Genomic DNA, 72,089 nt, shown 5'->3' with positions numbered 1-72,089 from the left:
GGTGGAGGGTTTGTTTTTTCAAAAACTCTTGGCCATTTCATCTCTGGTTATTCTTTCTCATCCCTCCGTGTTTGCTCCAACGATTTCTTTACTTTTCTCTTCCATTCTCCCTTCTTAGTTTTACTGTTGTATTAACACATCTTCCGCCATAGAGATGCCTAGAACACACCGATCTTGTGAGGGGGTTTTTGATGCCACCCGGTTATCCATGGCGCTCCCCTCTGGTGGTGAGGACATCACGGTGGAGTAAGGGGATAGCTTTCCCATCGTGGAGGAGTTACTGCCGAGGCACCCCATGTCTTGAAGCGACGTTCTTAAAGATCCTCATCCTACTCTCGCCTTAGTATTCTCTGAAACTAAGCAAGTCATTGAGATGGTTCCAGCGGGAAGGGACTTCGTATAAGTCCATAAACCGGGGTACTGTGCTTTTTATGAGTACCCCTTTGTGATTGGTCATTCCTTCCCCTTCTCCCATTAGCGGAAGAATTCTGTTGATTTTATCTGGTTTTTCCAGTGCAACTTTTCCCGTACACGCTCAAAATACTCATGTTGTTGACAAAATATGTGGAGTTGGCGGGGTGCGAAGTTACCGTCCACCACCTCTTACACTTGTTTTCACCCAGCTTTCATAGGGGTACTATGGTGCATCTGAGGCACCGAGGGACAAAAGGGCCGGTGGTTGGAACCGATGACCGGGCGAGTCACAAATTTTGGTATAAATACTTCTTCATTAGAACTGAACACATCATGTCTGACCCTGCTAGATTACCGGAGCAGTGGAATGAGAATCGTAAGTGTCGCCACTTTTTTACTCTTTCTTTTCTACTTCATTCACCTTAGTATTTATTTGCGACTCTCTTTTGCAGCTATGGGGAATCCACCCCATCCCATAGCAGGTATAAGGGATTGGGCTGCCCGTCTGCTGCCCCATGCAGCGGAGACTCGAAACTGGCCCGCTTTCGTGAAATGTTTTGGGCCAAAAGTTTCATATGGTAAGTGTCTTCCTCTGTATCACTCTTCGGCTATATAACATCGTCTATTGATACGACTCTTCGGCTATCCCCGTCCCTGTATTTCGTCAGGCTATCGCCTCCGCAGGAATGAAATTCACTTTGGATGAGTCTGCTTGGGAGGGTCATGCTCAGTCGGTACAGGCGAGGGAACCCTCTCGGGATATGGTTGTGAGGGGGAGATCCCTTCTAGACCGGCATATCATCTCGTAGATGAGTCCTCTAATGGGGACGAATTTCGTTGAGAAAAAAAGAGTAGGATAGAGCTTGGGAAGAGCGTGACCATTGATATGGGTAAGAATAGGACGGGTGCATTGGAGACGGCACCGGTACCCATATTTATGGCCGATGCCATCTTGGCGGGGAGATCTCCCCAAACAGAAGGGGTTTATCAAGGAGGGGGGTCTGCGTTCTCCACCGAGGGTGGCGCATCATCCATTGTCGGGCGACGACTCAGGCTCTAACGTCGACCCAGGGGATGTTCGTGAGTTTTTGGAGCATCACACTCACGTAGAGGTCAAATGAAGGGTTCTGATCAACACATAGTCGTTTCTGAGGACTACGAGTTGCTGTCGGACTGTGATCAGGTGGCATCCATTTTTGCCCCTTTTATGAGCTGCCACTGAGAGCGAGTCACTTAAAGCAATAAGTGATGCGGAGTTGTCTCTTTCTAGCATGTCTCTACGGGTAAATGTCTTTCTTTTTATTTCGTCGTTGGATCTGCGTTGCCATTTTTGACTTATTTGTTCTAACTTTATTTCTCGTACTAGACCCTCATTATGGAGATCGAGCGTGAGTTTTGGGAAAGGAGGAAGACCACCATCTATGGAAAGATGTCTTCCAAGTACCAAGAATATCGCACCAAGCATTGTGCGATGGTCGACTTCTACAATCAGAATCGCGACTTCCAACTATTACGTGAAGGGCTCAAGCAGAAGGAGGATCAACTGTCGCGTAAGGTCGAGGAGTTGAAGGAACGAGATGAGGACATTATGAAAGCCCGTTGCCCGTAGCAGTGAGCTTGAGGCAACCCTCAGAGCTAGGGAAGATGAGCTCGAGTTAAGTAGGGGAGTAGTGGCTGAAAATGCCGATCTTCAAGCAAAAGTATCCAGTTTAACTACCGAACTGGATATGAAGACGGCTGAGGTCGATGAGCTTAAGGGTGAGTTGAGTGTGAATGCTGATAGATTGGCCCATACTGAGAGGGAGAGGGAGACTGCCGTTTCTGAGGCGGCGGTTTTAGAAGATGCACTCCGTGTTTGTAGGTTAGAGCGGACTAAGGAGATAGAGACGTTTGCGCTTAAGACAGTGGAACTTGAGGGGCGTATTCAAGGGTTGGAGGAGGAACTGTCTGCATTGAACAAGCAAGTGGATTCTTTGAAAGCGGAGAATGTACGACGATAGACGTAACCTTCATCTTATACTCCTGTTGATCCTGTCGTGCTTCGACATTTATATGAGTTATGGGTTCATGCTGAGGCTCAGCTTGATGTGTACAAGGCTCTTCATGTTGATGGGAGGGCATCTGAAGTGGAGTTTCGGGATGTACGCGCCAAGGCTCGTGCAGCTCGTCTGGCATGTGGGTACGATCCTATCTCGCCTGACGGAGATGATATTAATTTTGATTATGCAAACAGGCTCGCCTCCGACTCTTGGTACGAAGTCGTGTATGCCATAGGAAATGATGTGTAGTATTTGTTTTGTACTTACTTTTTGCTTCACGATTTTTGTAAGGGCATCTTTGAGCCCTTTGTAAAGACAAATATTTGTAACATATTTTCTGTAAATTAAGGTTGTTTTGGTCGTACATCTCTGAGTCGTTTCCTTTCTTTGGTTTGTTTGATGACGACTTCTGCCGCAATTACGTCACTCCGATGCTTTATTGAAATGCTAAACTTATTGTAGTGAGTTTAGTTGAACTCTGGTGCCGAAGTAATATCCCATCGTGGTTTGAGTGATGTTGAACTCGTTTTTTGTCGATGGCCTTAGCCATTGGGATGTTACTTTCAAGGTGGTGCCGAAATAATATCCCGTCGTGGTTCGAGTGATGTTGAACTCATTTTTTATCGATGGCCTTAGCCATTGGGATGTTACTTTCGAGGTGGCGTCGAAGTAATATCCCGTCGTGGTTCGAGTGATGTCGAACTCAGTTTTTGTCGATGGCCTTAGCCATTGGGATGTTACTTTCGAGCTGGCGCCGAAGTAATATCCCGTCGTGATTCGAGTGATGTCGAACTTATTTTTTTGTCGATGGCCTTAGCCATTGGGATGTTACTTTCGAGTTGGCGCCGAAGTAATATCCCGTCGTGGTTTGAGTGATATCGAACTCGTTTTTTGTCGATGTCCTTAGCCATTGGGATGTTACTTTTGAGTTGGCGCCGAAGTAATATCCCGTCGTAGTTTGAGTGATGTTGAACTCATTTTTTGTCGATGGCCTTAGCCATTGGGATATTACTTTCGAGTTGGCGCCGAAGTAATATCCCGTTGTGGTTTGAGTGATGTTGAACTCATTTTTTGTTGATGGCCTTAGCCGTTGGGATGTTTCTTTCGAGCTGGTGCCGAAGTAATATCCCGTCGTGAGGGTGGCGTTCTATTTTATTTGTTGGAGTATCGTGGATGCCAGTTTCATTCATACATTGGAGATGCGTGTTGATTTCGTATACATAATGGAGTGATTTTATTCATATGTCGGATATACATGTCGATTTCGTACATATAATGGAGATTCTTTATATCTAGTCCCTTCATTGCTCGGTCTGGAGATGTAATTGGTAGGCGGGGCAATGAAAAATACTTCGAACCTTGAGACGTCCCTCTCGTTGCCTCATTAAAAACCTCCCCGAGAAAACCCAATTGGGACAAAACCCGAGCGAGGGAAAAAGAGTACGACTCGGGCGGCGTTTTTTCAGAAGTGGAAGTACTTGAGGTGGGTGACATTCCAGTTATTTTGTAATAGTTTCCCTTCCATTGTTTCTAGTTGGAATGCTTATTTACTTGTTGCTGCTGTGATTTTGTACGGCCCGTCCAAATGTGTTCCTAGTTTCCCTTTATGCGGATCCTTCGCTGCTTGTGTTTTGGCATTTAGTACGTAGTCCCCGACTCTGAGTGGTCGTACTTTGGCCTTCTTGTTATTATACCTTTCTGCTTGTTGTTTTTGGGCCACCATTCTTATGTGTGCCATATCCCTTCATTCTTCGACCTCATCCAGGTCTTGTAACCTGCTTTCGTCGTTGCTTGATCCACTCTCATTGGAGTATCTCAGGCTAGGTTCCCCAACCTCAACGGGTATGACTACATCGGTGCCGTAGACCAATGAATATGGTGTCTCACCTGTGCTGGTCTTCGGCGTTGTGCGGTAGGCCCATAGCACCCCCGGTAACAGTTCTGGTCATAGCCTTTTGGCATCTTCAAGATTTTTCTTTAATATGTTTAATATTGTTTTATTGGAGGATTCTGCTTGACCGTTACAGGGCAGGATGAAATGGCGTGGAGAGTATCTGCTTGATATGCCATTTTTTGAAAAACTCAGTCGTCTTTTCCCGACAAACTGGGGTCCGTTATGGCAACTTATTTCTTTGGGGATGCCGAAGTGGCATATAATGTTTTTCCAGATGAACGTGATGACTTCTTGTTCACGTATTTGAGCGAACGCACCTGCTTCCACCCATTTGGAAAAATAGTCAGTAAAAACCAAAAGGAAGCGTATCTTACCTCGCCCTACTGGGATTGGCCCAACGATATCCATCCCCCATTTTATAAACGGCCATGGAGAGGTGATGAAATGCAGGAGTTCCCCCGCCTGGTGTATCATAGGGGCGTATTTCTAGCATTGCTCACATTTCTTGACGTACTCCGCGGCCTCTTTTTTCATTGTGGGCCAGTAGTATCCTGCACGAATAAGACACCTAACGAGGGCTCGATTGCCGGTATGGGCGCCGCAGTGGCCTTCGTGTACCTCTTCCAGCATACGTCTTGTCTGATTGGGTCTGAGGCATTTGGCTAACGGGCCACCGAACGTCCTTTTGTAAAGGTCGTGGTTTATGAGATTGTATCTGGCCGCTCATATTCAGAGCTTTTTTGCTTCTTTTTTATCTTGTGGGAGTGTTCCTTCTTGTAGGTATGGTATGATGCGATTATGCCAATCCCAAGTTAAATTTATATAATGTACCTCGACTTGGTCTATTGATGAGTGGAGGAGGGTGACCACGTTCTCCTTGGTGATATTTTTAGTTATTGCTGCCAGCTTGGCGATACCGTCTACTTTGATGTTTTGTGCTTGGGGTATTTGGTCGAATCGGCATTCGTCGAATTATGGCAGTAGTTTGTGGATTTCGATTTGGTATTTCTGCAACCTTTGCTCCTTAATTTGGAAATTCCCAGTAACTTGGTTCACAATGAGTTGAGAGTCGCAGCAGAGGATGACCCACCGAGCACCATGCTTGAGGGCCAATTTCAATCCTGCAATTACGGCCTCATACTCGGCCTCATTATTAGTTATTTCAGGGTATCGTACAGATTGACGAATTAATTTGCCCGTTGGGACTTTGAGTACGAGTCCCAGTCCCGATCCCAATGCGTTGGATGCACCATCAGTGTAGAGGACCTAGAGGTCAGATCGTTCAAATGAAGTGTAAAGTGCTTCTTGTTCGACTTTGGGCAGTATCTTTACGCTGAAATCGAGGATGAAGTCAGCGAGCCCTTGCGACTTTATTACGGTTTGTGATTGATATGTTATATCGTGCTCTCTTAGTTCGTTGGCCCATTTGGCCAGCCGACCCGATAATTTGGGTTTCTGTAGGATACTCCTGAGAGGAAAGGTGTTCACCACCTTTATGGGGTGGCACTGAAAATATGGTCTAAGCTTTCGTGAAGCTACGACTAGCGCCAGAGCCAGTTTTTCAAGGTGGGGGTACCTTGTTTCGGCGTCAATTAAGGTTTTGCTGATATAGTAAAATGGAGATTGCGTACCTTGGTTTTCTCGGACTAGAACTGCACTTACCGCAACTTCAGATACGCTAGGTAGACTAGGAGGCACTCGCCTGAGTCTGCTTTGGCGAGTAAGGGTGACGAAGACAAGAATGCTTTTAGTTTCCTTAGGGCGTCGACGCATTCTGCATTCCAATGGAACCCATTGTCTTTCCTTAATACATTAAAGAATTTATGGCACCTATCCGATGACCGTGAGATGAACCTAGACAGGGCGGCTATTCGTCCTGTCAATTTTTGTACCTGCTTTTTGTTGGTCAGTGTTTTGGGTATTCCTTCGATGGCCTTAATCTATTTTGGGTTGACCTCGATGCCTCTTTGTGACACTAGGAAACCAAGGAACTTTCCCGAGCTTACACTGAAGGCGCATTTTTCGAGGTTTAGTTTCATGCCCTACCGTCTTAATATGTCAAAGGCTTCCTTCAGATGACCGATATGATCTTCTTTCCTTTTCGACTTAACCAGCATATCGTCGATGTAGACTTCCATTGTTTTACCGAGTTGGTTTTTGAACATTTTGGTGACCAATCTCTAATATGTCGCCCTTGCATTCTTTAGTCCAAACGGTATCACTTTGTAGCAGTATGTTCCCTGGTGAGTGATGAAAGTGGTTTTTTCCTGGTCTTCTTCTTCCATGAGGATCTGATTGTAATACGAATAGGCATCCAAAAAGCTTAGCATCTCTTGTCCTGCTGTTGTGTCGATGAGCTGGTCGATGTTGGCAATGGAAAAGAATTTTTCGGACATGCCTTGTTTAGGTTCGTGAAATCTACACACATCCGCCACTTTCCGTTTTTCTTTTTCACCATGACCACATTGGCGACCTATTGAGGATATTTCGATTCCCAGATGGAGCCATTTGCGAGTCGCTTATCGACCTTTTCGCTGACGACTTCGTTGATTACGGCGTTGAACTTCCTTCTCATTTTCTGTACCGACGGGTAAAGGGGGTCGACGTTTAACTTGTGGGTGGCAATATCTTTTGGGATGCCTGGCATATCTGTATGGGAGAAGGAAATAGATCGGCATGGTCAATCAAGAACTTATGAAATTTATCTAGTTCCGAGAGGTTGTGCCCAATATAAGCCTTTTTTGCTATCGTTGTCGTCTAGCAAGACGGGATCAAGATTTTCTATCATTGATTCGGATGCTTCCACGATGTCGGGCTGCTTGATAACGTCTGCCTGCACTTCAAGTTTGGCTCCCGACATTGCTGATTAATATGCTTCCGCATTTGCTCCTTTGAGTTGTTGGGTGTGTGCACAATCTTGGGCGATGCGGTAGCATTCTTGTACGGTGTGTTGATCCCTCAAATGTTGAATAGTCCCCATGAGGTAGGAAACTTGATCACTTGATATAGACTGGAAGGGACCGCTCGCATGGGGTGTATCCACGGGTGCCCTATGATGGAGTTGTAAGTTGTTTCCTGGTTCTTGACGTGAAATGTCATTTCCAGGGTGATCCTCCAGCTAGGACGGGTAGCACTATCTCTCTAGAAGTCCGTTCAACTACATTATTAAAACCTGTTAGCATTATACAATGCGGTATTGTTTTATCTTCGAGTCTCATCTGCACGAGGACTCGAGGATGGATAATACATGTGTCGTTCCCGTCATCTAACATTATTCTTTTTACATCAGTATCTGCGATACGTAAAGTGATAACAAGAGCATCATAGTGAGGGAAAGACAAACCATCGGTATCTGACTTATCGGAGATGATACTATCTTCGAGGTCATCATATCGTTCGTGGGTGATTGATCGTTTGAGTTTATGTGTGGTGGTGAACTTGACATGATTGATCGTTGCGTCGTCACCCCCGCCGTTGATCATCTGTATGGTGCGAGTGGGAGAAGGTGGTTTTGGAGGTCCTTGGGGCTGTTCGCGTCCGCAGGCGAAATTAGTTCGTCCTCGATCGCTCAGTAGCTCCTTCAGGTGACCCTGGTTTAGCATTCGTACTACTTTCTATCGCAGTCCTATGCAATTTTCAGTTTTGTGACCCCTATCTTGGTGAAATTCACAGAAAGCTCTTGACTTTTGGGTGCTGGGGTCTGACCTCATCTTTTGCGGCCATTGCACCTTTGGACCGAGTTTCTCTAGGGCGTACATTATTTCTGAAGGAGAAACACAAAAATTGTGAGAAGATAGGAGTGGAGGCATACCTTTCTTATGTCGATATAGTGTCGTATATCGAGGAAGAGCATCTGCATGCCGTGGTGGAGGTGGGGCAGACGTCCTGACGTAGGGTTGATGTCTTTCCTGGCCGAGGCAGGACCCCAACTAATCTCTTCGACCGTCATTGCGACGATCTTTCCTTGCTTTGGTTTGAAGTGACATCAACCGTTGGGTCGAGCCGTTGAGATCGTCCTCGTCGGCTCGTACCTCAGCGTAGTAGGCGTTATGGATTTTTTCCCAAGTAGTTGGGGGGTATTCATGAGCCTGCTTAGCAATTTTCTGGTCACTCTCGATCTGTTTCTGTTTAATCCGTTCTGGAAGGCTGCTACTGCCATTCCTTCTAACATATTCAGCAAGCTCATTCTCACCCTGTTGAACCGAGCTAAGAAGTCCTTGAGTCCCTCGTCGTGCATCTGTCTTACGGCAAATATATCATTTACCCTAGCCTTTGCCTTTTTAGCTCCTGCATAGGCGGTGACGAATTTGTCTGCCATTTCCTCGAATGTTGCTATCGAGCGTGCTGGTAGTTGAGAGTACCATATCAAGACTCCCCCTATTAAGGTTTCGCCGAACTTTTTCAATAGCTCCGATGGTACTTGCTCTTTTGAGAGATCGTTGCTTTTTATGGCTGTAACGTAGTGGATGATGTGGTCTTCTGGATCGGTAGTACCATCATATATCTTTAAGTAGGGCGGCATTTTGAAGGTCTTTGGAATGGTGTAGGGGGGCGCTTCTTCACTGTATGGTTGCTCGATGAATTGACCAACATCGCGTTTTGGCAGCAACTTTGGAGCGCTTGGTATTTTGTCAACTCTCTCTTGGTGTCCCTTCATATGGTCATGGAGTGCCTTATTCTCATTTTCCATCTCCTCAATTTTCTTTAAAACGCCTGCAAGAGTATCATTACCTACATCACTAGCAACATAAGTGTTACCTATACGGAGGGCATCTTGCTCACCCTCGTTTATCGTGACATCTGCATGTGCCACATTCCTATCATCCCTTTGGGCGGGTTTATCAAGTATGGTGTTTAGAGCACGTGTTAGCCATTATTCTAGCAGTCTTCTTACTACCGATGGTGGCTCTCCCGTTGCAGATGTGGAGGCTTCCCTTTCGCGTGAAGCAGTCACGCTTTCGTGCGGGGAGGTGAAGTATCTCCCTGGGGTGTGATGTTTGGTGTTTCATTTTCGTGATCCTCTCTGCTATCTTCGTTGATGGTGTCTAGGAGGTTGGTTGTGACGCCTACTATGGCTTTTTGCCTTGCATCTCCTTTCCCCGCCATTGTTGGTTTGTACCTAGCTCGGAAGAAGTGATTATCCCTTTCAGGAGTCTAGATGAAACTATAATCTTAGCTAAAGAAATCCCCATAGACGACGCCAAATTGTTTGACCCAAAAGATATTGAAACCTTTTTTATTAAATCAATTAAAGAAGATGAAGGGGTAAATCTCAGTTAAGTATAATAAACTCTAAAATGAAAGACCCAAGGGATGAATAAGGTAGATAATATTTATTGATCTCGTGGAACCGAATGATTAAGCGTTGAAAATGACAACCTAGAATGTAGAAAGATATTACAATGGGTGCTCTTAGCCAAAAGTTTTCTCCGTATACAAGGGTTTCTACTCACTATATATAAGGGACAATCCCTCCTGAACCCTAAAAGACATGTCATAAAGAATATTCGAAAATATATTCCTATTGCCACATGTTGGGCCTATACTACTGCAAAGGTCGTGCGTCCGTTAACCGCTATCGATCGCCGCCGTCTTCAACGGCCACAGGACGTCGTGTCGTGAAGACCTCGTCTCGTGTCGTATTCGACAGTAGTCGTGGTCGACCAAATTTGGACCTATACAGTAACTAAAGTGTGTTTAGGTGGGATAAATACCAAAACATGGATATTTTTCGTAATAAGGTTTTAAATAGTGTATAGGAATGAAAAAATCCTTTGATTTTAAACCCAAGGTGCAAAAGGGAACTAAATAAATAAATAGATAAGTTTCCAGGTTTCACACTGTTAAAAGAGAACATGTGTATGTTGCAAAAACTAGGAAGATAAATGCAAGGAAACAGGTTGGGGGATGATAGGTACAATAAATCTGTTATTTACTACCATTTCGTAATGCATTATGTCACATGAAGTAAATGAAGTGTTCAACAACCCTATTTTCACTTGATGCACGTATCAAACAACTAAATACGTTACATATAATTGTTCATACAAACTTTTGTGAGTTAGTGACAGTTAAGTTAAATACTCCATAAATGTTAAAACATTCATATATTAGAATTAAGCACTTAAAATTTCACAATAAGGAAAAGCAGAATTTGACCAATATTATACCATAATCAAATTTTAAAGTTATCTAATATTACAAGAAGTTATTGATCGGTATTTGGTCATAACATGGTATCCAATCAATAGGTTCACGTATGATGCAACCGAGAAAGTGCTATTTAATATGGTACTTTTGGAAATGCTAAGAAGATGTGTTCTTAATTTAGATCACAAAACATATTCAGTTAAAAGAGTATATAGAATTACAGATTGATGTAATTGCTGGTTTTATTGAGGTCTTTAGGTCAACGAAGAAGAATATAAATCAACTAAATTCACAAGAAATATGTAGAACATAGAAAAATGTATACAAGAAGCAAATGACGAGGGCAAGATTTTACCCAAGTGTTTTATAAGTGTGTTTGGGTCGAGAACTATATTAATGTTAAATTTTGACTTATTCTCTCAAATTATTATTTATCTATATTATTTTCAAACGATATCAACCTATTGTATATATATCTTTTTTTTTTAGAAAAAATTATACTTGCACACACGTGTATAAGGAATATTTTCCTTAAATAATGACACCACTTTTTAGATGACGCTTCCGCCACCACAAGAACCAATGAGATTGTACGACCTCTCTGCTTTTACAAGCACGAACGTGTCATAACACCATACGATGAATATTTTAAATTGTTCCCGCTATATTTTAGTCAACAGATAAATTGTCTAATTAATTACAAGTTTTAAGCTAATTATAATTCTTCATGTCATAAAATAATTCCATTGTCATATTTTTCTCCAAGTAAATATAGACTATGATATGCAATTCAAACTGAATGTCTCTAGTTCGAATTCTAGATATTAAGGTTCGAATTCTAAAGCACTTCCCTTTAGAGAAATAAGCTTTTAATAATTTCTTAATAAAACAGGATTTTGCTAGAACTATGAACTGTAATCATGTTACTTAATTTTGTAATGGACAGTTTGATTAACCATATAAAGATAAGGATTTTTTTAAAGAATTGAATTAGATACTCATCCTCGGCCATAAAAGATTCTCTTAATTAGGAATTTAATATAATTCCCATTTCTGGCATGTACAGTTTTGGCTAGTTCTACTTGCTAACCATTTTATTTATGGATTAATTTCGCACCATGCTAAATACCGCTTGGCTTTATCACACGTCAACAATTTAATGGTAATAGATTTTCAAAGTCCAATCAAATCTTGACATGAGCTAGAGAAAGAAAATCCATTTGCCTATAAATTCTCTTCTAACTTAGCCAAAAAAGTACAACAAAAGAATTCAATCTCTTGGGGTAAAGAAGAAGAAAACATGTCAAAGTTGTGCACTCTCTTTATTGTGGCATTTCTTGTTTGCTTCACTCTCACATTTGCTGCTCGTCCTGATTCTTCGGCGGTGGTGAAGCCCCAATTTCATGCAAGTCAATACATCTCTTATAATTTCTTCTTTATTTGATCCATAAATTAAGATTCTACTGGTTTAATTTTGATTTATGTGTTCTTGATTTTCTGTTTATTGGGTTTTAATGACTCCGTCTATGTGAGTTTCATGGGTATAATCAGTCCTAATCCAGGATAAAGGAGAATGTATTCAAGGGGGTATCACCCCTTTTTCGAAAAATTATATTATGTAGCTAGGTAAAAAATAGTTTTATATGGATATACATTATATATTGACACTCCTTGACTTATTCTTGGGTTTATATGTTTATATTTTGACTCATCTTAATGAAAATTCTGGTTTTGCCACTGAATGCGAACAATGTAAAAATAGTTTTGTAGTAGGTTCGAATCGTGAAATCAGTCACTGATACTTACATCAAAGTATGCTACCTACATAATACCCTTTGCGTACGGTACTTCTATGGATCCTGCGTGAACGCGGTATGCTTGTGCACCGGCCTGCTTTTTTTATTGGTTTATGTGTATATGTTACTCCTAACGGATTATAACAAGTTATTTGCTTTAATTCTTCCGTTACTAATTTAAGCTTATTATAGTCCGTTACATGCTGTGAGTTATTTTAACTCGACGGTGTAAAAAAGAAATTAATGTATAGTCTATTAATTGATTTGTGTTTTGTTTTATGGGCAGATTGCAAGTGAAGGGAAAATTCAGATTAAGGAAGCAAAATGTGAAGGAGTGGAGGAAGAGGAATGTCTGAAGAGGAGGACAATGGCTGCTCATCTTGATTACATTTATACTCAAAGTAATAAAAATCCATAAATTGGATTTTTTGTGTTTTAACTTTCTAATCCCCCTTTTAATTACTAAGTGTGAAAGGGGTTGTAATGGCAGTCGATACTAATAATAAAACTTCTGCCTAGTTCTTTGTTTTTGGTACCCAATCTTTTCATTTCTTCTTTTTTCTCCTCTGTTATCCCTATAACATAGTTAACATAGGCTACATTTTATAACTGCAAATAAATTCACAAGTCAATTATCACAAAGGATAATGAAAAACTAAAACAACCATATGGTCTTAAGAGTTTGCAGTAAAATATAACTCTGATTTATTGTACAATGACTTACACTTTAGCAAACTCATTTATAAACCTTGAGATTAAAAAGAAAAAAGGAAAAAGAAGTAAAAAAGTAGTTTTGATTTGGAAGGTGGAATTATTACTTATTCTTCAACTCACTTTGATGTATATCCGAAAAATTTGACAGCTTGCATCATACGCAAGAGTGGCTCGGTGTACAAGATATTCCGTGTTCACATAAGATTCAAGAAAAGGTCGTACTCTAAGGGATATGATGTAGACAACTTACCCCTGATGTAAGCCTGTCAAACGGTCGGGCAGGCCCGATTCTGGACCGGCCTTGGTCGGTTTTAAACCTGACCGACCCTGATCGACCTGGTGGTAAGGGGGCGGGCCGGGCAGGACTGGGTTTGGACGTGAACCGGCCTGTGCCGGGGAAAATTTCATTACGGGTTAACTGGACCGGTCCAACCCGGTAAGTTCTTGTCAATCTTGAACCGGTTAATCGGACCGGACCGGTTCAACGACTAGTTCAATTTTTTTTAAATACTCTTGACAGTTGGCAACAGTCAACTGTCATTTTGACTGCTATTTTGACTGTTGCCCAATGACTAATTTTCAAGAATAGACCCCTTTTGGGCATCTTTTTTTTTAAAAATAATACTTTTATTATTTGCTAATTTATCTCTTTGAAAAACTATAAATAGACCTCCCACTCTTCTTCATTTCTTCACTCATCTCTCAATTCTCAATTCATGTTAAATCATGCCCCGTGCTAATAGAGTGCGCTCACATGTAAACGTACAAGAGGGGTTGGGGGAGGGTGAATTGTTGACTATTTAAAATTTAGTTGACTAACACAAGTATTAGTTAACTGACCATAGCATAGAATGAAAGTAAGCAGTAAAGAGAAGTAAATAACACACAACGATTTATACTGGTTCGGTATCGTTGTGGTACTTACATTATCACGACCCGGATTTTTCACCTTGGGGAGTCGTGGTGGTGCATACTAGTGAAAGCTAGGCAAGCTAATCATTCCAAATATTTTACCTTTTCTATTTTTTAATCCTTTAACAGCTATGAATTGACATTATATAAACAACGAAAATAATAAAGCGGAAGGCGCAAGAATGAAATGTAACAACTTAAGATAATACCGATACAATTCCATAAACATAAGCTACCCAGAACTGGTGTCATAATGTCACAGACTGTCTAGGAATATTACAAATAGGAGTCCGAAAGATAAATACAAAGTTGTTTCTGAAATAAATAAAAGAAACAGTATGGAAAGATAGAAGGAGACGCCAAGGCCTGCGGACGTCTGCAGGATTACCCCGGGTCGCCTTAACCGGTACTGAAACCAGCCGGTTCCCTTTTCCTCTAGCCTGACCCGACCCCTTAACATTCATACCTTGATGCAAACATTAATAACTGATTCCACAATTCGAACCCGTAACTTATAGATTATACGAAAACAATTTTACCGTTACTCCAAGGCTCCTTTTTTGCTTGAATCATCTTCAGGAACTAGAATTTTTTGGTAATGGACATAATTTCCTACCGGAGAAAACGGAGTATTATGTTACTGTTCATGAGTGTGAACTCACATATCCCTCATAAATTCCAGATTCTACCGTTGTAGGCTTATAGCATATTTGACCAAAAGTGATTTTTTTGGGCCAAAAATATTTTTGACAAAAAATGAGGTATTTGGCCAAGCTTTTAGTAGGAAAAAAAGTATTTTTGTGGAGAAGTAGAAACAGTTTTTGAGAAGCAGAAAGAAGTAGCTTATCTCCAAAAGCACTTATCTTAAAAGTACTTCTGAAAAAAATACACGTAGAAGCAGTTTCTAAAAGTTTGGTCAAACATTAATTACTGCTCCAAAGTATTATTCAAATTAATTAGCCAAACACAAACCGTTTCCCACCGAAACATCTTTCATTTAAGCATCTTGTTGTTCACATTCTTTTCATACTTGAGCTGGTTAATTTCAAAGTCTAGGAAAGGAAAAGTCGGTGTCCATACCAGTTTTAGCATTTTTCTTCGACAGATTTGTGCTTGGAAATAACGTTTGTTTTAAAAAATATTATGTTCACTTTCCTATCACCTCATCCTCTTCAGGATAAGGATTACTTTTTAAACTCAAAATAATTTGGATCATTTCTCGATTTGTACGTAGACATCTTTTTGTAGAGTCTACATTAGTTTTTTCTGTGTCATTCCAATTGCACAGAGTCATGCTAATCTTCTCTGTGTCATTTCAATTTTATTGGATATTCCGAAGGGGTAATTCCCTTATAAGTATACTCTCTGTTAAGGGAGATATCAAAGTTTCATTTTTTGTCGTTGCAGAAAATTTTCTAAGCCAACTGAGAAACAACGTATGTGGATGCTGCAAAAGCAAAACAACTAAACAAGTCCCCACAAAATTAGAGTCGATTGAAGCTAGTTGTGTAAATGCGCATAAAAATTTACCATAATTGTGACTTGTATGTATCCTTTGTTGTTGTTTCATGATACCGTAATGTTGGGCTTTTAAGCTTCTGTAACTTAAAGAGGGTGAATGAGAAATGAAGGGAAAATAAAATATTTGAGTTTCCCTCCTTGCCAAAGGGACATTGTCCCATATTGGAGGAAGAAAAGGATTTTGATGGGTATATATACAATTGCTCTTCTTCTAGCTCTTAAAGAGGTAAGAACAAGGCAAGCCTCGCGCGTTGTCGCTGTTTCCCGCAATATTTCAGTTTCACACATGTTCCAATAGCTATGGTTGTTTTTGAAAGGTTGCAAACCTTTTCAGAAATAGCGTCAAATGGTCTATAAATATTTCTTGAATCCCAGAATCTTTACTTACGAAATTTTCTGATCTTCTTCTTCTGCATATAAAAATTCCAGTGTGTTTTTTAGCCTTTGAGTGGTTCGTTGTTCATCGGTTTTTTTGGTACCAACACTCCGGTGAGTTAAATCATTCTATCCTGGGAGGATATATTCCAGCACCTCGGGCACTTGAGGGGAATAATTTCCTTAAGGACACACTGTGTATTCAGTGGGTTCGATTTATTCCTATATTATTTTCCAGAATTTATTTTGTCGTTCTATTTCTACTAACTTTCTGTTTCTGTTTTCATAAAGTTTATTATTTATTGTTTATTACAACAATACAGTTTGGATAACAATCTTATGGAAATTATTTTATTATATATTGTATTCTCTTTGTGGAGATTAAAACCTGTGTGATTTTCTACTCCTTCTGAATTTTACTGTTCTGATTTGAAGATATAAAAACTTCATCAGAATATTAAAATTCAGAAAATGATTTGAAGAACATAAAAACTTCATCGTTTTCTATAAAACAGTATATAAAAACTTCGATTTTTATTTATTATATGTACGATTTATTGTTAATTATTACTGTTCTGGTTTTACCATTAATTGAACTATTCTGTTGTTGATAGTGAGAAATGGTAATTGATAACGGAAATTCTTCTTCGACTGTTGTGGCAACGACGATAGACTCGTCAAGCCGGACTGCAGTTCCACCGGCCGAGAAACCAGGGAAATTTTTTGGAGCCAACTTCAAAGGATGGCAACAAAGGGTGTGCTTCTGGCTTACCACACTTGGTATGCCGAAATTCACTAGTGAAGAACCTCCAATGCCTGCTGCGGACATGCCGGACAACGAGAAATTCATGATTGTTGAGGCGTGGTGTAACGACCCGGCTGGTCGTTTTAAGAATTAACACTCTGATCCCTTATTAACTGCTTTCCCCGTATTTTTTCTGCTATTTTAATTTGCCGGGATGTTTTGCTTTAAATTTCGGAGTATTTTAGGACACTTAGTCCCTAAAAGAGAGCTTAAGCTTTAGAATTTGGACCGTAGTCGGAGCAGTGTGAAGATGGCCTCGGAATGGAATTCTGTCGGTTCCGTTAGCTCCGTTGGGTAATTTCGGGCTTAGGGGCATGTTCGAATTGTGTATTGGAGGTCCGTAGCTTATTTAGGCTTGAAATGCTGAAAGTTGAATTTTTTAAGTTTCCGGTACGATAGTGAGATTTTGATATCGGGGTCGGAATGGATTTTGGAAGTTGGAGTAGCTCCGTAGTGTTGAATGTGACATTCTTGCAAAATTTCAGGTCATTCAAACGAGGTTTGATAGACTTTTTGATCGAAAGCGTAATTTGAGAGTTTTTAGAGTTCTTAGGCTTGAATCCGATGTTAAATTGGTGTTTTGATATTGTTTTGAGCATTCCAATGTTTGGAACAAGTTTGAATGATGTTTTAGGATTGGTTGGTATGTTTGGTTGAGGTCCCCGGGGCCTCGGGTGTGTTTCGGATGCTCGACGGACCATTTTTGGACTTGGAAAAGGATCAGATTTTTCTAGTTTTCGGTTGCAGACTTTCCTTCATCGCGATCGCGTGAGGAGGCTCGCAATCGCGAAGGCTTAGATGAGGCAGAGGGGATTTTTATTCTACGCGATCGCGGGAAGGGAGTGCGAACGCGTAGTATTGGTAGAAGTTGAATCACGAACGCATGGGCTACGCCGTGTTCGCGAAGAGGAAGAAGTGAGGCAACTGAGGAGTGGAAGTTGCTCTTTACGATCGCGTAGAGCTGAGCAGTGCAAGCATCGCGTTCGCGTAGGGAGTATCGCGTTCGCATAGGGTTAATTTGGGGGTCAGTGATGTTTCTCTTCGCGATCGCGTGGGAGTTTCCGCGATCGCGATTAAGGTCGCGTCTGAGCAAAACATAAAGTTCAAAATCGAGGGTTTTGAATTCATATCACAAAATTGAATTGGGAGCTCGGTAGGAGACGAATTTTGGAGGGAGTTTGCGGGTAATGATTCTTAACTCCTTTTTACTTATAACACATTAATCTAAACATGAATTCATCATCTAATTTCGGATATGGGGTGAGAAATTGGGAAAATTTGGAAAAGTTCTTAGACCTAATTTTCTAGTTTTGATTGGGGAGTTGACATCGGATTTGGATAAATTTGGTATGCTTAGACTCGTGAGTGAATGAGGGTTCATAATCCGTAACTTTTACCCGATTCTGAGACGTGGGCCGGGGGACGTTTTGGGCAATTTTCTTAATTTCGCGTGTTAGCTTCGAATTAATTAGTGAAATTAGTTACTTGAAGTTATATTTATATTATGCGATTAATTTGAATAGATTTGGGCTATTTGGAGTCGGGTACTCGTGGCAAGAGCGTAGTTTCGGGTTGATTTTTTAGCCGGTTCGAGGTAAGTGGCTTGCCTAACCTTGTGTGGGGGAACTCCCTTAGGATTTGGTGTTGTTGATATATGAAATGCCTTGTACGTTAGGTGACGAGTGAGTACATGTGCTAATTGTTGAAAATCATATTTTCATTACGTAATATTTTCTTCCCTGTTTATACTACTTGCAATTTAAGCCTATTGTTAGCTAGGAAAGCATGTCTAATTGACTTAATTATTTTACTTGCTCAAACTGCTTTATTTGAACTCCGTACAACATGCTTGGTTAGAAATACCTATTTACCTTGATATGAAATTTGGACTTAACTGAATATTTTTCGTATGGCTGGTGTGTGTTAACTTTGAGACTACGGGACGGTATCCCGGGAGATCTCCCGACATGTTTACTTTGGGACTACGGATTTGTATTCCAGTAGATCCTCCTGCACATTTATATTGGAACTACGGGATTGCACCCGATAGATTCCCCCAGTACTGGGTATTTACATTTGGGACTACGGATCGAGATTCCGGTAGCTCCCCGTGCACTATGAGTTGGATTATGGAACGACACCCGGGAGATCCACTGGATATTTACATTTGGGGACTATAGGACGGTATCCTGGGAGATACCCGGTTGTTATCTCTGTGTTGAGTTATACTCCTTCTATGATTATTTGCTCTGTTGTAGTTGTTGCTACTCTTATTACCTTGTGTTACTCTACTATTGCTTCTTTTCCTTATATATTATTGTGTATGACTGGTAGGGCCCTGACCTTCCTCGTCACTACTCGACCGAGGTTAGGTTTGACACTTACTGGGTACTGTTGTGGTGTACTCATGCCATTTTCTGCACATGTTTTCCCCGTGCGTAGATCTAGGTTCTTCGACTCGGCCCTACTATCCTTGAGGCGAGGCGATTCTTCAGAGACTTTGAGGTATATCTGCCGTGTCCGTAGACAGAGGAGTCCCTCTCCATTCTCTCTTGTAATTATAGCCCTTCTGTATTTACTTTTGTTTAAGCATTCTGGAGTTAGACACTTGTTGTTATTCAACAGCTTGTGACTTCATGAGATTTCAGGTTTTGGGAAGTTGTTCAGTTTGAGAGTTATATTATATATGCCAAGCGGAATTTTAAACCTTCATCATGTTTATTCCGCAGTTTTATTAGTTTTATCTTGTCTTTTCCCTTTTTCCGCAATTGTTAGGCTTACCTAGTCACAGAGACTAGGTGTCATCACAATAGTTCACGGAGGGCGAACTGGGGTCGTGACATGTGGAAACAGGCAGATTTTCTTTGCAAAGGTTATATCTTAAGCGCTTTAGAGGATGACTTGTACAATGTCTGAATAGTTCGAAAGAATTATGGGACGAACTTGAGAATAAGCACAAGACTGAAGATGCATGCTTGAAGAAGTTAATGGTTGCCAAGTTTCTAGACTATAAAATGATAGACAGCAAAACTGTTGGAACCCAAGTTCAGGAGCTTCAACTTATTTTTCACGACCTTATTGCTGAAGGTATGGTCGTGAATAAAGCATTTCAAGTGGCTACAATGATTGAAAAATTACCTCCTTTGTGGAGAGATTTCAAGAACTATCTTAAGCAGAAGCGCAAAGAAATGAAGTTGGAAGATCTTGTGATTCGTCTCAAGATTGAGTAAGACAACAAAAACAGCCGAGAAGAAGTCTCATGGAAATTCAATGATCATAGGAGCTAATATCGTTGAGGAGACTGCTCCAAAAAGTAAGAAAGGAAGAGGTCTTCTAGACAGACTAAGGAGCAGAACAAAAAGAAATTCAAGGGCAATTGCTACAATTGTGGAAAAGTTGGTCACAAAGCCCCTGATTGTCTTCTCCCGAAAAAGGATAAGAAGAAGGGACAAGCCAATAAAGTGGAGAAGAATGATGACATTGATGATCTGTGTGCAATGCTTTCGGAATGCAACTTAGTTGGAAATTCGAAGGAGTAGTGGATTGACTCTGGAGCCACTCGACATATTTGTGCTGTCAAATAAGCATTTGCGACTTACTCTAATGCTGGTCCCGAAGAAGAGCTTTCCATGAGAAATAATGCAATAGCCAAGATTGAAAGTTATGGGAAGATATTCCTGAAGATGACTCCGGCAAGGTGTTAACGCTCAACAACATTCTTCATGTTTGTACTATTAGGAAGAATTTAGTTTCTACTTCTTTACTTGTGAAGAATGGATTCAAATATGTATTTGTTTCTGATAAAGTTGTTGTAAGCAAGAATGAAATATATGTTGGAAAAGGATACCTTAGAGAGGGCCTTTTCAAACTCAATGTAATGGTTGTTGACAGTATGAATAAAATTTCAGCTTCGTCTTATTTATTGGAGTAAAATGATTTATGGTATATTCGTTTAGGAGATGTCAATTACAAAACCTTGCGGAATTAATCAATTTAGAAATATTGCCTAAATTCGAGTGTAATAAATTAAAATGTCAAATATATGTTGAATCTAAGTTTGTAAATCATCCTTATAAGTCTGTTGAAAGAAATTCAAGTCCTTTAGACTTAATTCATATTGACATTTGTGATATGAAGTCGACACCGTCTCGAGGTGAAAAAAAGTATTTTATTATTTTTATTGACGATTGCACTCGATATTGTTATGTTTATTTTCTTAATAATAAGGATGAAGCAATTGAAGCATTTAAGAAATACAAGAATGAAGTGGAGAATCAATTGAATAAAAAGATCAAAATAATTAGAAGTAATAGGGGTGGAGAATATGGATCTCTGTTTGTATAAATATGTTCGGAATATGGAATTATCCATCAAACTACTGCACCTTACACACAATCCAATGAAATTGCGGAAAGGAAAAATCGGAAAATAAAGGAAATGATGAACTCTTTATTAATAAGTTTCGGATTACTGTAGAGTTTGTGGGGGGAAGCTATCCTTACAGCTAACCGAATACTCAATAGAGCACCCCATAGCAAAACGCCATCTATTCCATATGAAAAATGGAAAGGAAGAAAGCCCAACTTGAAATATTTCAAAGTGTGAGGGTTTCTAGCAAAGGTTCCTTTACCTAAAAGGGTTAAAATCAGACAAAAAACTGTAGATTGTATTTTTATTGGATATGCTACAACAGTAAACCATGTCGGTTTTTGGTTCATAAATCCGATAATCACGAAATTCATGTTAATACGGTAATGGAATTAGATAATGTTGAATTTTTGGAAAGTATCTATCTGTATAAAATTGAATGCGAGCCATTAAGTGAAAGACCTAAACGACCTCGGGAAAAGAAAAATACTCCAAGTGTAGAAGATCCAAGGCGTAGCAAACGTCAAAGAACATCTACTTCCTTTGGACCAGATTTTGTGATGTTCTTGCTTGAAAATGAGCCTTAAACTTTTAAAACAGCTATGTCATCTTCTGATTCAGCGTTTTGGAAAGAGGAAGTCAATAGTGAGATTCAATCAATTTTGGATAACCATACATGGGAATTGGTTGATCTTCCTCTAGGAAATAAGCCTTTAGGTTCGAAATGGATCTTTAAACGGAAAATGAAAGTTGATGGTACTATTGACAAATATAAAGCAAGACTTGTTATCAAAGGTTATAAACAAAAAGAAGGCCTTGATTACTTTGACACTTACTCTCCAGTAACTAGGATAACATCTACTAGGGTGTTAGTGGCACTAGCGGTCGTGTATGGTCTTAAAATCTATCAAATGGATGTTAAAATAGCTTTCTTAAATAGAGAATTGGAGGAAGAGATTTACATGGAACAACCTGAGGGTTTTGTGGTTCCTGGTAAAGAAAAGAAAGTGTGCAAACTTGTTAAGCCACTTTATGGACTTAAACAAGCACCCAAATAATGGCATGCCAAATTTGACCAAACGATGTTGGCAAGTGGGTTTAAAATCAATGAATGTGACAAATGTGTTTACATTAAAACACTGCAGGTCATGAAGTCATTTTTTGTTTATATGTTAATGATATGTTGATAATGAGTAAAAGTATAGTAGATAGAAATGCTACTAAGCGCATGTTGGCTAGAAAATTCGACATGAAAGACTTGGGAGCCGCTGACGTGATCTTATGAATTAGAATTCATAAGTATCCACAAGGTCTAGCATTATCACAATCTCACTACATTGAAAAAGTACTTGACAAGTTCAAGTATTTGGATTTCAAGATTGCCAAGACTCCAATTGACGTGAGTTATATACTTCAAAAGAATGAAGGTGAAAGTGACTCACAACTGGACTATGCAAGAGTATTGGGAAGTTTGATGTATATCATGATTTGTACGCTATTAGATATAACATGTGCTATTAGCAAACTGAGTCAGTTTACAAGTAATCCCAATCAAATACATTGAATGGCAATGAAATGAGTTTTGGGGTATCTGAAACATACCCAAAATTATACTTTGCATTATAACAAATATCCCTCCATAATTGAGGGATATAGTGATGCAAATTAGATCACCGGATCATCTGAAGTTAAATCACGAGTGGATATGTTTTCACAATTGGGGATGGAGCAGTGTTTTGGAAATCATCCAAATAAACGTGCATCGCCCTTTCTACAATGGAATATGAATTTATAGCTTTAGATAAGACCGGTAAAGAAGCTGAATGGCTCCAGAATTTCTTGGAAGATATTCCATTTTGGCCCAAAACTTTGGCACATATTTGTATACATTGTGACAGTCAAGCGGCAATAGGCAAGGCAGGGAGCGTTATGTATAACAAAAAATCTCGTCATATACGATGGTGACACAATACCGTTAGATAACTACTCTCTAGTGGTATTATCACGATTGACTATGTAAAGTCAAGAGATAACGTGTCGGATCCACTTACAAAAGGCCTATCTAGAGAGGCAGTTGAAAGATCATCAAACAGAATGGGGTTAAGGTCTAGGACAAGTCATCATGGCGGTAACTCCACCTAACAGACTGGAGATCTCAAGAGCTAGGTTCAAAGAGATCAAACAAAATTATTAATGACGGTTCAACATTGTCAAATAACTCAATCCATTCTCGTGATGAAGATAATATTCAAAATCGAGGTAAAGAATTAAAGCTTTTTGATGAGTCAATAAAGCTTCAAGCTTTTTAATGATTTACTAAGTTTGGCAGGATATGAACAGATAGTGTATCTTTAGGATTACACATTTAGGAATCACCTATATGAGTGTGAAGTATAAGCCACTTCAAGGAGAATGAAAGTAAAGACTCATTCTCTAAGCACTCATGAAACCAGGTGGTGTTCATGGCTGGAACGAATACAACCGTGAGAACCATAGATGGTTAAGGATTGATTGTGTGACTTATGTTATCTAGGTACACTACAAAGCTCGACGGTTCAAAGATATCAAATCTACCGATTGACCAAGTATATCCGATATAAGTTTACTACGGAAAGTTTAAAGGAAAATCTACTTATCTAGATGCAATTAATTCTTGCATGTAAAACACACACGCGTCCGTGCATTCCTTTATTTTATAGCCATTCCCCATTAATGTGGGAGATTGTTGGGCTTTAAGCTTGGTGTAACTTAATTTTAAGCTTTGTGTAACTTAAAGAGGGAGAATGGGAAATGGAGGGAAAATGAAATATTAGAGTTTCCCTCTCCTTGGCAAAGGGACATTGTCCCATATTGGAGGAAGAAAAGACTTTTGATGGGTATATATATAATTGCTCTTCTTCTAGCTCTTAAAGAGTTAAGAAGAAGGCAAGCCTCGCGCCGTCGTCGTTGCTCGCTCGCTCGACTCGGCTTCGACTTCGGATTTGGTCAAAGATCGATTGATTAATCTTTTTGGATAAAATTCCTTTCAATTATTTAATTAACTAACAAAAATTCAATCGGAAATAACCCGCAACCCGATCCGGTCTGGTCCGTTTTTTTTTCTGGATTATTTTAAATCTGTTTCCTAACTTTTCCGCAATATTCTCAGCTGTTCCAACAGCTATGGTTGTTCTGAAAGGTTGCAAACCTTTTCAGAAACAATGCCAAATGGGCTATAAATATGCCTTGAATCCCAAAAATTTTACTTACTAAATTTTCTGATTATCTTCTTCTTCTTCTGCACAATATTTTCCATTGTGTTTTACGACCATTGAGTGGTTTGTCGTTCACCAGAGTTTTTGGTACCAATACGCTGGTGAGTTAAATCATTCTATCGTGAGAGGATATATTCCAGCACCTCGGATACTTGATGGGAATAATTTCCGTAAGGATACACACTGTATTCAGTGGGCTCGATTTATTCCTATATTATTTTTCAGAATTTATTTTGTCGTTCTGGTTCTACTAATTTTCTGTTTCTGTTTTTCCAGAAAGTTTACTATTTTATTATTTATTATAGCAATACATATTGGATCACATATCCACCCCACTCCATTTCGGGGACGTTTAATACCAATAATCAATAACACACTAACAGAGTATTATATAATCCTTCTGTAATCATCTCATTAAGGGTAAACTAGAAGTTTAAAGGAAAAAAATTTCTACATATTAAAAGTGGATAGACTAATAGAAAAGTGCATTGCATATATTTGGACAGAGGAGGTACTAATCAGATAAACAAAGACTTACCCCCATTTGTTGAGTTTATCACTAAAGGAAGAAGAATCGGGTTTCTCAAACTGGACACCTTCAAGAGGAACAATATCTTGGCCTACGAAAGTGATTCCATCATCTGAGACGAAACAAGTTGGCCCATTATTTTGATCCACTAGTACTAGTAGTAGTAGTATTAGTTTGATGAGGAGCGCCGGCGCCGGAAGAAGATTCAGCGTTAGCAAGAGTGAGGGGTTTAGGGCGATTTTTTGGGCCGTGAATTGGGTTAGTAGTGGAGACTTTAGTGGGCCGGTGGTGGGAGAAGAGATGAGGAATAGGGTCGGTGAATTTGAGGGAACAACGATGAGTTGCTGATAAAGCTCAGGCGGGAGCTTGGCTTAGAAGGTTCATTGTTTCCACTGCTTCCAATTCATGGCTATCGTTAGATATGACTTCCATTTTTTGAATTAATTGCTAAACTTAGAGAATACAATAAGGATTAATCCAATAAAAATGAAGTAAGAAAAATATCCTAAAACCGTAAAAACAATACGTAGCCGACCTCAACGTGAAGGCCAAAGAAAAGTATTGTGTAACTTATAGTACATTACAATCAATAATATGTATAATGTATAACTTAGTATATACTCTTCCAGTACGGTATTGGTATATCAATAATTAATATTTTTTTAAATACCATACCTAATACCAAATATTTTTAAAACTTAAATCAAATACCATACGAAATACCCAAATACTGAATACCATATACCAAAATTTTTGATTTTGGTATAGTGATTTGTGTATTTACCCCTAAATGGGATATAATATAATTAGATTTGAGAGATATTCACCTTATTAACCACTAGATAATATTTTCTTTTCCAAATTAAGTGATAAAAGGATTAGAAGGCCCCAGTAGATCATAGATAAAAAAGAACATCTATTACTCTATCTGTGCATAAAGACCAATTTTAGAGGAAGTTGAAATATAATTAACAAATATGTCACATTTCTTTTCACGGGCTCATAGAATAAAATAATGAACACATGAAAATAATGGTAAGAATATGGACAACATGAAGAAGCAAATTAGAGTAGAGCTAAGCCTTGGCATGTTTCGAATGCAATTATGAGTCCAAATGTGTAAAAATGCATTATCAGAGGAATTTTTACCTCTTGTAGTAAAGGTTGATACCTTATTTATTTTAAATAAATACCCTTTTAAAAAATTATATTCCATAGCTACTTTTTGATATTTATAGCCAAATATCTATTTATGGTCACCTCCTACCCTTAAGCCATAAAATACACTTTATATTATTTTTCTCTCTCATTCTTTCAGATTTTTCTCTACCCTCTCTCTCTCAACGCCAGTTTTCACCATGAATATGTGATGACCCAAACTTATTTTAAAATGAAATTCTATGTTCCGAAGTCTTAAAAACCTCTTCTAGCATCACCTTGATTTGTGTGCGTAGTCGGAAAGCCTAAATATGAAATTATATGTTCCATTGTCGGGATGTTTGTTTTTATGTTAATGTTCCCTTGCCGGGATGTTTGTTTGATAGTATTGTTCCCTTGCCGGGATGTTGTTGAAATATCATTGTTCCCTTGCCGGGAAGTTATTATGTTGTTTTTGTTCCCTTGTCGGAATTCCTTGTGATTATTGTTGGTTTGTAAATGGGAGCAGGTGGTACGCCTACCACAAGATATAATGAAATGGGAGCGGGTGGTACGCCTACCACAGGATACATGAAATGGGAGCAGGTGGTATGCCTACCACGAGATAAATAAAATAGGAGCGGGTGGCACGCTTGCCACAAGATATGAGAAGTGGGATCGGGTTGCACACCTGCAACAAGATGTGAACGGAAAGTGAAATCTGCCTTTGTTTTCCTTATCCTTGTTAGTAGTTGGATTTTGGTTCCTTATAGTTCTCTTGATGTCCTGTTTTACCTGTTATTCCCCGAAGCATGTCTCCCCCTCCCATATTTACTTGTTTGTTTCTGCATTTCTTTTCCGCTGTATATATTTGAATTGCACATGTTTACGTGGCAGTCTGGTCCTAGCCTCGTCACTACTTCGTCGAGGTTAGGCTAGACACTTACCAGCACATGGGGTCGGTTGTGCTGATGCTACACTCTGCACTATGTGCAGATCGCGGAGCAGCTTTTGGACCGTAGCTTGGAGGCTTCCTTCAGTCCACCTGGAGATCCAAGGTAGACCTGCAGACATCCGCAGGCCCTAGCGTCTCTCTCTATCCTTATTTTTCTATTTCATCTTCTTATATTCCAAAACAGTGTATTGTTATTTTTCTTCAGACCCTGTATGCAGTTAATCCTAGTCTGTTTGTGACAATGTGACACCAGATTTTGGGCGGTTAAGGATTCAGTATTTGTAATAGATACAATTTTCATATATTTTATCGTTGTCTTTCGCTTGAATTTGAATTTTCGCTGTTATCACATTATAGCCTTTTAATTGTTAAATAGAAATAATGGTTAATGAGGTAATTAGATTAAAGGCTTGGCTTGCCTAGCTCACATTAGTAGGCGTCATCATGACTCCTGAGGGTGGGAAATCCGGATCATGGCAAGTTGGTATTAGAGCTCTAGGTTACATGGGTCTCACAGTTCACAGACAAGCTTAGTAGAGTTTGAGGGATCGGTATAGAGACGTCTGTATTTATCCTCTAGAGGCTACAGAGTTAGGAAAAACTTCACATTTATTATTTCCTATCGTGCGATTCGGTTTCTCAATGCTAATTGAATTTCTACTCTGTTCTTTCGCAGATGGCGAGAACACACGCTTCCTCATCCACTGACCAGCAGCCCGAGTCCCTAGCAGCAGCTCCCACAAGGGGTAGAGGGCGAGGCCGAGGCCATGCTAGAGGCCAAGGTAGGGGTAGAGCTCAGGCCTGAGCAGCAGCACCAGTGGCAGAGCCTCAGGTTGATTTTGATGATGAGGTCCAACCCCAGTAGTTCCAGTGGGCCCAACTCAGGTCCTAGAGGGGTTTATTGCTACCCCAGTTCTTCAAGATGCTCTGGTCCGACTAGTGGGCCTTATGGAGAGTGTCACCCGGGCAGGTTTGCTTCCTGTAGCACCAGCCGTCTCTCAGGCTGGAGGAGAAGCCCAGACTCTTGCTACTCGCACTCCCGAGTAAGTAGCTCCCCAGATTTAGACTCCAGGGGTTCAGCCAGTTGGAGCAGTTCAGTCGGGTATGGTAGCTCAGACCGGTGATGGAGTAGCTATGTTTGCCGATGCTTTGTGGAGGTTGGACAGGTTCACCAAGCTTTTCATTACTACTTTCAGCGGTGCATCTACTGAGGATCCCTAGGATTATCTAGATAGCTGCCACGAGGTTCTCAGGAACATGGGTATAGTTGATACCAATGGGGTCGTTTTGCTACTTTTCGCTTGTTTGGATCCGCCAAGACTTGGTGGAGAGATTATTGCTTGGCTAGACTAGCCGGATCACCAGCCTTGACTTGGGAGCAATTTACTCAACTATTTCTGGAGAAGTTTCTCCCCATTACTCAGTGAGAGGCCTATAGGAGGCAGTTTAAGCACCTCCAGCAGGGTTCCATGACGGTTACCCAGTATGAGACCAGATTCATTGACCTAGCTCGGCATGCTCTTGTCATACTTCCCACTGAGAGAGTGAGTGAGGAGGTTTATTAACGGTCTTATTCAGCAGATTCATCTTCAGATGGCTAGGGAGGCTGGGAGTGATATTACTTTCCAAGAGGTGGCCAATGTGTCTAGGATAGTGGAGATGGTTCTATCACAGGGAGGTGGTCATGGGTCAGACAAGAGACCCCATTATTCAGGCAGATTCAGTGGTACCCCGTCTGGAGGTAGGGATTCATATGGTAGAGGCCATCCCCCTAGGCCTTTTCAGTCAGCACTCCAGGTTTCTCACGGTGCTTCAGGTGGTCGTGGTCCTCAGATGCAGTATTTTGATCAGCAGTCCTACAGTGCACCACCAGCTCCTATCAGTGCACCGCCGCTTCAGAGTTTCCAGGGTCGTCAGCCCCAGCAGCCGAGGGCTTGTTTAACTTGTGGCGACACGAGGAACATTGATAGGTATTGCCCTCAAACAGCGAGCAGCATCAGGGTTCCCGTGCCATAGTTCAGGCACCAGTTTTTTCACAGCCCGCCCAGCCAGCTAGAGGTGGGGGTAGAGGTGCTAGAGGTGGAGGTAGAGGTATTAGAGGTGGAGCTCAGGCCGTTAGAGGTGGAGGCCAGCCAGCAGCAGGTCGTCCCAGAGATGTGGTTTAGGATGATGGGGCCCTGCCCCGATGTTATGCTCTCCCAACCAGGCCCGAGGCTGAGGCTTCAGATGTAGTTATTACAGGTACGATTCTGGTTTGTGATAGAGATGCTTCAATGTTATTTGATCCAGAGTCTATGTACTCATATGTGTCATCTTATTTTGCACCGTATTTGGTCATGCCTAGTGATTCTTTGAGTGATCCTGTTTATGTATCTACACCGGTGAGTGATTCTATTGTGGTAGATCGAGTCCATCGTTCATGTATAGTAATGATTGGGGGCCTTGAGACTCATGTAGATTTGTTGCTTCTAGACATGGTTGATTTTGATGTCATATTGGGGATGGACTGATTGTCACCTTACCACGCTATCTTGGGCTGTCATGCCAAGACTATGACCTTAGTTTTACCAGGTTTGCCTCATTTAGAGTAGAGAGGGACTCCTGGTCATTCGACCCGTAGTGTTATCTCTTATGTGAAGGCTCGACGTATGGTCGAGAAGGGGTGTTTGGCCTATTTGGCATATGTTTGTGATTCTAGTATCGAAGTTCCTTCTATTGATTTTGTGCCTGTTATTCGTGAGTTTCCAGAGATTTTCCCTTCAGACCTGCCGGGTATGCCGCCTGACAGGGATATTGACATTTGCATTAATTTGGCTCCGGGCACTCAGCCATTTCTATCCCGCCGTATCGTATGGCCCCGCCTGAGTTGAAAGAGTTGAAGGAGCAGTTGCAAGACTTGCTTGAGAAGGGTTTCATTAGACTCAGTGTTTCGCCTTGGGGTACGCCGGTGTTGTTTGTTAAGAAGAATGATGGGTCGATGAGAATGTGTATTGATTACCGGCAGTTGAACAAGGTTACAATCAAGAATAAGTATCCATTGTCGTGGATTGATGATTTGTTTGATCAGCTTCAGGGTTCCAAGGTATTTTCGAAGATTGACTTGAGATTTGGCTACCATTAGTTGAGGATTAGGGCATCCGATGTCCCTAAGATAGCTTTCCGCACTCGATACGAGCATTATGGGTTCATGGTTATGTCTTTCAGGTTGACAAATGCCCCAGTAGCTTTTATGGATTTGATGAACCGAGTGTTCAGGCCTTATTTGGATTCATTCGTGATAGTCTTCATTGATGATATTTTGATATATTCCCGCAGTCGGGAGGAGCACGAGAAAAATCTTAGAGTTCTCAAAGTGTGAGTTATGGTTGAGTTCAGTTACATTTCTGGGTTATATTGTATCCGTAGAGGGTATTTAGGTTGATTCGAAGAAGATTAAGGCAGTCAAGAACTGGCCTAGACCAGCATCAGCTACAGAGATTCGGAGTTTCTTGGGATTGGTAGGCTACTATCGTCGGTTTGTGGAGAGGTTTTCATCGATCGCAGCCCCGATGACCAGGTTGACCCAGAAGGGTGCCAGTGCAGATGGTCAGATGAGTGTGAGGCAAGCTTTCAAAAGCTCAAGACAGCTTTGACTACGGCACCGATGTTGGTTTTGCCCACAGGTTCAGGGCCTTATACAGTCTATTGTGCTGCATCTCATATTGGACTTGGTGCAGTGTTGATGTAGGATAGCAAGGTTATTGCCTATGCTTCATGGCAGTAGAAGATTCATGAGAAGAACTATCCGGTTCATGATTTGGAGTTGGCAGCCATTGTTCACGCGTTGAAGATTTGGAGGCATTATCTGTATGGCGTGGCATGTGAGGTGTTCACGGATCACAAGAGTCTTCAGTATTTGTTCAAGCAAAAAGAGTTGAATTTGAGGCTGAGGAGGTGGTTGGAGTTGTTGAAGGATTATGATATCACCATCGTATATCATCCAGGAAAGGCCATTGTGGTGGCCGATGCCTTGAGTAGGAAGTCAGCCAATATGGGCAGTCTTGCTTATATTCCGGTCGGTGAGAGGCCGCTTGCTTTGGATGTTCAGGCTTTGGCCAATTAGTTCGTGAGGTTGGATGTTTCTGAGCCCAGTCAGGTGTTAGCTTGCACGGTCGCTCGTTCTTCTTTATTGGAGCGTATCCGTGATCAGTAGTATGATGATCCCCATTTGTGTGTCCTTAGAGACACGGTGCAGCACGGAGGTGCCAAGTAGGTTACCTTAGGTGATGACGGAATTTTGAGATTGCAGGGTCGAGTTTGTGTGCCTAATGTGGATGGGCTCCGAGAGTTGATTTTAGAGGAGGCCCATAGCTCTCGGTACTCTATTCATCCAGGCGCACGAAGATGTATCAAGATTTGCGGCAGCATTACTGGTGGCGGAGAATGAAGAAGGATATTGTTGCATATGTGGCTCGGTGTTTGAATTGTCAGTAGGTTAAGTACGAGCATCAGAAGCCCGGTGGTTCATTTTAGAGGATTGAGCTTCCCGAGTGGAAGTGGGAGCGGATCACTATGGATTTCGTTGTTGGACTCCCGCAGACTCGGAGGAAGTTCGACGCAGTATGGGTCATTGTTGATAGGTTGACCAAGTCAGCGCATTTCATTCCAGTGGAAGTCTCCTGTTCTTCTGGGAGGTTAATTGAGATCTATATTCGGGAGATTGTTCACCTTCATGGTATGCCCGTGTCTATCATTTCGGACCAAGGTACGCAGTTTACCTCATGCTTCTAGAGAGCAGTTCAGCGAGAGTTGGCCATACGGGTTGAGTTGAGCACAGCGTTTCATCCTCAGACGGACGGGCAGTCCGAGCGAACTATTCAAATTTTGGAGAATATGCTCCGAGCTTGTGTCATTGACTTTTGAGGCTCGTAGGATCAGTTTTTACCTTTAGTAGAGTTTGCCTACAACAACAGCTACCAGTCGAGTATCCAGATGGCCCCTTATGAGGCTTTATATGGTAGGCGGTGTCAATCTCCGGTTGGATGGTTTGAGCCGGGAGGGCTCGGTTGTTGGGTACGGATCTGGTTCAGGAGGCCTTGGACAAGGTCAGGATTATTCAGGATAGGCTTCGTACAGCTCAGTCTAGGAAAAAGAGTTATGCCGACCGCAAGGTTCGTGATTTGGCTTTCATGGTCGGTGAGCGGGTATTGCTTCGAGTGTCGTCTATGAAGGGCATGATGAGATTTGGGAAGAATGGCAAGCTTAACCCTAGGTTCATTAGCCCGTTTGAGATTTTTGATCGAGTGGGAGAGGTGGCTTATAGACTTGCGTAGCCGCCGAGCTTAACAACCGTGCATCCAGTATTTTATGTGTCCATGCTTCGGAAGTATCATGGCAATCCACCCCACATGTTAGATTTCAGCACTGCCCAATTGGACAAGGACTTGTCATATGAGGAGGAGCCGGTAGCTATTCTAGACCGGCAGGTTCGTCAGTTGAGATCGAAGAGTTTTCCTTTTGTTCGTGTTCAGTGGAGAGGTCAGCCTCCTGAGGCATCGACGTAGGAGTCCGAGTCCGATATACAGAGCCGTTATCCCCATCTTTTCCCCGACTCAGGTACTTCCTACTTATGTCCTTTCGAGGGCGAACGGTTATTTTAGAGATGGAGAATGTGATGACCCAAGAGGTCATCACTTGTATTAAAATGAAATTCTACGTTCTGAGGTCTTAAAAACTTCTTCTAGCATCACCTCAATTTGCGTGCGTAGACCGGCGCGTAGCCGGAAAGCCTAAATATGAAAATCTGTGAAAATGATATATTTTGACTATAAAATGAATTTATTTGACTTCGATCAACGTTTTGGGTAAACGAACCTGGACTCATGATTTGACGGTCTCAGAGGGTCCGTAGGAAAATATGGGACTTGGGTGTATGCCCGGGATCGAATTCTGAGGTCCCAAACCCGAGAAATGAATTTTTGAAAGAAATTGTTTTCTGGAATTATTTAAAGGAATTTAAAATAAAATTTGATTAGAACATGATGGTATCGGGCCCGTATTTTAGTTCCGGCACCTAATACAGGTCTTATATAGGATATAAGATAAATCTGTGAAGTTTGGTAAGAAATGGAGTCCGTTTGACGTGATTCAGGCCTTAATTGGAAAATTGATGTTTAAGAAGTTTTGATAAATTTCATTGATATTGAGGTGTAATTCGATGTTTCTGGTGTTATTTTGGTGATATGAGTACACAAATAAGTCCGTGGGATATTTTTGAGGTTGTGTGTATACTTGGTTTGGAGCCCCGAGGTCAGGTGAGTTTTGGAAAGGCCACGGAGTGCATTTTGAACTTAGAAAAATTGCAGGATTTTTGCTGCTGTGCCCAGGCCTGCAGGCTTCGCATTTGCGAAGCCTGGCTCAGAAATGCGAGTTCGCAATTGTGAAGGCTAGATCGCAAATGCGAAATCAGCCCAGGACTGATTTGCTCGCAAATGCGAGTACTCCTTCGCAAATGCGAAATCCCCCGTTCAGCCTTGGGTCGCAAATGCGACCCATTCTCCGCAATTCCCAAGTCGCAAATGCGAAGATCCCATTTTCCTTATTTGCGAACCCTGTTTCGCATTTCCCAACATAGCAGAGGTCGGGGTTCGCAATTCCCATACCTGCGACCTGCAACTTTTATACTTAGCCAATTTTAAACTCATTTTTCATATCCTCTCAAAACATAAACACATTAGGGCGATTTTTCAAAAGTTTCTTCTTCTCCAAATCAATTGTAAGTCATTTCTAACTAGATTTACTTTAAATCAATGATTTCATGAGGGAAATTGAGTGTTTTTGGGTAGATCCTAGGTTTTTCAAAAATTAGGAATTTGGACCCCGATTTGAGGTCCAATTTCAAAACAAATTATATAGTTGGGTTCGTGGGGGAATGGGTAATCGGGTTTTGGTTTGAACCTCGGGTTTTGACCATGTGGCCGCGGGGCTGATTTTTGACTTTTGGGCAAAACTTTGGGAAATTCATTTTCATGCATTCAAATTGATTCATTTAGCGTTTATTGTTGTAATCAAGTAACTTGTGACTAGATACGAGCGAATTGGTAGTGGAATCAAGGGGTAAAGCTATAGTTGAATCGTAAATTGTATCCGTGGTATCGAGGTAAGTGTTTGGTCTAACCTTAGCTTGAGAGATTAGGAGTCGTGTCTTATTTGCTACGTGTTAATTGTGGAGTACGATGTATAGGCATGGTGACGAGTATCTATACGTCGGTGTCAGGCATGCCTGTGAGTCTTGTTTTATAATTGCTATGACTCTGTTGTAGTTTATTGTACTTCATAAGTTATTATCAAAATTGTTCCCTTGCCGGGATGTTTGTTTTTATGTTAATGTTCCCTTGTCGGGATGTTTGTTTGATAGTATTGTTCCCTTACCAGGATGTTGTTGAAATATTATTGTTCACTTGCCGGGAAGTTATTATGTTGCTTTTGTTCCCTTGCCGAGATTCCTTGTGATTATTGTTGGTTTGTAAATGGGAGCGGGTGGTACGCCTACCACAAGATATAATGAAATGGAAGTGGGCGGTACGCCTACCACAAGATATAATGAAATGGGAGAGGGTGGTACGCCTACCACGAGATAAATGAAATGGGAGCGGGTGGCATGACTTCCACAAGATATGATAAATGGGATCGGGTTGCACGCATGCAACAAGATGTGAACGGAAAGTGAAATCTGCCTTTGTTTTCCTTATCCTTGTTAGTTGTTGGATTTTGGTTCCTTTTAGTTCTCTTGATGTCCTGTTTTACCTGTTATTCCCCGAAGCATGTCTCCCCCTCCCATATTTACTTATTTGTTTCTGCATTTCTTTTCTGCTGTATATATTTGAATTGCACAGGTTTATGTAGTAGTCTGGTCCTAGCCCCGTCACTACTTCGCCGAGGTTAGGCTAGACACTTACTAGTACATGGGGTCGATTGTACTGATGCTACACTCTACACTATGTGCAGATCTCAGAGCAGCTCTTGGACCGTAGCTTGGGGGCTTCCTTCAGTCCACCCGGTGATCCAAGGTAGACCTGCAGACATCCGCAGGCTCTAGCGTTTCTCTTTATCCCTATTTTTCTATTTCATCTTCTTATATTCTGAAACAGTGTATTGTTGTTTTTCTTCAGACCCTGTATGCAGTTAATCCTAGTTTGTCTGTGACAGTGTGACACTAGATTTTGGGCGGTTAAGGATTCAGTATTTGTAATAGATACAGTTTTCATATATTTTATCGTTATCTTCCGCTTGAATTTGAATTTCTGTTGTTATCACGTTATCGCCTGTTAATTGTTAAATAGAAATAATTGGTTAATGAGGTAATTAGATTAAAGGCTTGGCTTGCCTAGCTCATATTAGTAGGCGCCATCACGACTCCCGAGGGTAGAAAATCCATGTCGTGACAGAATACAACCTCAATTTCCTCTTCGTATCAGCCCAATTTCACAAATTCTTCCTTTTTATTCCAAGATTGCTCAAACCCCAGTTGTTTATACCTTCAAATACAGTGACCCATCAAAGCATTCGTTCTCTTCCGTGGCAAAAACTAACTGGGTTGTGCATTTTTGCACTCAAGGATGAAGACGGAACTTGCTCTGATGACTGAGTTGGAGATGGTCGAGAGAGAAAAGAAGCGACGCCGCGGAGGTGGTGGGAGAAAGTTTGGGAAATTGCTGAAAAATCTTCTTTTATTCTAGAGGTTCGAAATCTGCTATCGATGAGACGACATTAGGGCTGTTCTTGAACAAAGATGACAGAGTTTGGGGCTGAGCAACTTGAAGATTCTGTTAATATATTTTCAATGTATCTCGATGTATTCTATGTATTTCATTGTCTTCTTTTTTCATTGTATTTCAATGTATTCACTGTCTCGCTATATTCCATCAACGTATTCATATTTTTTTTTAATTAATATAATTTATGTATTTTATGTATTCAGATTTATAATTGTATTTGTTGAGTTATTTTAGGATTCTATCGTGTTAATTGATTCACTTTCTGTTTAAAAATAGCGGAATAGACCATGAATTGCACTATTTACGTTACTGTATTCACAAATACATATCACGAATATAGTCGAATGCAATAATCTCTCTAGGTGCAATCCCCTGTTTCATGTCGTGAATACAGTCGAATACAATAATCTGTATAGCTGTAATCCTGCGTTTCACCCCGAGAAATGCTACTGTATTCATGAATACAGTAGCTTAAATACATCAAATACACTCTAAAAACCTGAAAACATAATTATATGAAGTAATATAGTAAATGGTAGCTACAACTAGCTAATTATAACCACTAAAACATAGTAATTTCTGAAAGTTTCTCTTCATCATAATAGTAATAGCCCTTGATCTCCATGGCCTTAAATAATTAGTCACAACCTGGCCTACACTAGATATGTCCCATTCTTAAAATTAAAGAAAAAATAATAGAATCTCTTATGTTTTGCTCTCTTTTTTCCCATGTTTCAACACAAGTCTTTTGCTTATTATTGCCAGACTTTAGAGTTTAAGAGTAAATTCAAATTATATACTACACTAGCGTTTAATTTGAAACAATCCTACAATAATACGAAGAAGAAGATGCAGTAGCAATGCCATAGAAGAAGAAGAAGAAGAAGAAGAAGAAGCGTAGCAGAAAAATGGAAGGGTATTAAATACATGTATTGACTTATTTAAGAGTGACTAGACTGAGTTTTAAATAACTATTTGACGGACTGAGTTTTAAATGGGGGATTTGCATCTATACCCGCCTTTTGGGTCACGTTTTAACTTGTGCCCGCTTTGCAAAAAAAATTACAAGCGTACCCATTTTTTCGCGTAACTTTAGCATACGGGGCTGAAGCAGCAAATTCAATCACGCAAAACTTCAGCATTCTAGTAGACGGTCATGAAGTAGCAAAGGCAATACGCTGAAGTTTTTTTGTCCTGGATAAGATGGTGAAGTTATTTAGTTCATTTGTAAAAATTTCAGCACTAAAACAGCTGAAGTTTTTTGTCCTGGATTCATTAGTTTTGTCATAAAGCTTTTTCAAAAACTTCAGCAGAAGATACTGAAGTTATTTAGTTCATTTGTAAAAACTTCAGCACTAAATAAGCTGAAGTTTTTTTTGTCCTGGATAAGCTTTTTCAAAAACTTCAGCATAACTTCAGCAAAAAATGCTGAAGTTATTTAGTTCATTTGTAAAAACTCCAGCACTATATAAACTGAAGTTTTTTGGTCCTGGATTCATTAGTTTTGTCATAAAGCTTTTTCAAAAACTTCAGCAAAAGATGCTGAAGTTATTTAGTTCATTTGTAAAAATTCAGCACTACATAAGCTGAAGTTTTTGAAAAAGCTTTCTAGCATACTAGATAAATAATCACCCTATTCTTTCATAGTGTATTACTACTATAAAATAATTATATTGCCAATAGTATCTAAATCATAAATTTTGGACACAATAAACGTGAAAAGAACAGAATTACGTGGAAATATTCACAAATTATTGTTTACTAACTTACGTAATTATTTATAATTTATTTTTAAATAATCTGATAAACACACTTATGACAATCATCCCATGAACTGAAGTTTTATAACAGCACCAACAGCAGCAGAAGAAAGAAGAAGTAGAAGAAAAAGAAGAAAACAAAGGAGGAGGAGAAAGAAGCCTGAAATTGTTTAAAAAGTGGGTACAAGTTAAAACTTTAAAAAAAATAAGTATAGGTTAAATTGGGGTGATCAAATAGGACGTCCCGTGCAATTTTTACGCTTTAAACAACAGTGTTAAATGCGGCTATTTCTGCACTTCAACCGATTATATGGATTTAAAAGATCAAATATGTTGTGTTGATCCATTCTTGGTAAAGCTTTACAAGATGGGCCAATATTCGGTTTTAAACTTAAAGGTTCAACCGATTATATGGATTTAAAAGTTCAAATGTGTTGTGTTGATCCATTCTTGGTAAAGCTTTACAAGATGGGCCAATATTCGGTTTTAAACCCAAAGGTGCAAAAGGGAACATTACTATACATGAAAGAAGAATTAACCTAAATAGCGCTCACTCAACCGACTAAACTAAAAATAGCCATGGAATATAATATATATATATATATATATATGTAATTTATGTATAATATATTTATAACCATGTATAATCTATATATACCTATTAAAAAATGAATAGTGAATTTGACAGGCTATATGTGTAAAGATCCCTACATGAAACTGGAGACAAGTTCAGGCGAGAGAGAGCAAAATAAATAAATAAATAGATAGATAACTTTCCAGGTTTTACACTGTTAAAAGAGAACATGTGTATGTTCCAAAAATTAGGAAGATAAATGCAGGGAAACAGGTTTGGGGAATGATAGGTTGAAGAATGACTCATTCCTAAATTTGAAAATAATTTAGCTTAAATTCTTAATTTTATTCTTAGTGAGAAGCTTTTATAACCACATAAAAATTGTGAACCCTTTTTGAGTTGTTTAGGACCACAAATTCCAAAAAAATTATTTTTTCTTAAACTTCGTGCACAATCAAACAGGTTGCTACAGAGGGAGTACAAGTTTTAAACTAATTTATAATTCGTCGTGTCATAAAAAAATTCCATTGTCATATTTTTCTCCAAGTAAACATGGACTATGATATGCAATTCAAACTGCGTGTCTCTAGACTTTAGATTCTTTTCTGCTTTGAAAACTCATTATGACTTACAAAAACTCTGCCATTCCCCTCCAAGATGTAGCTCGCCGGGTCGGCGTAGCCAACCCCACAAGGGACCTAGTGGCTGAACGCGACCAAGAAGCTCAAAGAGACGGAGCTGAAGCTGCCGCCAAAAGGCAACGCTTCCAAGCCCGTCGCCTCCAAGTCGAGCCACCTGCTCGTCACGACCCCGCTATTGAGACGGCTATTGCCGCCACTGCTGTCAACTTTCCGCTCACGAGAATGTACAACCCTCGTGTATCCACTTACATTCCTTGCTTTGCCACAATCCTGTATTACCTCAATTGCATGGATTTTCTGATGGCTGCCACCAAAAGGTGGACTGACAACTGTTTGGGATGGGTATCCCCCTACTCCCAGATCTACATTTCTGTGCTCTTTTACATTCAAGTAATGAGAGCAATGGAATCCTCGGACACCCTCCGCCTCGGTTCAGACATCTCTCTTTTTCTAAGAGAGTTCCTGATCCTCTACCCCCTGGAGGACCTTAGAGTTCCCGGCCCCCTTGTCTATGGTTTCAAAAACCTATCTTGCTTCTGGCCCAGTGCTGACAATTCCTTCGGGAATGTCTCCCCGCCTCTCCCAGCTGGTCCCAAGACCGAAGATACGCTTTCAACAACGCCTTCGCCAGTCACCTGCCAAACATCAGCCTCCAAATCTCGAAGCTCCGCTCTACCTGAGCCGCTGCTTTGAGAGCTGCCACGACTGAAACTCTGTTTTTCAATGACGTGGACGGCCCCTGCCGCATTGCGACTCTCTTCGGTACTGCCTGTAACCACAGTGCCAACGAGCTGATCAACTTGGCCTCTCCCGGCTTTAGCTTCCAAGCTACCGGTGGCCTCCGGTTATGGCAAGATGCTGCCAACTCCCTCAGCTTCCTCAACCTCCCTGCTAATCTCAACATAACAGAGGATGCTGTCCAGGACTCCTGGATCTCCGCGCTTCGTTTAAAGGAAGATTCTACATGGTTTGGTCCTCTGGCCGCAATGATGTCCAAATACTGCCAGTTTTGGAAAGGCTCCTGCTCCCTAGCTGAATGCTCCCCCAACAGCTCAGCTGCCGGTTCAGTTCGCTGCCTCCTCTCTGGCCACTCCAACCTGTTCCAAGGACCTGTCTGGTCCGCTCAGACTGGAGCCCACACCAACACCCAGTGTGACCACGCTGACGAAGCAGGCCATTACTGTCTGAGATCAACGGCTAACACCCGTTTCACCGCCACCACATCAATAGTCGACCTCCCAAATGCACATTACTATGCTGCTTCCACCTACCAGTTCAACTTAGCTGCCACTGCAGCTGAACAGGCCAACCTTCTTCAAGGACCTTTCTGGACTGTAGTTCCCGACGCGTGGACGAAGATGGACATCTCTGTCTTCCAAGGTGTTCTCACCTCAATCGCTCGAGACTATCACTCGGATGTGCGTATTGATGCTGAACGTGAATAAACCCGTTCCTTTCGCCGTTTTTTCTGCTGCGATCGCCAGAAACCCAGAACTACTGGAGTAGATACTTCACTGTATTCCTTCAGAATTTTTGCGATCTCTTGTTTTGACGTTACTTGTATGTTCTTCTTTTTTGTTTCTGCAAAATTGTAATGAAAATCCAAAAAAAGAAAAAGAAAACCATATAAATATAAGGATTTTTTTTAATGAATTGAATTAGATACTCATCCTCCACCATGAGTGATTCTCTTAATTAGCAATTTAATTCCCATTTCTGGAATGTACAAATTTGGCTAGTTCTACTTGCTAACCAATTTATTTATGGAGTTATTTCGCACCATTCTAACAACCGCTTGGCTTTATCACACGTCAACGATTTAATGGTAATTGATTATCAAAATCCAATCAAATCTTGACATGAGTTAGAAAAAGAAAGCACATTTGCCTATAAATTCTCTTCTAACTTAGCCAAAAAAGAACAACAAAAGAATTCAATCTCTTAGGGGTAAAGAAGAAGAAAACATGTCAAAGTTGTGCACTCTCTTCATTGTGGCATTTCTTCTTTGCCTCACTCTCACATTTGCTGCTCGTCCTGATTCTTCTGTGGCGAAGCCCCAATTTCATGCAAGTCAATCCATCTCTTATATTTTCTTCTTTATTTTATCTATATATCAAGATTCTACTGGTTTATTTTTTATTGACGTGTTCTTGATATTCTGTTTATTGGGTTTTAATGACTCCGTCTATGTGAGTTTCATGAGTATAATCAGTCCTAATCCAGGATAAAAGGAGAATGATTGTGGTAGGTTAATGCGATCAGTGGTGAAACCACTAAAAATTATATACATTATATATTGACATCACTTGGCTTCTTCGCATGTTTACTTCTTTATGTTTTGACTCCTCTTAATGAAAATTCTGGTTCCGCTACTGAACGCGATCAATGTAAAAAAAGCTTTGTAGTAGGTTTGAGTCGTGAAATAAGCCATTGATGCTTGCATCAAAGTAGGTTGCCTACAGTACACCTCTTGGGTGCGGTCCTTCCGCAGACTCTGCGTGAACCCGGGATACTTGTGCACCGCACTATTTTCTTTTTTTTTTGGTAATTATTAGTATGTGTGTATATGTTACTCCTAACAGATTAAGTTATTTACTTTAATTCTTGCGTTACTAATTTAGGTTTATTATAGTCCGTTACACGTTGTGAGTTATTTTAACTCGATGGTGTAAAAAAGAAATTAATGTATGGTGTATTAATTGATTTGTGTTCTGTTTTACGGGCAGGTTGCAAGTGAAGGGAAAATTGAGATAAAGGAAGCAAAATGTGAAGGAGTGGAGGAAGAGGAATGTTTGAAGAGGAGGACAATGGCTGCTCATCTAGATTACATTTATACTCAAAGTAACAAAAATCCATAAATTGGACTTTTTGTGTTTTAACTTTCTAATCCCCCTTTTAGGAACTAACTGTGAAAGGGGGTTGTAATGGCAGTCGATGCTAATAATAAAACTTCTGCCTAGTTCTGTTTTTGGTACTCAATCTTTTGATTTCTTCTTTTTCTCAATAGTTAACATAGGCTACATTTTATAACTGCAAATAAATTCACAAGTTAATTCTCACACAAATAGAATAACGAAAAACTAAAACAACCATAGGGTCTCTAAGAGTTTGCAGTAAGATATAACTCTGATTTATTGTACAATGACTTATAGTTTAACTACTCATTTATATACCTTGAGATTAAAAAGATAAAAAGAAAAGAAATGGAAAAGTAGTTTTGATTTGGACAGGTGGCTTTATTACTCATTCTTCAACTCATCTCGATCCAACTCACTTTAATGTATATCCAAAAACCTTGACAGCTTGCATTATCTGCCGGAAGGGGTGTCAATGGATATTCGAAAACCGACTAAATCGACCGAACCATACCGATTTTTAGGTTTCCTTTTAAGAAATCGTAGGTTTTTATATAAATCTATAACCGCACCGATAATTAGGGTAAGTTTTTTATTTTATAAAAATAAACCGAAAAAATACCGAACCGTACCGAATAAATTTTACATGTGGAAAATATATTTATTTGGTAAATTTATAAAAATAATAATGCACTAAATTTCTTTCGGCCTTGGAATTATGAAAACTATTACAAGCCAACAAGTAATTAAACTCAAAATACTAATTCCTAAAACTTATTATGCTACTTCTACTTAAACTAAGTTATTTCAAGTATCTTTATTAGCACGACACAAAGTATTTTATCGATTATGAGTAGCAAACTACAATGTAATGAATATGTTTCCTTTCATATAATTTAGATTTATCTTTTTGAATATTTTATCTTCTATAGACTTTATTCTTGAGTCCCATCTTGGTGTATCTTTCAACTCGTGTGATTTATATTTTCTTTGTCTTTGTTTTCTTTTACGTTGTTGTAGAATAGTTGATGGATCTATATTCTAGCCATCTTTTTTTTTTATTCATCACCCTTTAAACAGTAAAAATGTCTAGATGAGTTTTGCTAAATCCTATAAAAACGTATGTTATTGCATTCTACTTCTACTAGTGAATTTTACATGATATTTAAAAAAATACCGAACCGTACCGATACCGAAGAGAAACCAACATGATTGGGACGGTTTCGAAAAGTCTAATTTTGGTTATACATAATAGAATAACCGAAAAAATGGTATGGTACAAATTTTATAAAATAATCGTCCGAACCGAACCATTGACACACCTATCTGCCGGAGCAGCCCGGTGCACAAAGTATTCCGTGCTCACGCAGGGATCAAGAAAGGATAGCACCCTAAAGGGGTATTGATATAGACAACTTACCCTAATACAAACATTAATGATTGATTTCACGGCTCGAACCCGCAATCTATAGGTCATACAAAAACAATCTATATGGACATAATTTGCTCCGGAGAAAACATATCCCTCATAAATTCCAGATTCTATCAATGTAGACTTAGAATTTAAAGAAAGTACCTTGTTAGACAAAGGAACACCAAAGATTCTCAATCTAAGACTTTGAAAAGACCAGAGTCTCGGGTCAAAGAGGATGGTCGTTAAAGGAATTTAAACATCTTGTTGTTCACATTCTTTTCATACTTGAGCTGGTTAATTTCATAGTCTAGGAAAGGGAAAGTAGCTGTACGCATCAGTTTTAGTCTTTTTATTCGACAGGTTTGTGCTTGGAAATAATGTTTTTTTTTTTTAATAATATTATGTTCACTTCCCTATCACCTCATCCTCTTCTCAGGATAAGGATCAACAAAGAAGTCAAATGCAGCATATTAACTGGTATTCGGTTATAAGGATTATTATTGAAACTCAAAATAATTTGGGTCATTTCTCGATTTGTACGTGGTTATCCTTGCGCCAAGTCCAATAAGGTTTGTATTGGTCATCCTTGCGCAGATGTCATCCCAATTTTATCGGATGTCCCCGAAGGGTTAATTCGCTTATAAGATTACTCTCTGCTAAGGGAGATGTCAAGTTTCATCTTTTGTCGCTGCAGAAAATATTCTAAGCCAATTGACAAACAACGTATGAGGATGCTTCAAAAACAAAACAGTGAAACAAGTCCCCGCAAAATTAGAGTCGATTGAAACTAGTTGTGTAAATGCGCATAAAAATATTGTTACTGGTATGTACCCTTTGTTGTTGTTGTTTCATGATATGATAATACATTGTGAAAGAATTTGAGCATCCCCCAAAACTTTAGGACGATAGGTAGAGTAGTTCAAACCCTTTATAAGCTACTTTAAATGCCATTAATCTTATTACTCATAGTGAAACATAAAAAATGCCATGAAGAGAAAAGCAATGAGATCTCTTTCTTAGTTTTGCAGCTAGATGTTCAATTTCACCACTCAGATAGTGGGAAAGACTTCATTTGTTCTCCTTCCCATACACTTAACTATATTAACATTATCTTCGTTTCTGAGTTCTCAAAATAAACATAGAGAGAAGATGCGTCCAGCATATTCAAAGTACATGGAATATACTAAACACTGAGGAAAAAAAACATGGAACTTCATGTTACCACTATCAACAGCGCAAGGAACTTGGTAATGCAGGCGAGGGCATTACTTTCAAGCTTGATAAGGAGCACCAGATGCTGTAACTGATGTTGTATTGGAACGTGACCACAAGAAAAAGAGCATCAGTCTTACTGGGGCAATAAAACTTACGTTGGTTCATTCTGCTATGCTCCGGTCCGTTTGGTAAACCAATGAACAGTTTAAAATCTTCTTCTGTTTTTTCTTCTATAAGAGCCCACAGAATCTCATCTGATATGAATTCACATAGTACTGAATGATTGCCCATTAGATCAACTCCATTTAGTTTCCTGATGGACAACAAGAGAGAGAGAGAGAGAGAGAGAGAGAGAGAGAGAGAGAGAGAGAATAAACGGCGACAACAGCAATAAAGAAACTAAATGAAGATGAGTTACCACAACCATGTCATGTCCAACAAAATCACAGTGAACAGGGTGTTTGACTTTTACCAATTTCAGCTATGGAGAAAATATTATACCAAACATCTCAACGACAACATTCAGTTCAAATTAGTAAGTTAAGGGAAATGGTAGAACTCATAACTGTATAAAGACCAAAGACTAGAGAGCGGTAAAGTTTAAACTACAACATGAAAGTCATATATAACAATATTCTTCCCTGATTGTGATCAAACGAAATAATTACATCAATAAGAGAAGAGCGTTCACCAGTTCCTTGTCTAAATGAAGGAAGAAATGGTTTTTCATATGTTTGAAAATATCACAATCCAAAATGCTTATTAGGAGACCAGATTGTAGACGGACTTGATGCAGATACAAGATATCTTTTAGATTTAAAGGTTAAAAAGTGTAGCTTTCATGATAGTAATAAAGTAGAAAAGAATGAAGGGTATCATGACAAGCAGAGTAAAACAATAATGAGAGATTAAAGTCATCCATGCAAAACGATATTTGCAATCCTCAACACTATAAACTTACACTGAGCAGTGAGCGCCCTTCCCAAAGAAAAGCAAAAGGAAGGAAAAGAAATCTTGAGACCAAGAACAAGAATGCCAACCATCATCATTCTCCTTTTGAATTTGAAAAGGATAGTTAATTTGTAGTTTTAAGTGCCAACAATAATGACTAACAAGTTCAGTTTTTCACAAAATAGTACTATAAGCACAACAGCGAAATATATTGACCAGATTGTACTATCCAAGATACTGTCCGCATAAATCATTCACATATAAACTGTAAAATAGTAGAAAGTTGAGAGTAACATGAGCATTTATCTCCAATTTTGCATTATTTGAACCGATAATGAAGATCAAATACTTCCAATATCAAGCTAACATGTGCATCTGGAAGATAAAGGAATCTTCCCTACAAAATTCGACAGCATAAAGGGCAAATTGTGAATAAACTGCCCTTTCAATTATAGGTATAACAAATGCATATACATCTTTCCCAGACTATAGAACATATAAGCTTCTAATACATTAGATCAAAGGAGATCAATAACTTTTAGGCAGGCAATAAAGTTTGAGTGCTGCTAAGGATATGTAGAAATAACGCAAGGCATATTGTAAGAATTACAGAAGATTTAGCACTGATGTAACTGACGATATCCAGCCCTCTCTCCACAACTTCTCCATGAGCAACATTAACACTTCTTTTCAAGCTCTCTGATAGCTTCCGAGTGAAAAACTCGACAATGGATCTAACGGTTTCAAATGTCACTCTGCCAGTCACGTCAAGCACAAACCTCCTATTGCTTGGAACCGCCAATGTTGATGACACATTAGTCAGCCATCCATTACTTTGTAGATCTATTGGTTGACTCGTATCTTTAATTTTTCTTGTAGGCACTTGCTCAAAAGCCTTTTCATTTGCTTGAGTTAAATATTCACTTTGATCAACAATAGAACAAGCAGAGTTCGAACTCAAATCAGAATCGGATCTAGAAGCTGTCAACACTTGATGAGACGTCTTCACCAGCGTCTCAACAGCCCCGTTACAAAGGGAAACTAGAAAGTCTTTCACATTAGCTTGATGCTTCGGATTGGTCAACCCAGAAAACATATCATCATACACATTTATATGCATCGTTTTATCAAGATAAACAGCAACAGCAGTGCTCACAAATGTCTGGATACAATCAGCTATCATTACTTTACATCTATCACTACAAACCATATCCACCCATATTGGCACTTCTGATGAATTTGACTTCACATTTGAGACCCCAGATTGGTAATTCCCATTCAACCCCTCCTCCGACCGACTGTCCGAATAGAAACCCAAAACCAAATTCCTAGCAAAGCTACCAACAACAACAGAAACAAACCCAGTACCAGCAGTACTCATCATTCTATCCATGACCTTATCAGCAAGACTTGAACTACCAACCTCCTCAATCTCACCCTTACTTTCATTCCCATATCCCCTCAAAATCCCAACTGTTAAAGCCTGAGAAACTCTAATAACAGAATTACTAAACTCCTCAGATCTTGCAATTTTAGACAACTGTCTCAAACTCCTTGGAATTTCATCAGAATCAGACTGCAAAAACTCCTTTAAATCCTTGGACACAACACCAATTGCTTCAGAAGAATCAGATACCATTTCAGCCATTGTGATAAAAGCTCCCAACAGCTTCATAACCCTTTTCCTTTTCTTTACCACAGAGGGCATGTTATATACTTTATATGCACCATAACTAGAAAACCCAACTAATCCAAGCAGAATTATCCATTTCCTCTTCTTTTGAGCATAGGTCCAACTTTTCTTCACCAACTCAAGATCCATCTAAAGATTGAATCTTTATAATACCTAAAAAATCCCCACTAATAAACTTCAATCACTAGCTCAGAAACCCAAGAAAAATTGTTTTTTTTACACAGTTGAAATTTTCAAGAAAACTTAAACAAAACCCTAGAGCTCAAATTGAAGAAACCCAACAGGGAAAGACTGAAACTTCAGAGGTACCAACAATCGAAAATATGGATATGGGCATGAATTTCAAAGACCGAGGTACCTAGGGTTTCGTCTCTGTTTTCTGACACAATTGAAAAATTAAGGGCCAATAGATGAACAGTAATAATGTAAACAATAAATTTTCAATTAATTTGCTGAAAAAAAATTGAAGGGTCGTTAAGGAAACGAACCTGTGACGTTTATGCAGAAAGGGAATTGGGAGAAAGGGAGTGGCTTGTTTGGATGACCAGGCAATGCTGAGTGGGCTATTTTTGTTTGTTTGTAAGAAACTTATTTGAAATTTAATTCTGTCCAGAAAAAATAATATATAATGAAAAGATGAAGAGAAATTGAGTGGAAATTAAAAATTGATTTGGTAAAAGGGAAAGAGAGAATTTCAGAGGAAAATGAAGGAAACTTTGTTTGGATTTTCGGGATGTGGAATATCCACAGGAGCAGTGTCTTTTTAAAATTTAACTACCCGCCGGCCATATTTGCACGTGCGATCACGTGACTTTGATGTCGTCCTAATCTATGGCTTCGATTCTGGTTTGTTCTTTTAATTCATAAGCAAACTTTTGTAAATGACATAATGGATTCAGGATCTCTTGGATATTTTACAACTAAATCACATAAAAAGAAAAAAATATGATAAAATAAATTGCCACGTGATAGAATTTTTTATTTTTGAGCTGCATTTCACCTGTTATAAAAGATTTCAAAGGACTGAAATTGAAGTGAAAAAGAAGATTATTAGCCCTTAGAATTAGCACTTAAAAAGAAATTTAAAATTTAAGATTAATTTAAATTTAAATTAATTAAATTTAATCTAAATTTTCAGTAGACCCTATTTCCGAGGATCTACCAGAAACAATTTATGCCTTCTTAGAATAAGGTTTGTATACACATTACTTTTTCCAGGCTCTATTTATAATGTTTTGGTGAGGAAGTGTGGTTAAGAATAACATGATATTAGTGGATGCAGATATTTTGAATCTAATATTTGGACGTAAAAATTGAATTTTGGTTGACGTACTAGAATTTAGTTAATAAGTCTTTCGATAACCTAACAAAAAGCTAAAGAATCAATGAACTCCAACAACCTCACCAAGTGATACAGAAATTAGCCGAAGGCGAACTAGCAAAAAAGATATCAAATAAAAGTTTCAGCTCCAAAATTGGAATTGAAAAAGCAATTGATATTGGCCAGATGGTGATTGTACCTGAAACTCAAAGAGCATTGGAAGAAACCACCTACTTTCTAAAGGCTACTTTTTTAGCTATTAGTAGGCAGTTGGAGATATTAATGAAATTCTGTTTTGATGAATATCGGTGGTTGTCTATTCATCTTCCATGCTTTTCATCTCAAATACTTAATAATATATTCAATGACATATTTTGTATGTTAAATGACATATTCCATGACATATTTTCTTCACTTTTTATGCTTATATAAAGGCTTTGTAATAGATAGAAAAATACACACAATTAAAGAAGAAAATCTCTTCCTTTTCTCTATCTTTATTTTTGTTCATGTTTTACTAAATTGTTTTTTATTTCTTGTTCATGTTTTACTAAATTGCTTTTATTTTATAATACGTTATCAGCACGAAGTCTCTAACCTCAAGGTTGAACTCCACTTCTTACGAGGTATATCTATGATTTACTGTCAAAATTATCAAGCCTAATAATTCTTTAGTTTTTTTTTTTCAGATATACATATAAGTATATTCCGCCAAATGAATACTGGTTCCTTTATTTATTTATTTTTCTTGTGATGTTTCATCATAATATAAACTTGAACATCATTTTTTCTTTTACTCATGAATATAGTACTGACAAAGATCGATGAATAAAAGTGTACATTTTTTGAAAAATAGAAATAATCTTTCTAACACAATGGGAAATAGAAACAATCATGAATCTCATGACGTTATAGTAAATATTCCTAGTAATATTCTCATAGCTAAGAGGAGCTAATAAAATTTCATTATCCAGTACATTGGGAACAACAGAAGTATAGACGAATATACCATTATCATTCATTTTGGATTGGTATTTTTCACCTAAATATCATATAGAATCAGAAGAGTTTAGTGTAATCGTTTCTTTACGCTATTATCCGAATAATTTTTAATTATTTATCTTCTTTGATAGTCTTCACTATGTCGAACTTGTCAAAGCTTGAGTTTGTGGCACTTGATATTTCTGGAAAGAACTATCTATCATGGGTTCTCGATGCTGAGATTCACTTAGCTGCTAAAGGCTTTGGTAACACCATTACTCATGGTAATGAGGCATCAAGCCAGGACAAAGCGAAGACCATGATTTTCCTTTGTCATCATTTGGATGAAGGTTTGAAGGTTGAATATTTAACAGTGAAAGATCCACTTGAATTGTGGATTGGCCATCACCTTAAGGCTACGGTATTGCCAAGAGCTCGATATGAGTGGATGCACTTACAATTGCAAGATTTTAAGACCGTAGGTGAGTATAACTCTGATGTATTTCGAATAACTTCCCAGTTGAAATTATGTGGGGAAGTTATAAATGATGAGGATTTACTAGAAAAGACTCTTACGACTTTTCATGCCTCAAATATGGTATTACGGCAGCAATACCGTGAAAGGGGTTTTAAAAAGTATTCTGAATTGATCTCATGCCTTCTGGTGGCTGAGCAACATAATACCCTTTTGCTGAAAAATCACGAAGTCCGTCCCACAGGGTCAGCTCCGCTTCCTGAAGCGAATATGACAGCTAGACGTGATAAGTCTGGAGAAAGACAGAATAATAATAATGGCCATATGAATGTACGTGGGCATGGAAATGGTAAGAGATGATATAATAGTCGTCATCGTGGTGGTCATGGCAAACGAGAAAATAATATAAGTTCTCAAAACAATCCTTCACGAGGCAAAAGCGGTAACTACCACCGTTGTGGCATGAAAGGTCATTGGAAAATTGAATGTCGTGCACCTGAGCATTTTGTCAGGCTTTATCAAAACTCCTTTAAAAGAAAGGCAAATAATGTTAGAGCATCTTCTGTTAATGCTCCAATGGAGTCACATTTGTCCTTTAAAAATAATTTTGAGGCAGGGCCTTCAAACAAAAATGATGACAATGCCGAGGCAAATCTTGCATTGAATGATGATGATTTTCAAGGCCTCGATGATATTACTCATTTGGAAGTTGAAGACTTCTTTGGAGATCAAAACTAATGTTTGATCATTTTACTGGGGAATGCAATTATGTTGTTATTTTTATTTTCGGTGTTTTTGTCTCGTCTGAAGTTTTTTTTTTTTCAAGTAGTACTTAAGTTGTCTTATGTTGTCGTTGGTGATGTTAGTTGTTTCCGTATTTCTCATGATGTATTTTTTTATGAAGAAATTAAAATTCCTCAATCTTCAATTGGATCCAAGATGAGTAATGAAGATTTATGTCTTTTGGATAGTGCTACAACTCACACAATATTAAGAGAAAATAATTTTTTTTTCTTATTTTGGTTATGAAAAAGGCCTATGTTAATACAATATCCGGTAGTACAAATTGATTGAGGGCTCTGGAAGAGCGGCCTTATTATTACCCGGAGGAACGATATTAACTATTGATAATGCATTGTATTGTAGTAAGTCTCAGAGAAACTTGTTAAGTTTCAAAGCTATTCGCCAAAATGGCTACCATGTTGAGACATCAAACGAATGAAAGGTTGAATACCTTTATGTTACTACAATAAAAGCGGGTAAAAGATATGTGCACGAAAAATTACCCGTATTTTCTTCTGGATTGTACCACACAAACATTGGTGTGGTTGAATCACATGTCATAGTAAACAAAAGGTTTACTACTTCTAATGATTTTATCATTTGGCATGACCGGTTGGGTCATCTCGGTTCTAACATGATGCGCAAAATAATAGAGAATTCAAATGGGCACACATTGAAGAACAAGAAGATTCTTCAATTTAAGGAATTCTCATGTGCTGCTTGTTCTCAAGGAAAATTGGTTATTAAACCAACATCAGCTAAAGTTGGGATTGAATCCCCTGTATTTCTGAAACGTATACAAGGTGATATATGTGGGCCTATACACCCTCCATGTGGACCATTCAAATATTTTATAGTCTTGATAGACGCATCTACAAGATGGTCACATGTGTGCTTATTGTCAACTCGTAATATGGCATTTGCTAGATTGTTGGCCCAAATAATAAGGTTAATAGCACAATTTCCAAATTATGCAATTAAGACAATTCGTCTTGATAATATTGGTGAATTTACATCTCAGGTCTTTATTGACTATTGTATAGCCACTGGAATAAAATTTGAGCATCCGGTTGCTCATGTTCATACTCAAAATGGTCTAGCAGAATCATTGATTAAGCGCCTCCAACTAATAGCTAGACCATTGCTAATGAGGACAAAACTTCCCCTTTCAGTGTGGGGACATGCTGTTTTGCATGCAGCAGCAGGCCAACCAGTTATGATAAAGTCTCCCCATTACAATTGGCTTTTGGTCAGAAGACAAATATTTCCGATCTAAGAATTTTTGGATGTGCAGTATGTGTTCCAGTTGCTCCACCAAAACACACAAAGATGGGTCCCCAAAGAAGGTTGGGTGTATATGTTGGTTATGAATCTCCTTCTATTATTAAATATTTGGAGCCTATGACAGGAGATTTATTTATAGCCAGATTTGTTGATTGTCATTTTGATAGATCAGTTTTTTCAACATTAGGGGGCAAAAATAAACAACTAGAAAAAGAGATAGATTGGAACGTATTATCTCTATCTCATTTAGATCCTCGCACAAATCAATGTGAACAAGAAGTTCAAAAGATCATTTATATGCAAAACTTTGCAAATCAATTGCCAGATGCATTTACTAACCTTCCACAAGTTACTAAATCGCATATTCCAGCTGTAAATGCTACAATTCGAGTTGATGTCCCAGCTGGACAGTATGATGGTGCAATTGAGTCTAGGTCACGCCTTAAACGTGGTAGACCAATTGGTTCCAAGGATAAGAATCTCCGAAAAAAGAAAGGAGCAAATGATCAAGTTGATCATAACATAACAATTGATAAGACCTCACAGGAGGTTCTAGTACCTGAAATGATGAAAATGAAGAGATATCAATAAGTTATGTCTCTACGGGAAAAGGTGGAACCGAAATAACGTTGTTGTTAACAATAATTTTGCATATAATGTTGTTGTTGAAATAATGCAACAAGATGAGGATCTTGAACCAAAATCTGTCAATGAATGTAGACAAAGAAATGATTGGCCAAAATGGAAAGACGCTATCCAGGCAGGAATTGGCTTCACTCAAAAAACGTGAAGTTTTCAAACTAATAGTCCGAACGCCTGAAGGTGTCAAGCCAGTGGGTTACAAATGGATTTTTGTGCGTAAACGAAATGAGAAAGGTGAAGTCGTAAGATATAAAGCACGACTTGTGGCACAAGGATTTTCGCAAAGGCCTGACATTGATTATATGGAGACATATTCTCCTGTGGTAGATGCAATTACCTTCAGTATCTAATAAATCTGGCAGTCCATGAAAAACTTGATATGCGGTTGATGGATGTTGTCACAGCCTACTTATATGGCTCACTGGACAATGAAATTTTTATGAAAATCCCTGAAGGATTTAAAGTTCCTGAAGCACATAAAAGTTCAAGAGAAACTTGTTCAATAAAGCTTCAGAAATCCTTATACGAATTGAAGCAATCAGGAAGGATGTGGTACAATCGCCTTAGCGAGTATTTGCTAAATGAAGGATACAAAAATGACCCTATTTGCCCTTGTGTCTTTATTAAGAGGTCTGGATCTGAATTTGTCATCATAGTTATGTATGTTGATGACTTGAATATCATTGACACTTCGAAAGAGCTTCCAAAGGCTTTAGAGTGTTTGAAGAAAGAATTTGAAATGAAAGATCTTGGTAAGACAAATTTTGTCTTGGCCTCCAAATTGAGCATGTACCAAATGGATTTTCTGTCAATCAATCAACATACACTGAAAAGGTTTTAAAGCGATTTTACATGGATAATGCACATCCATTGAGTATCGCAATGGTTGTGAGATCGCTTGACATAAATAAAAATTCATTTCGGCCTCAAGAAAATGATGAAGAGCTCGTTAGTGATGAAACTCCATATCTTAGTGCAATTGGGGCACTTATGTATCTTGCCAACAATATTCGACCAGATATTGCTTTTGCAGTGAGCTTATTAGCAAGATCCAGCTCCTCTTCAACAAGAAGACATTGGAATGGTGTTAAGCATATATTTAGATATCTTCGGGGAACCATAGATACGGGATTGTTTTATTCTAATGAATTCAAGTAAAAAATGATTGGCTATGCCGATGCAGGTTATTTGTCTGATCCACATAAAGCCCGATCTCAAACAGGTTATTTATTTACATATGGAGGTACTGCTATATCATGTCATTCAATGAAACAAACAATAGTTGCCACATCTTCAAATCATGCTGAGATAATAGTCATTCATGAGGCTAGTCGGGAATGTGTTTGGTTGAGATCAATGACTCAGCATATTCAGGAAATGTGTGGTTTTCTTATGAAAACAGATAATCCAACTACACTATATGAAGACAATGATGCATGTATTGCTCAACTGAAAGGAGGATACATCAAAGGAGACAGAACAAAGCACATTTCACCAAAGTTCTTTTATACGCATGATCTTCAACAAAATGGTGAAATTAATGTTCAACAGATTCGTTCATGTGAAAATTTGTCTGATCTGTTCACTAAGACATTACCAACCTCAACATTTGAGAAGTTGAGACAGAAGATTGGAATGCGTCGTTTTCGGGAAATAAAGTGATGTTTTCATGAGGGGGAGTAAAATACGCGCTGTACTTTTTTTCCCTTAGCCTAGGTTTTGTCCCACTGGGTTTTACTGGTAAGGTTTTTAACGAGGCAGCAAATAAAACATATTACAAATATGTGTACTCTTTTTCCCTTACTAAGATTTTTTCCCTACAGGGTTTTTTCTTAGTAAGATTTTAACGAGGCACATTATCTATGGACATCCAAGGGGGAGTGTTGTGATAAATATCACATTATGGTGGACAGAGGCGGATGTAGTGTATAACTTATGGGTTCAACTGAACCCATAACTTTCGATGCGGAGTCAAGATTTGTATGTAAAAATTCACTAAAATTGCAAAAATAGTAGATATGAACCCATATTATAATGGGTTCAATGTTAAAAATATTAAAACTGAACCCATATAATTTAAATCTTGGATCCGCCTCTGATGGTGGATGTCTGCTCTTCTTCCATGATTTTCATCTCAAATGCTTAATGACATATTCAATGACATATTTTGTATGTTCAATGACATATTCCATGACATATTTTCTTCACTTTTTATGCCTATATAAAGGTCTTGTAATAGATAGGAAAATACACACAATTGAAGAAGAAAATCTCTTTCTTTTCTCTATCTTTATTTTTTGTTCATGTTTTACTAAATTGCTTTTATTTCTTGTTCATGTTTTACTAAATTGCTTTTATTTTATAACAAATTTCACATTTTGTTCCCGTAAATTTCTTTTCATCCCAAAATACATCTAAAAAGTAAAATATTGTTTTGACTTTCAAAAAGTGAAGTGCAACAAACTTTTTTAATGTGTAAGTGAAGTACAGTACCTTTTACAGTGAGAATGGCACGTTTGACTAATGCTGTATTTTGTCCTGGGCTCGGGCCTCGCGGTCCCGGGCTTCGTGGTCCTGGGCTCTGGCGATTCCGGGCCTGGCGGTCCCAGTCTTCGTGGGCTCAATGGGTGGAACCGGTCCGTGACGGGCCTAAGCCCACATGGTCCTGTGCTTAACGGGCCGGGCTCGTGGGCTTCGCGGGCCTTTTGTTTTTTGTTTTTTTTTAAGACAATTTCTTGTAGTATCATGGCTATATTAAAAATATATATGTAGTATATATGTATATCTAATTATTAAAGTGCTTGACGAAAAAGAAAATAACAAAACAATAGTAAAACACTAAATTGTCATGCATAATATATTTTCTTGTAGTATATTATATTGTATCTTATGTATATATATTCTCTTATATATTTTCTTGTAGTATATATATTGTATCTTATGTATATATATTCGCATAATATATTGTATCTTATGTATATATATTGTATCTTATGTATATATGTTCGCATAATATATTTTCTTGTAGTATATATATTGTATATTATGTATATATTTTCGCATAATATATTTTCTTGTAGTATATATATTGTATCTTATGTATATATGTTCGCATAATATATTTTCTTGTAGTATATATATTGTATATTATGTATATATTGTAGCATAATATATTTTCTTGTAGTATATTATATTGTATCTTATGTATATATATTCTCTTATATATTTTCTTGTAGTATATATATTGTATCTTATGTATATATATTCGCATAATATATTTTCTTGTAGTATATATATTGTATATTATGTATATATATTCGCATAATATATTGTCTTGTAGTATATATATATTGTATATTATGTATATATTTTCGCATAATATATTTTCTTGTAGTATATTATATTGTATCTTATGTATATATATTCTCTTATATATTTTCTTGTAGTATATATATTGTATATTATGTATATATTGTAGCTTATAAATAATTCTAAGTATAGACAAAGAAATATTGCGAAAAGAAGCTCATGGGTAGAAGCAATAAATTTTATTACCAAAAAATGGCATATCTTTCTTAGTCATCCTTCCCCCAATGGAATGAGCACAACAAGGTACTAATACCACCATTAGAAGGAAAAAAACTAAGGAAGATGTGCCAAAAAACAAGTTACATATTATTCTATGTATTATCTCTAACAAATCTCATAAATCCTTCAAGGTTCGGAGGAGGTTGCGTTGGTGGTGGTGGAAAAGAAGCTTGTTCATCACCACTTCCGGGCGAAGCCGAATCCTCCGCAAGTTCCGCTATCATTTCTTCATAAGCTTCATCTATCGCCGGTTGTGCTTCTGCAATTCCAAAGTTTCTTCTTTCCGAGCGGATCCAATCTCTAAACAATACTGATTTTTCCAAACTAAACCACACAAAAATATATTCTAAAAACGTAAGAGTTGAAACGAGTTTACCGGATTGTCGAACAACTTCTTGAAATTTGAAAATCGTTGAACACTTGAAAACTTCAATTCAACAACTTCACAATTTTTCACGAAATTTCAACAATAAATTAAGTAATTGTAGTAGAGAGATTGAGAGAGATTGAGAGATATTGATGAATTGGTGAATAAAAATGAAAGAATGAGGGGGTATTTATAGTTGAGAAATGGGGAAAAGTGTAATTATATAAAGTTTGGGGTTAAAATAAAGTTTGGGGGCCAAATGGCCATTTTTTAAACTTAAAAACGGTCATATTTTCAGCCCAAACGGCTAGATTTTAAATATGGCCGTTGGAGAATTTTAATTTTTTTTTTAAAAAAAAAATAGCCGTTGAGCCCGCCAGGACCGGCCCAGGCCCGCCTGCCGGTCCCGGGCTAAACGGTCCCGGGCTCGTGGGCTCAACCTTGAAGACCAGCACGTGACGGGCTCAGCAGGACCACCAAGACCGGCCCACCCAGGACCGGCCCACCAGGCCCGTTAGGACCGCGGGCCCGGTCCGGTCCGGTTCAGGCCCGGCCCACCGAGCAGCCCTACGTTTGACTCATTTTGTATATATTTCCTTGTTTACTGCCCAAAGTGAGACTTTTCTGTACCAACCTGAATTAATCGAAAACCAAAACTTGTACCAAACACCGGACAGAAAACAAAAAGCATATCAACTTTAAAATTTTAGAAAAATCTATGCATATGAAATCCAATTAGCGCATGTCTAATTAGAAACGGAACAACAAATCTTTTTGGTTCTCATAGTACCGCAGGAATAAAAAATGGAAGAAATTCAAAAATAGCTAGATTTACAACTGGTCGTTCAAAAATAGCCCAGTTTCAAAAGTAATCAAAATTTAGCCACTTTTTATGTAAAGATAAATCTAAGTGAAAATACTGTTCAAAACCCGGAAAATACGCCAGTATATTATGCTAGAGTTCCAGCATAAGTATACTTGAACTCCAGCATATTATACTGGAGTTCTAGATGTTGGAGTTCTAGGATAAGTATGCTGGAACTCCAGCATAATATGATGGAGTTCCAGCATAAGTACACTAGAACTCCAGCATAATATACTGGAGTTCCAGCAAGTATACCGGTCCAGCATAATATACTGGAGTTTGGAGCACCGGTGCTCCAGTCTCCAGTATATTATACTGGAGCCAGCAAATATCGGTCCAGCATAATATGCTGGAGTTCATACACGGGTGCACCGAACTCCAGTATATTATGCTGGACCGGTCTCTGTTGCAGCAAAATAATGGCTATTTTTCATTGACTTGGTAAACGCTGGCTATTTTTGAATGACCAACCCGAAAATTGGCTATACCGTGCTATTTTTACATTAAAAATTTTGAAAAGAGGTCCATCTTATATTTGATTTTGATCAGAAAAGAGCTAAGAGTTCGATAAAGGTGTAATTACTTTTCGAACTACTGAACAAACTGAAGCAAAAGAGTTGGCTCCGTGCTTTTTTTTATCTTTGTTGTTTCCCATTCTTGTATGCTTGATTCACTTTAAATTTGCCACGGATGTGCTGGTTGACGATTGTTTGTATACTTGCCATAGCTGTGCTGGTTGATGATTCTCTGTATCACACTCATAAGACCTTCATAATTAGTGGTAAAAGTAAAAAATCACCCAGGAACTTTCGATGAGAACATTCAGTATAATGAAAAGCATAATGCGTCTTATATCTTTGCCAATTTTCAGGGATTAAATAGATAAGCAAAAGAGGCATGAGAAAAGTTCCAATTTTGCATTTAGCAATTCCTTCTTATCACTCACAATATACCCTCCTTTAGAGAAAGAACGGCAGGCCTATGTAGTAAATAGCATGCCCGGCTATCTGCAGCTGTAATAGATGCATTTCAAGAAGACAGGAAAGATGAACAAGCCAAACAGGGAAATGTTTCAATATGCAATAACAAAAGTATTCATTTCACAGGGGAGAGATGTCACGCTTCATTATATGACACCCACTATATCTATTGCCATGTTACTGGGCAATGTCAAAGCTGCATATGACATTCATGTATATGTACAAATACACACACAGTTTTGAGATAGCAACCATGCCCTCCCTAGGTCACGATTAAACTTTGACCTCAAAACACAAAAAAGAATGGAGATGGATAAAATGTATGCTGCTTATTGCCTTACTCTATACTGTGCAAGCAACTTGCTATCGGTTTTCTGTGAGGTTCAGACAATGAGAATCTGGGATGACCAACCTCAAAAAGTGAGACCCACAACAACCATGAGAAGCGGAGATTGGACTATTGATACACAATTCATGAAGTGCTGACTTCTGCAAGCCAGAACAGGTTAAGATGCAGTCTAACAAGCCTGAACCATGGAGACATTGAGAGTTAGCATTTTTTGCTAGGAGTCCAGATTACTCAGAGGTCGGCATGCAGGTGGGTTCACCTAAGATAAATAAGAATCTCCAGGTAGCTGAAGATAAACTCACGACGTATTAAGTGCTGTGTTATAATCTATTGACACTGATTTGCGTTTTATGGGCATTATGTAATCAGTATCATCTTCGAGATCACTAAACGAAACATCCTCCCCATTCACAATAGCACTGCCCGAATAACCCTCTAACTCAGAGTTGTCTTTCAGCCAGTCATCCTCATGCTCGTCATAATCAAACATCGGTGGTTTAAAGGATGGACCAGCTAACACCTCCTTTTCAATTATTTTGCTTGGAGGATCCTCTTCAATAACTGCCTTGTCAATAAACTGGATCTCAGTATTTTCAATTGAGTGCTTCTCAGTTTCAGTGTCAGAACTAGTATGGCAGGTTGGGGGTTCAAAAGTGAATGTTCTTTGGAGCATAGCATATCTAGAGTGAGCATCTTCAGATGAGTTTGATTCAAAGTCGCCACGAGGTGAATACGTGCTCTCCTTTGCGTGAAATGTATCTATCCCAAACCAATCTGACTCTGGCTTTGTTTTCTTTTGCAGCTCTTGCATCCATATAGCCCTCGCTTCCACAAGCTAAGGAAATGAAAACATCAAAGTTAGTGCACATAGACAGCTCATGTAAAAAGTCAAGTATGTATAAGTTGTATCTCTGGAACTGCTCTCCAGATGAACAATTTAGTTCCCTCCCTCCCCAAGAAAAGAAAATCGTCTTCAGGATTCCAATTCCAAAAGCTGTTTTTTTAGAACGCCAAATATACAAGAATAATAAAGGTAAGAGAGAGGGCTAGCTGAGTTCCCATCAAATTTGTTACTCAATGCAATGATAATGCTGTAAACAGGCAGCATGATATTAACAAACCTGAGGTGTAGACAAAAGCTCAGTGTCATGCTTGTTCAGTCTTGAGTAAAGAAGAATAAAATAGACCATCCAAAAGTAACCCTCACTCATATGAGCAGGGCAAAGTTCAATTCTGAGCGCAGCCAGCCTCGGCGTCAGACGTTCAACTGCATATCCATGCTTCAGTTGGGCATCAGAGAGCTCAAAATCTAAACAAAGGAGAGAAACTCAGTTATTGTGCTTGAAAGATAACTAAAGTAAATCAGGACCTCAAGATCCGATCATCCTCAACATTACCTGAATATTATTATAAAACAGATGCTTTAAAAAGTTGTCTTTTTTTGCTACATGATTACCAAGTATTCCCCGTGTCCCAATTACTGATGCAACACACCAATAATGACATTCAAAAATTTAAGTAATTGACATGTATCCTAACAACTCCTTCCTCATCATATTTTAATTGACAATATTGATTGGATATGGAGTTTAAGATGTTAATTTGTCTTGTATATTCCATATCAAAAATCTGTCTTGTATATTATATTATAATTTGAATAAAATATCAGAGTAATAAAGATTTAGTCTGATAGATAAAACATCATATCAAAGTATTAAAACTTAAAGAGTTAGATGAATTTAAAGTTATAAAAGTTGTATATAATATATTACTAGTAGAATGTCATCAAAAACTTTAAGAGGTCCCAAATAGAAAGAATGTCATATAAATTGGAATGGAGGGAGCAACATTCTACATGATGTTCACAAAACTGGAAACATAAGTTCATTTAACCATACAACTTTAAACTTTTAAGTAATATTTAGGAATAAGTTTTAAATTATCACCTTTACATTTTGTTCCAAAAATACTTATACACTGCACAAGTCAGAAGTTTAATAGTTAAACTGTGTGCTATTGGATACCTAGGAACAAATGAAGGTAAGAAACTATCTACTAAAGGCAGTGATCTTGACAACTTGATCATAGGAAGTGAATTAAAAACTCTGTCCAACCAAAGGCATAACATTTTACTTCATTAATGTTTTTATTCTTTCAAAAAATTGAGTAATCAACTTAAGGACTGCTATATGCTCTTTAAGACGTCATTTAAAAGGCCAACCCTTCATCCAATGATATTAAAGGATAGAATATAAAGAGTAGACCTCAAACCATGCTGCAGACTTGTAATCTTGGATACAACATGCGAGTTCTGTTGTTTCAATTACTTGCAACTTTTGCTTCCAATTAAACAGTTACTCACGCGATGTATATCACAAAGGAAAAAGATTGTTACTCACACGTTCACCATTTTGGTTGACCTACTTCCTATTCTAGTCCACCATAAAAATGACATCTTCCTTTAAATGTTAAAGTCTACAATATTCAATGTGACAGATCAACATGCTTTACAGCTTTATATAATGAATTTGATACGAGACCTTTTTTTCCAACTACTAAAGTGTCCTATTTCTTCTTAACTCAAATATAAAAATTCATCCAAGCCTTCTTCATGAAAATGCTGAACCAATTTGAGTACCATCCAGATGTAAATTTTCATTAAGAACACCCACTATGCACTGAACATTGCCTTCATTTGGGACAAAACTTGTTCTTATTTAAATGATTTATAGGTTTATTTTCTTTCCACGTCTTTTGCTTTCATCTCTTCTTTTATTCTTTTTCTTATGTTGACACCATAAAATGCAGCAGAGAAGTCTCTCTCTCTCTCTCTCTCTCTCTCTCTCTCTCTCTCTCTCTCCACACACACACACACACACACTCAGTGTGTGTGACAGCAATCATCTCTCCAGACAGCACAAAAAACAGAGGTAATGCTCAGATTTTCGTCTTGCTCTGTTCTTCTCCTCCCTTTGTTCATTGTGCTCACTCTCTTCCTGTTTACTCCCTTTCTAGAAACCTGGTGCTGGAGGTTTATTGCAAGAACTAACTTCAAATGCAAAAATTGCTTTAAGTAAATCAGGGTGGACTTAAATTGAGTGCAATTATTGCTCTTCTAGCTGGATAGATGTTTATGTAAGTTACCAGCAGAGGTCGGATAAAGAAAGTCTCTACAAATGCAAATGTAGATTAAGAAAGTCAATTCTGCAAATCTAAATATGATGCTGGAAGCTACAATTAGATATTGAAAGATATGATGACTTCATAATGTGCTAAAGCCTAAGGGAGAATCTCTGCTGCAGAAATTTGCACTTTATTCAGACCACACACTTCATGCTTTTTCCATGAGACTCATAGCCCGTTTGGCCAAGCTGCAAAAATCAGCTTCTAAGTGTATTTTTCTCAAAAGTGCTTCTCAAAAAAGTGCTTTTGGAGAGAAGCTACTTTTTTCTGCTTCTCCAAAACTGCTTCTGCTTCTCCTCAAAAGCACTTTTTTTCCTTCCAAAAGTTTGGCCAAACACGTCAATTTTTGGCCAAAAGTGTTTTTGGCCAAAAAAAAGCACTTTTGGCCAAAAAGAAGCTTGTCCAAACAAGCTATCAATCCCAAGAACCCTGCCACTGCTGTACTTGGGACTTTTGTTTCATCTATCTCTGTACTTTCTTTGTTTGCTTGTAGCATAACTTCAAGAGTTCCAAGTATTCTCAGGGAAAGCTGGTCAGGGAAGGAGGAGGAAGGGGACTCCTATTTTAGTTCCCCCCCTCCCCTCACATTCTTTTTCTGTTGTTGTTGTTGTTTGGGTGGGTGGGTGGGTGGGGGTTACAGGGGTGAGCAGAGATCTTGTGGGGATTAAGTCACAGGGTACTTTCTCCTACAACAACAACAACAACAATTATGCTTCAATCCTAAAGATGTTGGGTCAATGAAACCTCACTGATCATGTTCCTCCTCTAAATTCCTCTCGGGCCAAAATTATACAACATTAAAAATGAAATATACTGTATGTTCTCTATATTTACTACAAACATAAGAATTTCTAATCTTCTCCTGTTAATTAGAGAAAGAAAAGCAAACAATTTCGTTTTAACTATTATCTCACATAAAGTGTTTAGAATCAGAGACAGGAATAATCAACTCAGAGACATATGTATAGTTCAAGGTATTAATTAGACTCATAGAGTCATCGTAGACAAAATCTTAGGGAAAAGCAAGGACCAAAACAGCCTACTCACAACACAACAGGAACTTCGCATATAGGTACAAGATGGCATAACTTGAGTCATATGTAACTTTAAAAGCTAAAAGTTCTAGGTTCTAGTTAAAACTGTTCCAAAAAATATCCTTGGCTAAGCTTTCTCACTGATCCAAATGAGTAAGAGCTAATGGTTTAATTTACTTGAACAAAGACAAAATTCAGGCTTCACTTTAACACCTGCAAGTTCTCAATTTTTTTTTTTTACTTCCTCTAACACAACTAAACTATAAACATTTCTAGGCACCTCGCTGAATTTCGTGATTGGATTTTAGACCAGTCCTCATTAGAACAAACCACAAACTCTTGCAAACAGCAATGCACTTATCAAGTGTGTCTAGAAGTTCAAGTTTACCACATAAAGTTCCATACTTCCAAACTAAAAGTTTTCTATACTCGACACTACTTGCCCATATTCTTCTCAATCAGTGAAACTAACTTGTCTACACTAGGCCATAAATTTCGTTGCCCACATAAATTAGCAATAGGAACTTCATCGTAGCCAAAAAACTAAACAATCAAATGACATTTTAGCCAAACCACAATATCTTTAGCAAAACTCCAATACACCAATATAATCAGAAAGGACGATATACAAACCATCAAATTCCTCTTCATCCGCTAACGGAAAATCCAACCAAGTCTCTGGATGATGAGCTATATTCGTAGCAAAGGCTAAAACTTCCTCCGTCACGCCTACAGCATCACCTTCGCTTTCCTCCACTTCACCATCCGAATTCTCAAAATAACCAGCTCCTTCTCCAACATATTCCGCCTCTTCGTCCTCGGATCCAACAATTGATCCAGATTCTTCAATCCGGTTCCGATCCGAATCGAATAAATCCGAATTTCGAGGCGGTAAAGGAGGAGGTGGAGGAGGAGCGAGAAACGAAGCGACGCCCCATAGTTGGCGCGTTAGGGTTTCTGTGAATTCAGATAAATCTTCCTTAACACCGCGGTTATGATTATCATTATCATCACCGGAATTTTGATCGTTATTATAATTATTGGATCGATCTTCCAAATCGATTTCTTCGTAAGTAGAGGAGTCTTCTTCGTCAACGGCGTGAGAAGTAGTGGATGAGTTGGCAGCACGTGTTACGACGTCGTTTTGGTAATTGTGTTTGAATTCTTCCTCATCTACGTCGTCGTCGTCGTCAAGACGGAGAGTGTTGGCTATGGAACGAGCCAACCATGACATGGCTACGCTTTTATGCTGTATAATGTGATTGGATCGAGGAAGAAGAAAGAATAAAGGAAAAGAGATTGTTTGAATTTTGAAAAAGTTTTTGCAGTAGGTGATGAGGATGCTTGATTTGCTGTTTTTCTTTTTCTTTTCTTTTTTAAAAACAATTTGGTATTTAGGTGACGTGGATTTGGGGCCCATATCTAGTCAATGCAAGGACCTACTCCCTCCGTTTCATATTGGTTAATCTACGCGGTATATATAAATCCCTTAAAACACTCCATCATCCCCGACAATTAGGATTATACATTTCCACCAAACATCTGAATTACATATTCCAAATAAACAACTCTCGAAACCTTTCCTATGACCTTTGGGTGCAAAAGGAGGAAGAATGTGAAAATAAAATATTTATTTTGTACAAGACAATTCCTCTTTATCACTTATTTGTTAAATGAAGTATTTCATCTTTTTTGTTTTTCTCTTACATCTATGTAATCAAAAGAAAAGTTAAAATACGGTAAAAATATTTTATTGTGATAAAATATCTAAACTACAGAAATATTAGAATATACTATTCAAACCAATACACCACAATATTCCAATTAAAATTATAATATTCAAATCAACCATGCTACAATATTCTAATTTTGAATACAATATTCAAACCAAACAGACCACAATTTTCTAATATAATACAATATTCAAACCAAACATACGAAAATATTTTAATGTATGATACATTATCCAAACCAAGCATACCAAATTACAATTGATTAATGAAGAATATATTATTCAAACCAACATACCATTATATTCTAATAAAGAATACAATATTCAAATTCAAATATATCACAATATTTTAATTTGGAATACAATATTCAAATCAAGTATACCATAATATTCTAATTTGGAATATAGTATTCAAACCAAACATATCATAATATTCTAATTTAGAATGTAATAGCCAAATCAAACATACTTTTATTTATATTTATTGTGTATATATTATTTTACTTGAAATATTAGCATTCTTTAATAGGACTATAGGAGTAGTATACACTGATTAGTTTACTGTATTTTTTTTATATTGTATAGAAGAAGATAAACTTCCTTTAACAACAAAGGTGCCCATAGTAAGAAAAATATTTAATGGTTAATCCTTTTTTATTCTTTAATTTTGGTCCAAGTTTGAAACGGATAGAGAAAGATTTTCAGTGAATTTGCATTATATATATAGCTTCCTTTAATTAAGGGGACATATTTATTAGGTAGTTATTATCCATTAATTAAATAGGTATGTGGGGTAATTAATTGATGTGTACTACATGTAACTAGTATTAGTACCCGCGCGATGCGCAGGCACAAATCATATCGAATTGTGATTTGGATTATTTGAATTATGTATAAATAACTTTAAAATATAAACCTTCTAGATAAAATTTATAAATAATTATTAGATATTAATTAAGAAGAAAGACATGAAACCATTTAGCAAATCTCATATTGGATAACCTGTTTTCTTTTTCTATATTTATATAATCTAATAGGTTAATTTTAGTACTTGAATTTCGTTTCGTTATCAATATTAAAAATTACTAACTATGTCATGTGGCAATTTATCTCGTTTAAACATATTAAATTATATTATTTTAATAAAATTCTCAGTATTAGTTTATTTTTTTGTCTAAAGCTTAAATAAGTCTTATTCTTTTAAATTTTACACAATTTTTTTAGTTCTTTGCTTATAATTATTAAATTATTTATTATTTAATATTATTATACTTTCATGTGAGTTTTTCGGCTTACTAATTGACTTAATATTTTGCTTATTATCCTTTTAATAATTATCGATAAGTATTATTTTTTATTCTTGAAATTTAATATATTTTACGCTTTTATCCTCTTACTCGAAACTATTTTATTATTTAAATCTATAAATAATATTTTGAAATATTATTCAATTATTTATTTTATTTTATAAATTAATTTGATATATTCTCACATTATATCTATTGTTTTCTTTATACAGTCTCTTCCCTACTAAGAAATTTTTAATTAATATTTTACCTGTAATCAAAATAATATCATATTTGACTTTATGTTGTAACTTTGATTAGTATAAAATATTAATATATAAGTTCCTTGATTATTATATTTCAAATCTATTAAGTTTTTTTATATTTATTTTTTGTATTACATGCAATAAAAAAATCTCTTTTAGTTTCAAGATACAAAATTTGACTTTTAATTTTAGTTAATAAAATTACTTATACTAGTTATTTATTTTATATTTTTTCAATTTTAATTCTTATCTAGTAAGACTTTAATTTTTGGTGGTCATATCCATAGTTTGAGCATTCTCATCGTAAATTTAAGAACTTTTTAATATTAAGCAAAATAGTCTTTTCCTTTCATTTCTAATATTTAATTTTTAATTATTTTTTTACTTTTGCTATTATGTTATCAAATATATGGTATTATCATAGTTTCATATGGCTTTTAATTAATTTGCCACTTTATTTAGTATTATTATCCATTACTATCCTTTAATATAATATAGATAAATTTAGAAATATTTTAATCTTAAAATAAATATCTATTTTATTTTAAAAATATTGCTTGAATTCTTAAGTTTTTTAAATTTATCAATAGTATTTTTAAGTAATTTATTTCACTTTATTTTATTTTCCAAACTAATTCTTAGCATAAATATTCTCACGCTATTTTTAATTTATTTTTAATATTTTTAAGTTCTTATTTTATCTGTTAGACATAAGTTGTGTGGTATTATCCACAATATCATCTTTCTTATCATAATAGATAAATAACAACTTTCTCATCTCAAATTTAAATAAGTTTTATCATTTTTCTTTATGATCAAAGTTTTGATTAATTTCTCTCTATTTATTCCTTATTTTTGCTATTTTATTATTCAATACATAATATTATTACATTGTTATGTGGCTTTCACTTAGCTTGTTGAATTTAATATCTATTTCTACCACACTCATTTTATTATTAATCATAAAGTTAATTTCTTATTTATTTGAACACATTATATCTAATGATAATATTTTCACTATCATTTTATTTCCCGGTGTATTATTTCTAAAAATAATAAAATTATGAAATGAAAGAAAGCAGATTAAGTGGTTAGTTAATAATTAAATTTGGAAAGCTATCAAAATTTATTTAGTATAAGAATGTGAGTCAATTTTAATTGATTTCTACCATAAATTAAATTTTATCAAATCTAAGTTGTTTTAATCCTTATTAAATTTGTCTAAAAATCTATTTAGATTATATCTTAAAAATACTAAGTAGAAATATTTCTATTTAGATTATTTCTCCATGTACTATTTCTAAGTGACTTTGTTGAATATGCCACTTGGCTTAATGTCATGCCTCACTACATTCCTTTTAATTTGGCTTAATGTCATGCCTCACTACATTCCTTTTAATATATATATATATAATATTTAAGTTTTTTCTTATCTTATAAATAACTTTATACTTTATGTAAGATCATATTTTACTGCTTGAATTTTTGTAATTTTTGAAGTAAGTTTTATTTTATATTTTAACTTTATTTCAAAGTATAAATAGTCATAGGTTATCTCAATTGACGACTTTCTATGGTTAATCCTTTTTTATTCTTTAATTTTGGTCCAAGTTTGAAACGGATGGAGAAAGATTTTCAGTGAATTTGCATTATATATATAGCTTCCTTTAATTAAGGGGACATATTTATTAGGTAGTTATTATCCATTAATTAAATAGGTATGTGGGGTAATTAATTGATGTGTACTACATGTAATTTTATAATTTAAGTATAGTGTGTTAAGTGGTCTTGTAAGGGGGTATACGATGTAACTTCCCCTTTCATAGGTACTAGTCATACGATACGCGCGTTGCGCGTGTAACCTATCTAAATGAGTATAAATTTTTTAAAAATTATGTAAATATTATTTTTGAATTAAAATAAAAGTATAAATTTATTTCAACAAAAAATATTGATTTTTTATAGCTAATTTAATAAGGAATATCAATTTATACCTTTCGCTCTCTATGTTTTCTTTTAGCTCTTTTAACTACTACCTTAAATTACTTATAAATAAATGTATCTAATTTATTTTCATTAATTTCAATATATAAATTTATCTTATCTATATTTTACTTTTCGAGTATTGTAATTGGATTTGTAATTTAATATGTGTATAAATTTACAATATGTATTCAACTTATTCAAATAAGCAACTTAAAGTACATTATAGTATTTATTACTTTAAATTGAAATACTATTATTATTTTCAAAACGTAAGCATGCCGTATTAAACTTATTTAACTTATTTATATATGTTTTCATACTCGACCTAGTATGTTGTAAGTTGGTCTACATATTATTAGTAATCTTTAATTTTTGAATACTTAAAATTAAATCTAAATTTTATTAGTAGATTTCTAACACGTTTATATACATTTTGCCTAATACACATAAGAAAAAGTCATAATTACTTTACACAATTTATTTAAGGAAATGATTTATTAGTAAATTTTTATTTGGTTTAAAATTCCTAAAATTTAGGAGTTTCTATATATGTAGTTCAAATAAGGGAAGATTTAGTGAACAAAATTTAGTCGATTTTGAAATCCTAAATATTAGTAGAATAATTACACTACAATTATAACTAATATAAAATCTATTTTTAAAGGGTAAAAAAGGCGAATGACATTTCGCTAAGGGACTTCGTGTTAGGATACGCACGATGCGCGTGTACCTTCTATCGATGCGTGTAAAATTATAAAAAATATAAGCCTTTAATAATAAATTTTTTAAAATATATAAGCTCTTGAATATGATAAATATTGAGCCTACTTAGTCAAAAAAAAAAATAGTGGATGACCTATCTAAGCATGACAACAACCAAGATAATCTTGAAAATTTAGTGTTATTATGTATCTCGTTCTTTTATATTAATTTCGTATCAAAATAGTCGTCTAGGTACCATGTATTCTAGGACAAGTTAACTACAAAGAGAAGAAAAATTATCGATAGATAAATTATGTAGTTAAATAATAAAATTCATCGCTAGCCCTACTTAGTGACAGAATCAGTTATATATTATAAAAAACTCTATTAGCTACAAGATAAATTTAGTCTCTAATTCCTGTTTTATAAAGATAAATTATGTAACAAACTTTCTTAGTAATAATATTAGTTTATTTTACCAAAAATAAAATTCCTTACCCATCTATTTATTTTAACATATTTATTGAGGTAATTTAGTATTTTTGTAAATTAAATTATGATAATTAATTTGTTGTCACAAATTAATGGTTACTATTTTATGCAACAATAATTACTATTTCAAAACCTAATGTCATAGTAAATTTTAGCGAATTTAACAACCAAGCTTCAAAGAAAATACTTATGATTTAAATTTCAAAAACAACAAATAAATCATATGAAAGGAAAATAAAGGCAAAAATGGGCTGATTAAACAAGAACAAAGAAAAAAATACCACATAAAAACGTGAAGTTTCCTTGTTGGAAACCAACAAAAATCTTTCCTCTTAATTTTTTTTTTGGATTTGTTTATGTCTTGATATATTAATCCTTATTAGGAGAAGATATCAAACACTAAATTATATTAGAATTTTGTTTATTTAGAACTCCTACATATAAGGAAAGTTTTTTGATTTTATAATTTTATCCATATAAAATATATTTTCAAAGGGTAAAAAAGGCGAACAATATTTTGTTAAGGACCTTCGTATTTTTAATATAGTATAGATATAGATATGAGGTAGTTTGACTCGGCACGGAGTTTAAGAAAAAAGAAGAAAACTTTTGAAACTTGTGGTGTTAAAAGCTTAAGGGATAAAAAGTTTGTGAGGCCATAATATTTGTGTGATTATAAAAGTTTCTCATTAAGGGTAAATGCGTAAAATGAAAGAGTTTAAAGTTGAATTATTTCCAAATTTAGAAATATGTCTTTTATTTTAGAACAAACTAAAAAGGAAAGTACCTTATTTAATATAAGACGGAGGAAGTGTAATATGAGCTTATCTGGTAGGTGACCTGTAATGGTTCCATGGATCGTTTGGTTATGACGATTTGGGCATGGGCCTCACTCACTGTACCAAAGTTTGCTTGGGAAAATGATACTCTACAACTGCTCAAAATAATAGGGCAAATATTTTAGGAATTTTTACCTGTAGCAAAGGTTGATACCTTATTTATTTTAAATAAATACCCTTTTAAAAAATTATATTTCATAGCTACCTTTTGTTTTTTATAGCCAAATTATTTATGGTCACCTTCTACCCTTAAGCCATAAAATACGCTTTGTATTATTTTTCTCTGTCATTCTTTCAGATTTTCTCCACCCTCTCTCTCTCAACCAACGCCACAAATCACAGTACCTCCGCCTTTCTTCTGACGCAAAACCTCCGCCTTTCTGAAACTCGCTAATATCCACCATTATCTTCCTTTTAAAGCTCCTAACTGATACTCTCCGATTCTTAGAAATCTGAAATCAACGCAAAAATCAGAAAAACAGTAGAAAAGTGAGATATAAAATGCTTGGGGAAGTGAAAAGAGAGACCTCACAAACGGCGATGCCATCAGCATTGTTAGAATCATCAGTTTTGGAAGATTTCTTATGAGGATTGTCGCCTTCTGAAGCGTACAAGATTAAAGAAGTAATCAAGGATGGAGAAAAGAAAGTTCATCTCTGAATTATGGAGACAGAAAAAAGGAGAGAAAAGGCGATAAAATGGATGATTGTATTGAATTCCAGAAAAGACAGAAGCCAAGAAAGAATTCTTGAAATCGGAGGTTCGATGATTTTGGATCTTTTGTATATAATTTTGGAATTTTTACCTCCTGTGGGTTATTCTTGAATAAAGACGACGGAGTTTTGGGTCTGAACAACTTGAAGAGTCTGTTACCTTTTTTTATTGTATTTCAATGTATCTCGCTGTATTCTATGTATTTCATTGTATTCATTGTCTTTTTTTCCATTGTATTTCAATATTTCTTGCTGTATTCCATGTATTTCGTTGCATTCACTGTCTCGGTATATTCCATGAATGTATTCATATATTTTTTTAATTAATATAATTTATGTATTCAGATGTATCTATATATTCAGATTTACAATTGAGCTTGTTGAGTTATATTAGGAGTCTATTATGTTAATTGATTCACTTTCCGTTTAAAAATAGTTGAAAAGACCATGAATTGCGCTATTTATATTACTGCATTCACAAATACATATCGTGAATACAGTCGAATACAATAATATGTTTAGTTGTAATCCCCTATTTCATGCCATGAATACAGTCGAATACAATAATCTGTCTAGCTGTAATCCCCTGTTTCACACCGAGAAATGCTACTATATTCATGATAAAGTAGCTTAAATACATCAAAAATACTCTAAAAACCTGAAAGCATAACTATATGAAGTAATATAGTAAATGGTTGCTACAACTAGTTAACAACCACTAAACAAATAGTGGTTTGTGAAATTTTCTCAATATTTTACCACTCCTCTAAACTTGACACGGATTACTAGTTACAGCCTTAAACTATTCGTGGTCTTAATTTGTCACGACCCTAAACCCAGACCCGGTCGTGATGGCGCCTATCGTGTAGACAAGGCCAGCCGACACAACACCTAATTCATTTTAAACAATTAAAATAACATAATTTAAGTCATTAACATGCTAATAATCCCAAAATAAAAGTGAACTAGTACAATTTGCGGAAACCAACACAACCTCACATCGGGGTGTCACCAGTCATGAGTATCTAAACATGTGTCTAAGAGTCTAAAAGAGTTTATATAGTCTATTATAGAACTAGAAATAGAAATTAAGATAGGAGGGAGAAACACTGGGCTGCGAACGCCGAGCAGCTACCTAGTGGACTCCGAATAGCCTACTTGGAGCAATCAACCCTCACTGGAGGGACCTGAAGCTCCTGAATCTGCACATAGGGTGCATGGAGTAAAGTGAGTACTCCAACTCAGTGAGTAATAACAATAAATGAAGACTGAGCGATAAGAAATCACTTAAAACATATCAACATGCTATAAAGAGGCAGAGTAAAACCAATAAAGTGCAATAAAACAGAGAAATCTTATAAAAACACCTTAGTTCAGTATAAGCTTCTTTAAAACACCTTTTTAACAGTTAATCAAGTAAACGAAAAGCAGCGAAGAAAAGATAAACACATAAAATTCGCCCCTCGGGCAAAATGTCAATAGAATCAGCCCCTCGGGCA

General features: G+C 37.2%; 4 protein-coding genes and 1 non-coding gene across 5 annotated transcripts; 2 read left to right on the top strand and 3 right to left on the bottom strand.

Annotated features, from left to right (window-relative positions):
• Positions 1–15,159: 15,159 nt before the first annotated feature.
• LOC142171316 (U6 spliceosomal RNA) lies at positions 15,160–15,265 on the bottom strand. Its single transcript, XR_012700888.1, has one exon. It is a non-coding gene; the product is annotated as a U6 spliceosomal RNA (small nuclear RNA).
• A 23,228-nt stretch (positions 15,266–38,493) lies between these two features.
• LOC107804744 (phytosulfokines 3) lies at positions 38,494–41,544 on the top strand. Its single transcript, XM_016628671.2, has 2 exons — positions 38,494–40,660; positions 41,321–41,544. Exons 1-2 carry the CDS (start codon positions 40,559–40,561, stop codon positions 41,450–41,452), a joined length of 234 nt encoding a protein of 77 aa, XP_016484157.1. The 5' UTR covers positions 38,494–40,558; the 3' UTR covers positions 41,453–41,544.
• Positions 41,545–45,327: 3,783 nt separating this feature from the next.
• Positions 45,328–47,459, bottom strand: LOC107804745 (protein PHLOEM PROTEIN 2-LIKE A10). The gene is made up of 2 exons (XM_016628672.2): positions 47,211–47,459; positions 45,328–46,875 (listed from the first exon to the last, which is right to left on the bottom strand). Exon 2 carries the CDS (start codon positions 46,849–46,851, stop codon positions 45,568–45,570), a length of 1,284 nt encoding a protein of 427 aa, XP_016484158.1. The 5' UTR covers positions 46,852–46,875; positions 47,211–47,459; the 3' UTR covers positions 45,328–45,567.
• Positions 47,460–49,184: 1,725 nt separating this feature from the next.
• On the top strand, positions 49,185–50,237 carry LOC107804743 (uncharacterized). The gene is made up of 2 exons (XM_075232011.1): positions 49,185–49,848; positions 50,116–50,237. The coding sequence occupies exons 1-2, from the start codon at positions 49,185–49,187 to the stop codon at positions 50,235–50,237; spliced, it is 786 nt and encodes a 261-aa protein (XP_075088112.1).
• A 7,838-nt stretch (positions 50,238–58,075) lies between these two features.
• LOC107791927 (uncharacterized) lies at positions 58,076–63,931 on the bottom strand. Its single transcript, XM_016614078.2, has 3 exons — positions 63,208–63,931; positions 59,479–59,666; positions 58,076–59,192 (listed from the first exon to the last, which is right to left on the bottom strand). The coding sequence occupies exons 1-3, from the start codon at positions 63,806–63,808 to the stop codon at positions 58,656–58,658; spliced, it is 1,326 nt and encodes a 441-aa protein (XP_016469564.2). The 5' UTR covers positions 63,809–63,931; the 3' UTR covers positions 58,076–58,655.
• Between the last annotated feature and the right edge of the window lie 8,158 nt (positions 63,932–72,089).

The sequence above is a fragment of the Nicotiana tabacum genome, chromosome 16, assembly GCF_000715075.1.
Source record: "Nicotiana tabacum cultivar K326 chromosome 16, ASM71507v2, whole genome shotgun sequence".
Lineage (NCBI taxonomy): Eukaryota > Viridiplantae > Streptophyta > Magnoliopsida > Solanales > Solanaceae > Nicotiana > Nicotiana tabacum.
The sequence above is the reverse complement of the archived record's forward strand: the minus strand, read 5'-3'. Positions and strand labels throughout refer to the sequence as shown.

Coding starts and splice junctions, on each gene's coding strand:
- LOC107804743 (XM_075232011.1), top strand. CDS start 49,185: ATGTCGAACTTGTCAAAGCTTGAGTTTGTGGCACTTGATATTTCTGGA. Junction 49,849..50,115: donor TGTACGTGGGCATGGAAATG/GTAAGAGATGAT, acceptor ATTTTGAGGCAG/GGCCTTCAAACAAAAATGAT.
- LOC107804745 (XM_016628672.2), bottom strand. CDS start 46,851: ATGGATCTTGAGTTGGTGAAGAAAAGTTGGACCTATGCTCAAAAGAAG.
- LOC107791927 (XM_016614078.2), bottom strand. CDS start 63,808: ATGTCATGGTTGGCTCGTTCCATAGCCAACACTCTCCGTCTTGACGAC. Junction 59,667..63,207: donor GGATGAAGAGGAATTTGATG/GTTTGTATATCG, acceptor TCCTTTGTTTAG/ATTTTGAGCTCTCTGATGCC. Junction 59,193..59,478: donor AGCTTTTGTCTACACCTCAG/GTTTGTTAATAT, acceptor TCATTTCCTTAG/CTTGTGGAAGCGAGGGCTAT.
- LOC107804744 (XM_016628671.2), top strand. CDS start 40,559: ATGTCAAAGTTGTGCACTCTCTTCATTGTGGCATTTCTTCTTTGCCTC. Junction 40,661..41,320: donor TGGCGAAGCCCCAATTTCAT/GCAAGTCAATCC, acceptor TTTTACGGGCAG/GTTGCAAGTGAAGGGAAAAT.